The 71,800-nt window shown below is 42.2% G+C and overlaps 1 protein-coding gene across 1 annotated transcript; it reads left to right on the top strand.

Annotated features, from left to right (window-relative positions):
- Nucleotides 1-23,470: 23,470 nt before the first annotated feature.
- Nucleotides 23,471-64,432, top strand: Rad23b (RAD23 homolog B, nucleotide excision repair protein). Its single transcript, XM_057791037.1, has 10 exons — nucleotides 23,471-23,886; nucleotides 42,028-42,109; nucleotides 44,724-44,803; nucleotides 46,716-46,984; nucleotides 53,363-53,418; nucleotides 56,252-56,379; nucleotides 57,614-57,749; nucleotides 58,757-58,884; nucleotides 59,243-59,446; nucleotides 64,206-64,432. The coding sequence occupies exons 1-10, from the start codon at nucleotides 23,821-23,823 to the stop codon at nucleotides 64,317-64,319; spliced, it is 1,263 nt and encodes a 420-aa protein (XP_057647020.1). The 5' UTR covers nucleotides 23,471-23,820; the 3' UTR covers nucleotides 64,320-64,432.
- The last annotated feature ends 7,368 nt before the right edge of the window (nucleotides 64,433-71,800 follow it).

Genomic DNA, 71,800 nt, shown 5'->3' with positions numbered 1-71,800 from the left:
CGAATCTGTAATTAGATGGAGTCAGAGAAACGAGACTAGCAAGGCTCTCTCGGGAGCAGCCAAGGCATGAAAGGCCCCACTTCAAATATTGTGTAACACTTACCATAGAAACAGTGGTCTTGTGGACATAGTTTACAGAATGCAATATATATAAATTGAAATTTGACTTTAGATTTGCTCGTGGATTTCTTTTTTTTCTTTTTCTTTTTTTTTTTTTTTTTTTTTGGTTTTTCGAGACAGGGTTTCTCTGTGGCTTTGGAGCCTGTCCTGGAACTAGCTCTGTAGACCAGGCTGGTCTCGAACTCACAGAGATCCGCCTGCCTCTGTCTCCCGAGTGCTGGGATTAAAGGCGTGCGCCACCACCGCCCATCTCGTGGATTTCAATATGAATAGAATACGTAACCCAAATTCAATTCAAGCTGTAAGTTTAGTTTCACAGCGTATGAAGATGAGATGATAATCAAGGCAATATTAAAAACAAGGTGATGCACTGAAAACCTTTGCACACAACTGAAAAAACTAAGTCCATCTGCCTAGAATACACTGCTCTAATTTTTCTTTCTACTTTCTTAAAGATTTATTTATTTTTATTTTATGTGCATGGGTGTTTTGCCTGCACTTTTGTCTGTGCATCGCGTTCACGCCTGATGCCTGTGGAGACCCAAAGAGTACATCAGATCCTCTGGAGCTGGCGTTATAGACAGTTGTTAGCTGTTATGTGGGCACTGGAAATTGAACCCTGGTGGGCAGCCAGTGCACTTAACTCTTGAATTTACTCTTCCTTAAATAGTTTTTTTTTTCTTTCTCTGTTACATAGAGGGACCCTTAGATAGTTTTTAAAGAATTTTTATGTGCATGTGTGTGTTAAGGGGGATTGTATTAGCATGTGCACATGCCTGCAGTGTTCCCAGAGGCTGGAAGAGGCTGCTGGATCCCCTGGAACTGAAGTTATAGGCTCTATCAAACACTCAATATGGTGCTGAGAGCCACACTCTGGTCCTCTGGGAAAGTAGCAAGCACACTCTTAAACTCTAAGGCATCTCTCCTTTCCAGATTAGAGTCTTTTCAAATAGTGAAACCATCCATTACATACTGAATTCCATATATGCTAATTCACAACAAATATCTTAAGTAGAGTTCTAAACTCTGGTCATTTAGCAGACACAGAGGGTGTCTTATTGGGTGGAGTCGATGTGATCTGTGAAGACTGGGGCAAGCTCATCAGAGAGTAAGAAGCAGTGTGAATATCAAGAAACCTTTGTAGAACAAAAAGAGTTATTGTTGTCGTGGCTTAAAAGTTGAGACCTGGCTATGGATTGAGACGATCTACGCTCTCAGTGATACTAAGGACCCATCCTAGGATAGTCGTCTTCCTAGACTCCAAGAGGATGCAATGTACGCTTCACCTCCAATTTGCCATTGGGGTTTTGATGTTGGATGTTTTGTTTGTTGGTTTTTGGTTTGTTTTTCATAGGCTGGGGATGGGACCACAGACCTCATACATCCCAGCAAACTCTCTCTGTGAAGCCTACCCATCTGAATTCTTTTTTTCCATTTAGCTCTTTTCTTCCTTCCAGGCAAAACAATTGACCCTCTAAGACTATAAAATGTTCGCTGGTTACTTCATCCCCAAATTACGGCCTATGTTTATATATTAATGTGCCTAGGACTATAATAATTAAACTTCAAACTGCATTGCAAGCTTCGGTGTGCTAAGTTTAGACTAAAGGAGCTCCAGTTGGGAATAAGATGCTCAGCTCAGCCTCCCATTCTAGCCACTCCCTGTCACCCCAGTTCTGCTACTCTCCTGTCAGGGTACAATGGAAGCAAGACAGGAATATAAGGGGAGAAAAAAATCATACAGGGTAGCATAGAGAGGTGCTGGTAGAACTGCTCTCTGGCTCCCACTGAGACATCGGGCTGAGGTTATTCTCTCAGTCAGCACCAACAGCCGTGGTTCCCAGATTTCCTAACGCTGCGACCCTTTCATACAGGCCCTCACGTTGTGGTGACCCCACATAAAGTTATTTTCGTTACTACTTCACAACTATAATTTTGCTACATTTAGGAATCAGAATGTACATTATCTGTGTTTCCCAATGGCCTTAAGTTGAACCCTGTGAAAGGGTCATTCAACCCCAGAGGAGTTGCAATCCACAGGTTGAGAACCTCTGACTTACAGCCTCCTGGGAGTCTCTGCAGCATGGCCCCTCCCACCGGAATTTCATTGTTCAAGCAGTATCTCCCTGAAGCGGCCATTTGTCATCCTGTCTGCTTCTCCTCCTCCACTCAGTGATACCTCCGACTCCTTCTGCCACTAACCCTTCACCTGCGGTCAGAAGAACAGGTCAGGGCTCTTCCCTTACAATCCAGGCACGCACTCTTCCTCTGAGTTTCGTATTTCCTCAGGCAGGGGAACATGCCGTTCTGGTCCGACTAAAGGCCAGCTGTCCCTGCCTAGCAGTACCTCATGCACCTTGTCCTCCAGGCATGAGTCAAAATGCTGCCCATGTCCTCTCCCCTGCGCTTAAAGAGCCCTGTTCATCTCTGTGAGATGCTCTCCCACGTGAGAGGCAGACAGGAAGAGCTCTAAAGGGAAGCGCAGGTGAGGATCCCACAGCTGTTCTGATTCTTCTCTTTAAGCGCCATGGATAAGATTCCAGGCTCCGCTTTGCCCCGGAGTGTGACGGTATTGGTCTTCAGACCCAAGTGACAGCTGGGAAAGAATCTGGTCAACCTTACCTTCCTTCCCTGCAGTGGTTCTCATAGCACTCAGCCTCCCAGCATGCAACAGCAGAGTTGAGCACCAAGTTATGCAAATAGAAATGATGGAAAGAGGAGGAACCAGGGGCAATGGGAAACGGTGGCAGATTTCAGGTGCCATGAACTCAAAACTGGAGAAGGAAGGAATTCAGAAAGATTCCTGGACTGAAGGGTTCAGGAGGCCAGAGAATTTAGAAGAAATTGTTGCACAAACAGTCTGAAAAGATTAAGATAACAATGCAATTGATTGGCTGAAGTCAAAGAAGATGAGAAATGGCAAAACCAACCTTAGTGTTTCAACTTAAGGCCCAGCCAGTGATGACCATCAATAGCAGAGTTCAAGTGTGCAGAAGACTCTGTCTTCAGAGCACAATGATGGAAAAGCTGGACATGAGGGACAAGGTATTAACTTTCCCTAGAGAGACGTAAACCAAGGCCTAGTCCACCCAGATAGGGAATCAAAAAGAGACAAAAAGAGATGATTGCACCCAGATCCAACTTGGTCTATCCATGAGTTTAATTGCTTTTATTTACAGGAGCATGGGCTGGGGATTACTAAGGAGCATAGACAACTTACAAGTAGCTACACCACGGAAGAAGAGTCTCCCTTCCTCTCAATCGTTAACTACTTAACGTCCTCAGGAGGGGCTGTCTCACATGTCCTTCACCTCGTGAGCCCCTGTGTGTACTACTCTATGAGAAGCCTATCCAGCTCTTTCCCAAGAGCCTTTCACTCCACAGGAGAATGCCAGCGTGCCCAGTCATGGGATGGCCTCATGCAGGCAATCACAGCTGCCCCGATTTTGAGACCACATGGCTACATCATGCCCAGAGGACAAAGTTTCTAATAACTAGTGAGGAATCCAAGTGGAAACATCCCAGGAAGCGTGAACTCAGGATATTTTTTTAGACTGCACCTTTCAGAACTGGGTCAGAGATGGTGCCAGGAGTCACAGAACTCAATGATTGCCGAAGTGTCAAGTAGAAAGATGAAAAGACAGTAGGTGTGACCACCTGGAAAAGTTCCATCTTTTAGAGGAAAGGGTATGAAGAGAATACTTACAGAGGAAATAGAGCTCACTGGCATCCCAGAAGAAGAGCTTCATCTGAGTCTAACTAGCCCACTCTAAAAGGGGCTACAGCCAAAACTGCTCCTCCACTTACCAATCACCTTCACTGCTTGGCTTCAAAGACTGAAAGAAAAAAAGGAAAAAGAAAAGAAAATTCTGGTTTCACATCTGCAAAACGATGCAGGTAATACTATTTCCTCCCAAGGCTGTGAGGAGGCGTGGGTGAGGCAAGGGAGAGGGCCTCTGGCACAGAACACAGGCACAACAAAGGTGGACAGCTCCAATCACTGTGACTCTCTATCTTAGTTTGCTTTCTATCGCTGTAATAAACACTATAACCTAAAACAACCTGGAGAGGAAAGGGTGTGTTTCAGCTTACAGCTGCAGTCCAGGCTGAAGGGAGGTGGGGACAGAAACTCAAGACAGCAACCTGGAAGTAGGAGACAAAACAGCAGCTATGGCAGGTGCTGCTTACTAACTTGTTCTCATATTTGCTCCTCCTCCTTTCATATACTATAGTGATATTATATTTGTGTTTTAATAAATAAAGTTTGCCTGAAGATCAGAGTGCAAAACTAGCCAAACTAGTCAGCCATACAGGCCAGGCAATGGTGGCTATATCTTTAATCCCAGCAGCCAAACTAGTTAAACAAAGAGCCCGGGCGGTGGTAGTGCACACCTTTAACACCAGCACTAGAGAGGTAGGAGGAGATAGGAGCTCGTTCTTTTCAGTCTGAAGATTTCAAGAGGTAAGAGCTCTATAGTAGTTGGCTGCTTTGCTTTTTTGCTCTTTCAGCTTGAACCCCAGTATCTGTTTCTGGATTTTTATTATTCATGCTATATCTGGCACCCAACATGGGGCTCGAACCCATGACCCTGAGATTAAGAGTCTCATGCTCTACAACTGAGCTAGGATCACCAGCCTAAGGGTGGTACTGCTCCAAATAGAGTCAGCCCTCATCTATCAGTTAGCAATCAAGAAAATGCCCTAACTCAGAGAATAAGAGCACTGGCTGCTCTTCCAGCGGTCCTGAGTTCAACTCCCACCAACCGTATGGTGGCTCACAGCCATCTGTAATGAGATCTAGTGCCCTCCTCAAGCCTGCAAGCATACACGCAGGCAGAACACTGTATACATAATAAATAAATCTTTAAAAAGAAAAGGTTAATTAAAAAAATAAATAAAGAAAAATGCCCTAAAGACTTGCCTACAGACAATCCATTGGAGGCATTTTTTCCATCAAGATTCCTTTTCCCATTTGATTCTAGCTTATGTCAAGTTGACAAAAATTAACCGGCATGCTATAAACATCTAATTCCTTCTGCTTAATCAGTGCTCGTTCTTTCATGAGATGAGGGTCTCAAACGTACTTCTAACAGCATGGTCCCTTTTCTTGCTTCATTTAGCCTTCCTTAGGATGAAAATGGTACCAGGAAAATAAAAGAGATCTCCGCAGTAGGTAGCTGGTACCATGGTACAGCTCACATAAATGCCTTGCCACTCTGCTGCTGGTTTGGCTTCCAAACCTGCTCTGACAGGGTTAGGGCTTCTCCTTGTGGACCATAGTAGAGATTTAGAGGTATTGCCACCAGGTGGGTGGTGGTTGCTGAATTACAGTGTGTATTTACTATGCTGCTGTTCTACCGCTATCTAACAAATTGCCACAAATGTAATAGCTCCAAACAACACCCTGTGTCTTGGCTCACAGGTCTAGAATCTGGGTGCCACTTGGCTGGATGCTCAGCTCTAGGGCTCAACAGGCTTAAATCAAAGTTTCAGTGGCACCGCCTTTCTTTGGGGGATCAATATCCAGTTGCAAGATGGCTACTGTGGGAATTTGTCCTTGTAGGACAAAGGCCCCTGTTTTCTTACTAGCTGCTTTCTAGAGACCTGGTTTAGCTCCTCAAGCCAGGTACAATTCAAGAGCGGCCTTTGCAAATCAGCGTGTGCTTTCTTCCAGGCCCAGGCAAAGAACCCACTCTGATTCACTCAAGACAATCTCGCCTTTAGCATAAAATTAAGAGATTATGGGGGCTGAAGAGATAGATACCATGCAAGTCCGAGGACCTAAGTTTGAGTCCTTAGAATCCAGGTGAAGCCGGACTTGGTACTGTAACTTTATAAAGCCAGTACTCCTGTGGTGAGATGGGAGATAGAGGCAGAATTCCCAGAAGCACGGGCAAGCTAACCTGGAACACACAATAGTGAATGATAAAGAGACCTTGCCTAAAGCAAGAAGGAAGGTGAGGACCAATACCCAAGATTGTCCTCTGACCTCCACCATAGCAAGTGTACACCTGCACTCATACACACACACACACACACACAAAGAGAAAGAGAGAGAGACACCATCAGTCACACACTGGGCACTTGAAGAGTGTTTAGTTCAAACTGCAACATTCTGTGAAGTCCAAAATATACAGTGCAGCTCACATGATCACTAGCCCAGTATCAAAATGAAGAGACTTCAAAATGTTCCGTTGATATTTTTATATTGACTACTTATCAAAGTGACAATATTCAGGATATGTTGATTTAAATAAAATGTGTTGTTAGAATCCATTTCACTCATTTCTCATTATCCCTTTTATTACCTACCAGAAAAACTTAAAAATCACATATGTGGTTTATGCCATATTTCTCTGGGACAGCACAAGAGAAAGCTAAGACCAAGAAAAGGAACTCAGACCAGCCCTAGACTGAGAAAATGGTCATCATTTCCACAATACCACAAGAGGGAAGTCAGTGGCATTTGGGGGGACACAGAGGAGTGGTCAGTTTAGCTGGGGAAGTGATGGAGACCCGAGGCTTGGTCCCCTGCTCCTAGCTGAGGAGGAACTTCATTCTCCCATGCAAACCCCTTTCCAAGAGACAGAGACTCTACATTTAAAACTGCGGGCCAACTGCTAAGTGAGTCTTTACTCTCGGTGACACCATTCATAGCAAGGTTACAAAAGAGCCCCGAGTGCTCGAGTGCGTGTGAGCCCTTGTCTGACAAACCACCACTCTGCATCCGCCTGTGCCTTTCTCGTCTTTCTCTTAGACACCCGCAGGTGTGTCAGACTCTCTCCCACCTACCATGTCCAAGCTCCTGGGCTCCCACCACTGGGAGCAGCTTGTCTTCAAAACCCCTCATTGGCAGGGCTTCTCCAGCTTTTGATCTTGCCAATAGAGGGCAGCTATTATCAGCTTAATTAGAGGGTAGTTAATTACCCTTGTGGCCCTCCCAATTAGTTCAAAGAGCTCCCTTAGCTTTCTAGTTTATGAAAAACAGAGGAGGAAAGAAACTGGAATTCTATGAATAATTTTTTTCTATAGTGTTTTCTCCCACTAGGAATATCCCTATCAGTTACCTTTTTGACTAAGTCTCCACTTCCCATAAAGACTCACGTGAATCTTTGGTATTCATTAGACAAACACTTTTATATGCAAATAGTGAATATTTATTACGCATGCTGAGCAGTAAACATACAGCATCTCATTTAACCTTTTCAGCTCATAAATGAAATAATAAGAATGAGTAGACATTTACTATGTGCCAAGGATTTTCTGTTTGTTTGTTTATTTGTTTGCCCAAGATGTCCACATGAGAGGTACCAAGAATGGTACCTGTACTGAGTAAGTGGTCAAAAAATGTTAGTTAATATTTAATTCTACAAAGACTCTGAGTCATAAATGATATCGTCATTCTTGCTTTACATATAAGTAAACTGAGGCTAGCTGATTTTAAGTTGCAGACTCCGTGTTCTTGTTTCCTTATTGTCACTGCGATAAAACACAGCAGCCAAGGAACTGGAGAGATGGCTCTGTAGTTAAGAGCACATGTTGCTCTCGCAGAGGCCCTGGGTTCAGTTCCCAGCCCAGCACCCACCTGGTGACTTACGACTAGAACTCCAGAGGATCCGATACCTTCTTCTGGTCTCTGTGGGTACCAGGCACACACACGATGATCACAGTCTGTCATCAGAGAAAGTCGAGGCAGGCCTGCTTGTTATTTCACACAGTATCATCCGGAGAACTCACACACAATCAAAGAAGCACAGTAGACACCATTGAAGATATAGCTTCCTGGTTTACCCATAGACTCTTGCCTAGCTTGGCTTTCTTCTTCAGCTCAAGACCGTCTGCCCAGGGAACAGCGCTGCCACAGTGGGCTGGAGAGATGGCTCAGCAATTAAGAGCACTAGCTGCTTTTGCAGAGGTTCTGGGTTTAAGTCCTAGCACCCACATGAAGGTGCCATCCATCTGTGGCTCCAGTTCCAGTGGCTCTAACACACACTGACAGAGAGAAACAGAGAGGGAGGGAGGGATGGAGGGAGGAAGGGAGAGAGGGAGGGAGGGAGAGAGGGAGAAATAAGTCTTAGAAGAAAATAAAGGAAGGAAAGAATAAAGCTAAGCATGAGCTATGACCTAGCAATTTAGATAGAGATGAGTTTGACCATCCACATACAGTTTGCAAAGCTGAATATTATCATTTCTGGACCTACAATTAGATGGATTATCCAAGCAACTTGTAACTTAGTCTTGCAGAGGTGGAACACAATACCTTTAGGATGAAAGCTCTCGCCAGGGAGGAAAGAAGAGCTGAAGGGCTGACAGAAACTCATACAAGTTTTAGTTAACGTCAATATTTTTGTTCTTAAAAAGAATTTCTTTTGAGAACTACTGATATGGCCACCTGCTACCCTGCTCCGTGCCATGCTGGTGGATTCCTATTCTTCTACAACTATAAATTCCAGTTAAACAGTTATTTCTCTACATTGCCTTGGTCACAGTGGTTTTGGTTTTTTGTTTTGCTTTGTTTTTTTGTTCTTTGAGAAAGAGTTTCTCTGTGTAGCCTTAGAGCCTGTCCTGGAACTTGCTCGGTAGACCAGGCTGGCCTCGAACTCACAGAGATCCACCTGTCTCTACCTCCCAAGTGCTGGGAATAAAGGCGTGCTGGGAATAAAGGCCGCCACCACCACGCAGTTTTTTTTCTTTTGAGGAGGATAAAATCTAAAACCTACTGTGCCACTGTTAGTGTACAGAGTGGTTTACACACACGAGCTTGTGAAATAGCTCTAATAGCTCGTCAAGCTCTCTACAGCATCCTCAGGATGGATGGAAGTCATGAGGTTTATAGAGTCCACTTCGTCCTTTAACCTTGTTAGCGACCCAGCCAAAAGCATTAAAATAAGCTTCGTTTCTGCTATCCCACAATTCCCCCACTTAATGCTTTCTTCTCACAGAGAAAGAAGACATGAAATGGGAAAGCTATGGGAAGAAAGCCACATATGGGAGCTGGGGAAATCCCTGTGAAGGGTACAATAACGTTCACAACAGACTACAGTCTCGTTATATGAAAAGGCCCGTTACAGTGGGTGTGGTTGTGCACATACACTACTCACAACCACAACACTTGGGAGGTTGAGACAGGAGAATTACAGTGAGCTCAAGGCAAGCCTGGGATACCTAGCAAATTCAAGGTCAGCATGGGAAATGTAGGAACAACCTATTAGAAAGGATAAAAGGAAGGAAGGTTCAGGACATTATGGATCTGTTTGTACAGAACCTATTATGCTTGCTGAATGACATCAACTACTAAGTGTCAAGGAAATAAAAACACACCCAAGCACCACAAAAGCCTCTGGAGAGGCTGTGAAATCTATAAAACAAAAAGCTACAGTGAATAAATGTTGGGAACAAAAATACCATTAAAAAAGATAGATAGGAATGATTAGGTGCATGCTGGGTGCCGGCTTTCACTTCAAGGTCATCGTTTCAAAAGCAGGAATGATGACTGTTTGGCTAAGTGTAAAGATCATTTTCAAAGACTGAAAAGAATGTGTTTAGTCAGAGACCAGCTCCTTTAGCCAAAGGATTGAAAATGGAAAACAGCTGGGGAGGAGGGGATGGCTCCACCTAGACAGGACCGAGATGGCCTTCCGTGTACATCCAAGAGGGCCCGGGAAGAGTTTCAATAACGAGAGAGTTTCTGGGTAATTCAGTAAAAAAACAACTGGGAAAGACATCACAAGCAAGCTGTTCACCCTGTTTTCTAAGTCAGGATTTCTCATTAACCTGAAGCTAGCTGGCCCAAGAGTTCTAGGGATCCTCTATTCCCTGACTCCCCAGCATTGGAATTACAAGTATACACCAGCATGCTTGGTTTTTCTACATGGGTCCTAGGTATTAAATTTAGCTCCTCATGTTTGTACATTAAGTATTTAATAGAATTGGCTCCCAGTTTTGTAGATTTGATGCTTTTCGCTTTTTTTCTTCCTCCCTTCCTTTCTATTTTTCTTTCTCAATATAACTATATCAATTACTGTTTTCTCTTAGTAATTGCAGGGCCCCCTGCATTATGGTGATATTTTGTTTGTGTTGTAACAAATAAAACTTCCCTGAAGATCAGAGTGCAGCGATAGCCACACTAGTTAGCCATAAAGGCCAGGCAGTGCTAGCACACACCTTTAATCCCAGCACCGCAGAGGCAGAGGCAGATGGATCTCTGTAAATTCAAAGTCACCCAAGGCTACACAAGATTGAATCAATCTAAAAGAGAAATAATAAATAAAACTCTTATGTGAGGTTTGTTGTTTTCCATGATTCCAGGCTGCCAGGATACCTTGCCCTTCAGAGCTCTAACACTTCCATAGAAGAATCTTCCCCCTCAGAGCTGGAACACTACCACTGGGGCAGCCTTCCCCTTCACAGCTGTAACAAGACCTTCCCCCTCAGAGCTGGAACTCTGACACTCTGCCAACCACACCTGGATCTGAAGCTTTCTTAACTCATTCAGAGTGCAACAGCTCTGCAAAACCAGTATATTTACACTGAAAAAAAAATTACAAATAGCGATATTAGGTCAATTAAAAAAAGGAACTTGCACTTTTCCATTTAAATTTTTTAAAAAGTTGTGCTCTGAAATTTCTCCCAGATTTATGTAAATTTGTTCTGAATTTACTTTATGAGAAGATGATATTCTAATTGCAATAGAACACTCAGCACATTCTGGCAACACATAGATCAGATAACCAGCTGTAAAAGACCAAAAGCTGAAATGTACGCCCACCCCCCTTCCCCAGAGTCCATCAAGGCCTACTGGTGTTTTGGAACATTCCTTCATCTCAACACAAAACACAAGTCTTGTACTTTTGTTAATTATTCTGTTAAGCACCCTCAGGTAGAGACTCAGAGTCTTGTCTGATAGGGGCCCATGTGCATGCATCTCCCCCCAAAATGCTAGAGAGTTAAATGAGAACAAATTAATTAGCAAATACACATGATTTAAGCAAAAGGCTAGGTATGTTTTTTAGCTAAAGAGAGATAAACCAAGTATATTTGAGTTAAAATGTGTATAAAAGTCAGCTTTGCTGGGCGGTGGTGGAGCACACCTTTAATTCCAGCACTCGGGAGACAGAGGCAGGCAGATCTCTGAGTTCGAGGCAAGCCTGGTCTATAAGAGCTAGTTCCAGGACAGGCTCCAAAGCTACAAAGAAACCCTGTCTCGAAAAAAAAAAAAAAAAAAGAAAAGAAAAAGAAGAAAGAAAGAGAAAAAGAAAAGAAAAAGGAAAAAAGTCAGCTTTAACTAAAACTAAGAACACTTTTGGAATGAGGAAAAAATGTTGTGGGCTGGGGTCTCAGGGAGACTCTTTAAACACACTGAACTTTAGTAAAAGATCTATTTCACAATGTATTGCTAATAATTTTTTTAACTCTCTTGCAAAACTGATGAGAAAATCAGTTCAAATAAGAAAAAGGAATGTTGAATTGCATAAACAGTACTGTTTAAACATAAAAAGGAGGGATGTCAGGCCTTTGCCCTAGTAACTGCCGGTGACATCATGAAACCCAAACCCATTTACCAAACCTTCTTTAGGTGGTTAAACCAAGGAAGGTTGTTTCCAGGATGTTCATGACAAGGCTTTGGTGATTATAAGAGCTGAGATTCTAGAAGAATCATCTGTATGAGCCAGACACAGTGGTGTACCCCTGTGATCCCAGCCCTGGGAAGCTAAAGATTAGAAGTTCATTCATTTTAAGAGTTCTTTAAGGTCATCCTCAGTTGCATGACAAGTTCAAGGCCATCCCGAGTTCAGGAGTTCCTCTCTAAATAAATAGACAAACTATCTGTGAGACTAAATATAGACAGTGCAGAGGTCTGTATACTCGTAGATAAGCATTAGGAGAATCAGGAACATTGGTCACATGGGTTGCTTCTTCAAAGGAAGAGATGAATAACCTGCCATTTACCCAGAAGGCTAGGAGCAGACCTGGTTAAAATCCAGTAACTTCTAGGCAGTGTGTCCAAGACTACACCCAACCCTCCCCCAGACCCTTACCTTGAGTTTGTTTTTCTCAGCCTGTCTATAGAGCCCATCTCTGGGAAGACATCCTAGACTTTGCAAAGAGTTTCAATGCAGTCACAGCTGATCGTTATTTGGCTTACTTTGTGCTTTATTGTGCACATGGGATAGTAGTGTTAATTATCATCAGAAAAACTGACACCAAATTGTGTTATGCTCAAACGTGGCTAAAAATAAATGACTCAGGGTCAGACTCCCAAACTTTTAACCAGCACTGACTCCTTGGTCGTGTGGGGTTGAGCTACCTCCTTGTCTCCCTCATGATTCTGCTGGCTGCTATATACATGCACAACTCAATGACTTTCCAAACCATTGTAACAAAAGTAAATTCTGCCAAACCATGAAACGCTCTGATCCACTTTGATATCACTGGTAGTGATTAAGTCTGAACTGTTTAATTTTAATGCACACACTACCAGCGTGTTTGGATTTGCTTGCTTTGACCGGTGACTACACTTTCTTTTCATTATTAACTGAGCCCTTTCTCTGTCCAGTCCCACTTCTTGGTGTTTAAAGGATGTGAGTAAGCAAAATCACCAAGATACCTGGGTTCTTGCAGGAAAGATGACATTAAGCAATAGGTACAGTTGGATGGTCGGGGCTCACGCCTTTAATCCCAGCACTTGGGAGGCAGAGGAAGGAGGATCTCTGAGTTCAAGTCCTGTCTGTTTTACAGAGTGAGTTCTGGGACAGCCAAGGCTATTACACAGAGGAACCCTATCTCAAAACAAAAAACAAGCCAGCACTAGTGGTACAGGCCTTTAATCCTAGCACTTGGGAGGCAGAGGAAGACGGATCTCTGTGAGTTCGAGAACGGCCTGGTATACAGAGCTAGACAGGACAGCTAGAGCTGTTACATAGAAAAGCCCTGTCTAGCCAGACAGTGGTGGCGCGCGCCTTTAATCCCAGCACTTGGGAGGCAGAGGCAGGCAGATTTCATTGAGTTCGAGACCAGCCTGGTCTACAAGAGCTAGTTCCAGGACAGTCTCCAAAGCCACAGAGAAGCCCTGTCTAGAAAAACAACAACAACAAAAACCAATAGGTGCAACAAATTTAAAAGTGATATGCATTTAAAAGGGAGAGGCTTACAGTGCAAATCTGTAACCGGAGCTATTTTGACATCTGAGGCAGTACTGTGAGCGAGTTCAGGCCCAGCCTAAGTAATTTAGGAAGACCTGTCTAAAAGCAAACAAACAAAAATGTAAGGGGCTATCTTAGTTTCTGATTTAGCTGCTGCAATAAAATATGCTGATAAAAAGAACTTAAGAGGGGGCTGGAGAAATGGCTCAGTGGTCAAGAGCACTGGCTGCTCTTCCAGAGGTCCTGAGTTCGATTCCCAGCAACCACACGGTGACTGACAACCATCTGTAATGAGATCTGGCAACCTCCTCTGGCGTGCGGGGATACATGGAGGCAGAATGTTGTATACTTAATAAATAAATAAATAAACCTTTAAAAAAAAAAACAACTTAAGAAATTAAGAAAGGCTTAATTCCAACTCAGAGTTCAACCATATAGTCAATCATGGTGGTGAAGACAGGCAGAAAGAACTTGAAACAGTTGGTCTCACTGCATCCACAATCAAAGCAGAAATTAAAAAAAAACAAAAAACAAAAAACAGGCAGCAATGGTTCACGCCTTTAATCCCAGCACTTGGGAGGCAGAGGAAGGCAGATCTGGGTGTGAGGTTCGAGGAGGCCAGCCTGGTCTGGTGTACAGAGCTAGTTCCAGGACAGCTAGGGCTAGGGCTGTTATACAGAGAAACCCTGTCTCAAATAAATAATAATAAAAATAAATAAAAGAGTCTGGGCGGTGGTGGCGCAGGGCTTTAATCCCAGCACTCGGGAGGCAGAGGCAGGTGGATCTCTGTGAGTTCGAGACCAGCCTGGTCTACAAGAGCTAGTTCCAGGACAGGCTCCAAAACCACAGAGAAACCCTGTCTCGAAAAAACCAAAATAAATAAATAAATAAATAAATAAATAAAGCAGAAATTGATGAATGCAAACTGCTGTCCAGCTCCCTCTCTTCACTTACTCAGTACAGAATCCAGCCAAGAAATGGTGCCACCCACAGTGGCAGGTCTTCCTACTTCCATCTCTGTAATCAAGACGACCACACACACACACACACACACACTGAGATCTAACCTAGATAATCCTTGTCTCCTTGGGGATTTTAGATCCTGTCAAGTTCACAATTAACACCATTCCTGGGGATCTGGGGCTTTAGCTCAGTGGTAGTGATTACTTAGCATGAGGAAGGTCCTGGGTTCAATTCTCAATATTGCAAAGAAACTAAAATAAGAGGGAGAAAGCAGAGAGTAAGATAAAGAGCATTAGGGACTTCCGGAGAGGAAGTGTTGTCCTCTGTCATATTGAACAGGATGATTAAGGTTTAGAGTAGAGTTGATTGAAAAGGTGGCATTTAGGCAAAGATTGGCAACATAGAGGAAAAGGAAGGTGAAGGAAGAATGAAATCCTCGGTGGGGATGGGTCCACACGGTCCAAGGGACAGAAAATTGTGGAGGGTAACCTGGGAAAGGTGTAGCTTGAAAGCCAGAAAAGAAAGGAGCCGAAAGAGAAAGACAAAGAAAGACAAATCGTGGGCCTTCTAGACAATTTAAAGGACTCCAGATTTTCACCCTCAGGGCATCCATTAGAGGTTCTGAGTGAAAGCTAATTCATCAGATTTACACTATAAAAGAATCTTGGGGGAGGGCGGGAGAAAAAAGAAAAAAAAATAATAATCTAACCAGCAAGGTGCACACCGGAGGCCAAGGCAGGTGGGACTCTGTGAGTTCAAAGCCAGCTTGGTCTACAGAGCAAGTTCCACGCTCCAAAGCTACACAGGGAAACACTGACTCTAAACAAATCAATCAAACAAACAAACAAACAAAAAAGAATCTAACTGTTGTGTTTGGAATGAACTGTTAGGAGACAAAAATAAAGCATGATAGGTCCATGAATAGAGACCATAGCGTAACAGAGACGACATGGGGTCCTACAGCATGGACCTCAGCAACCTCTGTTCAGGGACAACAGAGTCCTGAATGTCCATCCTGCCGCATACAGAAACCAGGGCTGGATTTCCATCATGGCGGTCTTCTTGGAGGGGTCAACTGATCCCTCTGTGGAGTTACAAGTATGTGTCACTACAGGTAGCCAGAAAATTTTGTTTGATTGGCTAGAGTGGTTTTCTGTGTTGTTACTGTTGTTGTTGTTTTGTTGTTTTGTTTTGAGGTATGGTTTCTCTATGTAGCCCTGACTGTTCTTGAACTCGTTCTGTAGCCGAGGCTGGCCTTGAACTCACAGAGATCCACCTGCCTCTGCCTCCCGGACTGATAGGATTAAAGGCATGAGCCACCATCACTCAACCCTGAATTTTTTTTTTTTTTTTTTTTTTGGATTTTTCGAGACAGGGTTTCTCCGTAGCTTTTTGTTTCCTGTCCTGGAACTAGCTCTTCTAGACCAACCCCTGAATTTTTTTTGACTTGGCAGCTCATATTTATTGAAGTGCATAGACATATAAATATATGTACATTAAAAATAACAAAAGAGAAACAACTAATTTGAGGCGAAGTAACTGGTGGCATGTAGCACGCTTTCTTCTGAGCCATAAACCAGTTCCAAGATCACAAAATGCTGACTTTTTTCCCTTAGGCTTATTCTTTTCTTTCTTTCTTTTATTTTTTTTTATTGATTTTTATTGAGCTCTACATTTTTCTTTGCTCCCCTCCCTTCCACTCGCCTCCCCTTCAACCTTCTCCCAAGGTCCCCATGCTCCCAACTGACTCAGGAGATCTTGTCTTTTTTTATTCCCCATGTAGAATAGATCTATCTATGTCTCTCTTAGTGTCCTCATTGTTGTCTAAGTTCTCTGGGATTGTGATTAGTGGGCTGGTTTTCTTTGCTTTATCTAACCCTCAATTTTTTAAGGCTAAATTGAAATTGTTTTAAAATGTATTTTTGAGTTGTGACACTCCTCAGTCTAGAACTTGAGAAGAGGCTTTGTGTCTATAAAATGTATTTCATCAATAATCATCTTATGAAAGGAGCTTTCGCTCAATGGCTAGGCATCTGATTGTTATTATTCTTGCCAATAACAATATTCTTTGTGTTTTAAATCTTACTTAGTATTGAGTGTTATGCCCAGATCACAGAATCCCCCAAAAACTAACTAGGAGACTAAGTCCTGTATGTAAAAGCAAAGAGCCTTGGTCTCTCCAGGTCTGTCTGAAGTAGCAGTTGAGAACAGGGAGTCCAAAGCCTAGTCGGGGTAGAGTTTTTATCAGAGTAGAGGTTGGTGTGAGAAGATTTCCAGGGTTCAGAGCCCTGGTTGACTGACTGACGTTTGTCTAGGGGTCTTGGAGAAAGGAGAAGAGTTGAGTCCTGGGCTCAGGGACATCTGGTGGTCTTATCTAATGGCTGGAATGTCAGGCACTCACTTCCCTTTAGATGGTGGCCCTCCCTGGGTGGTGGCAGCTTGTGACTGCTCCTGGAACCATGGCAGCTCTGAGGCCTGGGCCCCATGTGTGACCAGGCTGCTGTGGACTCCACATGGTCTGGGCCCCATTATGTGTGGCCAGGTTGCCCTGGGCCCCACAAGGTCTAGCTCTAAGAAAGGCCACAAGCCAAAAAAGCCACACTCTAGAAGAGCCCTGAGGGCAGAAGGACTCAAGTCCAGGTATGTTAGTCAGGTTAGATACAACAAGATCAAATGAGAATGCAAGAAACGGAGGAAAAGCCAGGCGGTGGTGGCGCACACCTTTAATCCCAGCACTTGGGAGGCAGAGGCAGGCGGATCTCTGGGAGTTCGAGGCCAGCCTGGTCTACAAAAGCTAGTTTCGGGAAAGGCACCAAAGCTACAGAGAAACCCTGTCTCGAAAAACCAAAAAAAAAAAAAAAAAAAAAAAAAGGAAGGAAACGGAGGAAAGTTGCTATTTATAGATCTGGAGAGACTGGGTGCCAACAGAAGACCAACAGGAAGTTGGGGGGCACTTGAACTGGGTAGGCACATGGTAGCGTGTGGGGCTATCTATACCTTTGTACAGTCCAGGTGTTAGCCCTCAAGCAGTCCCACAGGGATTTGTTAAAAGTCATGCAGAGTGTAGGTGTTTGTTTCCAGGACCCCTGAGCGCAGCCTTAGGTTTCATTGTGGCCACTGGCTATGGGAAGCAGGCTTTGAGTCAGTGCGGTGAGGAACAAGTGAAGTCATTTTCATTCATTCGCCTACACGGAGAGGGGGAGTTTTTTTTGTTGTTGTTGTTTTGAGACAGGGTTTCTCTGTGGTTTTGGTTCCTGTACTGGAACTAGCTCTTGTAGACCAGGCTGGTCTCGAACTCACAGAGATCCGCCTGCCTCTGCCTCCCACGTGCTGGGATTAAAGGCGTGCGCCACCACCGCCCGGCTAGAGGGGGAGTTTTAAAGGAGAATGAGTGTGGAGAAACGTAACTGGGTTTGGAATAATTTACATCAGGCCTAAAAACCTGACAAAACAGCCAACGAATTCAGCTCTGCTTCCGTTTCCCCTGAAGGCTCTCGAGTAAAGCGCCGCTAGGATTCAGAAGGGAATCAGCTCAGACTTTGCGTGTCACCGCGTTGCCAGCTGAATGAGTTTTGTCATCACTATCACTATAGCTGAGAAAAATTAGTTAAGAAAAGATGAATTTAAGCTGGTATTTTCAGAGGACTCGGTTTGTGATTGTGTGATCATGTGACCCTGTGTTCCGCGCCCCGGGGTGAGGCAGAATAGCGTCGCGGCACAAATGTACTCAAATTCTCATGGCCCAAATTTCACCGTGGTCAGTATTTAACATTTTAACAAAAAATTTGTTTTGAATTTGGCCCAAAACAGTGGAACTGGTTTTCCTCTGGCGGATCTCAGGATTAGCACGACAAATGGGAAAAGAAAAAAGAACTAAGGAAAGGAATATGAGGAAGGAAGATGACTGGTCCTAGGTGTGGTGGAAGAGAGTTCATTGTGGATGTGTGGGAGAACATAGCCAGAGGCAGGATCATCTGGTAGAGTCCAGAGAGACACAACCCTGAGCCATGTGGGAAGGGAGGGGAGGGAAAGGGAGAGAGCATAGAAGGGAACCAGGGGCAGCAGCCAGGAGGCCCGAGACCAAAAGGGTCAGGTGACCAAAATGGTTGGATTATATATAGGTAAGGGCAGCTGGGGCAGCTGCAGGGAGGGTGACCTCCAGGTTCCAGGCCTCCTGGAACCAATATCGCAGTGGCCTCTGAGTGCCTGGATGGCTGGATACTTAATCACTTACCTGTGAGTCCCTTCTCAAAGCAGTCTTTCCTGGTTTAAACTGCATATTCCTATCCCCTCCCGCCCCCGCCCCCCCAACTAAAAAAACTTACTCTGCATTTTGTTCCTAATTCTCACTGTAAAGCTGGCTAAATACAGCCAGTAATATCCACGCCAAAGTCTAAATGTTATACTGTCTTAAAATTAAATTTCCTTTGCCAAAGTGATCACTGTGTGAATTAAATTTAACATCCTGCAAAACTCTCAGGATGTGCCTCAGTAAGCAAGTGAGGTATTCTTTTTTTTTTTTTTTTTTTGGTAGTGCTTCTCTATGTAGCTTTGGAGCCTGCCCTGGAGCCCACACTGTAGATCAGGCTGGCCTCAAACTCACAGAGCTCTACCTGCCTCTGACCCCCAAGTGCTGGGATTAAAGGGGAGGGGCTCCATTGTCAGAGAGGAAAGATATTCTAAATGGGCCTATCTTTTTGAGGCGACCATGCTCGAGGCTGGAGAGGAAATGAACCATGGGTAGAACATCATATAGTAACTTTCCCTTTCCTGACCACAACTGATCATTTTCACATACTCAATTATCACCTGATACATTATATACTTTTCTCTGGGTTTTCTGATTTTTCTTTTTATCCCACTACAATATAATAACTCTGATATGACTGTTTAGTCTCTTTCTGTATCCTCGAAGAACAATTGCTGGCACAAAGAAACTCAAAACTTGTGTTGAGTGACTGAATGTTTTTCAGGTCTCACACTTTCATCCTGGTATTAAAAGACAGAAAACAAAGGGGACTTGGGAGAGAGAGGAGCACCTCACCTTATTGGCTAAGAATAAAAACCCCACAAGCAAGGCCATGAACTATTAACAGCAAAAACACATGCCTTCACTTCCTTGTGGTTTATGTGGAGTGAGAGTTTCTTCGAACTTTTCTGACCTGCGTTTTTATCTTATCAGCCTGTCGACCTATGCACTTTACTTCATAAACCATCTGACAATCTCATTTACCAAAGTAGTGTAGAGAAAAAGAGGAGGACTAAAACATTTTACTTGGTCTTTTTCCTTTAAACAAGGACCTTCCAAAGTGGTTAGTATTCAGGCATCTGTACCGGCCTGCCCTTGGGGTCTTGATAGGATATGTCCTTAGCTGCAGCCACTAATAGCATCCCCCTGTGCACCTTAGTTATGTTCCCTTTTAAAAGGTGGGTCTTGCCCACCTCCTATCTCTCTTTCTCTCTCTCTCTCTCTCTCTCTTTTTTTTTTTATCTCTCCCACTACTCTTGTCCCTAGGAACCGTACTCTGCCCCTTCTCTACCCCCTTTTCTGTGCCTTCTTTCTCCTCTTCCAATAAACTTCCCATGTGAGTCCTGTTGTGTGGCATGACTTCACTTGGTGGCATTTATTAAATTACAACACAAAGCTCCCTGATCATATATATATATGAATGAATGATGGAATCTCAGAGTTGTTTGATTTGCATTTCTCTGATGACTAAAGATGTTGAGCATTTCCTTAAGTGTCTTTCAGCCATTTTAGATTCCTCAGTTGAGAGTTCTCTGTTTAGGTCTGTACTTCATTTTTTAAATTCGATTATGTGATCTTTTGGTGTCCAATTTCTTGAGTTCTTTGTGTATTTTGGAGATCAGACCTCTGTCTGATGTGGGATTAGTGAAGATCTTTTTCCATTCTGTAGACTGTCATTTTGTCTTGTTGACAGTGTCCTTTGCTTTACAGAAGCTTTTCAGTTTCAGGAGGTCCCATTTATTAAATGTTTCTCTCAGTGTCTGTGCTTCTGGGGTTATATTTAGGAAGTGGTTCCCTGTGCAAATGTGTTCAAGTGTACTTCCCACTTTCTCTTCTATGAGGTTCAGTGTGGCTGGCTTCATGTTGAGGTCTTTGATCCATTTGGACTTGAATTTTGTGCATGGTGATAGATACGGGTCTATTTTCATTTTCTACATGTTGATATCCAGTTATGCCAGCACCACTTGTTAGATATGCTTTCTTTTTTCCATTTGATATTTTTTGCTTCTTTATCAAAGATCAGGTGTTCGAAGATGTGTGGATTGATATCCAGGTCTTCTATTCAGTTCCATTGGTCTTCCTGTCTGTTCTTATGCCAATACCGAATCTTTTGGTTTTTTTTTTTTGTTTGTTTGTTTGTTTTGTTTTGTTTTAAGTTTTTCAAGACAGGGTTTCTCAGTGGCTTTGGAGTCTATCCTGGAACTCGCTGTGGTAGACCAGGCTGGCCTTGAACTCACAGAGCTTCGCCTGCCCCTGTATAAGGTTTGAACATCTCCTCCTCCCTAAGACTTGTGTGGTAAAGGTGGAGCTGCCAGCCAGCGGAGCTGCGTGATGTGGAAGGAAGTTAGGTTGCTGGGGGTATGCCCTTGAGGGCAGTGGAGACCCCGTCTCTTCCCTTTCTTAGTGTCTGTATATGGCAAAGCAGCAGCTCCATTGCCAGCCCCCCACCCCAGTACAACATATTGTGTGGCCACAGGCCCAAAACAACACGACCAAGCATCTATAAACTGACACCTCTCAAACCATAAGCCAAAAGATAACTTTCCTCTTAAATTGATTACTGTGTCATTCTGTCTTATTCAGGAGTTAATGTGACATGATTTATGGGTTTTTTTTTTTTTTGTTCGTTTGTTTGTTTTTCAAGACAGGGTTTCTCTATAGCTTTGGAGCCTGTTCTGGAACTAGATCTTGTAGACTAGGTTGGCCTCGAACTCACAGAGATCTGCCTGCCTCTGCCTCCTGAGTGCTGGGATTAAAGGTGTGCGCCACCACTGCTCGGCTTTTGATTTATGGGTTCCAATATTTGGGAGGTATAGGCAGGCAGATCTCTGTGAGTTTGAGGCCATCCTGGACTACAGAAAGAGTTTCAATACAACCAAACCTACACAGAGAAACCCTGTCTGAAAAACCAAAGAGAGAGAGAAGAAAAAAATAAAAAATCTGAAGTTTAACATATTGGATATTGGGTGCTTCTTTGACTGCTGGATTGTTGTGGGGGTAGGAATTGGAATCGAAGATTCATTAGGAGATTGGCGACTGATGATGTTGTAGAAGTAGTAATGAGGGCCGGGCGATGGTGGCGCACGCCTTTAATCCCAGCACTCGGGAGGCAGAGGCAGGCGGATCTCTGTGAGTTCGAGACCAGCCTGGTCTACAAGAGCTAGTTCCAGGACAGGCTCCAAAACCACAGAGAAATCCTGTCTCGAACAAAACCAAAAAAAAAAAAAAAAAAAAGTAGTAATGAGGAAAAATGGCTGAACTTGAAGGTACAGATTGAAGATTAAACTTGGTAAGACTGACAATGGTTTGGATGTGGTGGCTAGGCAGCAGGAGTCAGGAACAAAAGGGACTCAAGGATGGAGCTTTGGTCTGAGTACCTTGAGAGATGGAGATGTCACGAACTCGGGAACACTAGGAGAAAAGAAACAGGTTTGCAGGGGAAAGTCCATAAGGAAGTCAATTTCTGTTTTATTTTGCCCCCTAGCATCCCATTACACTGTGCAAACAATACTGCTTTTGCCTTTGGCTAACCCTATGGCTAAAGGCAGAGATTCCAGCTACCAGGTTTTCAGAGCAAGGGTTGAGACCACCTGGTGACTAAGACTGGATCCACAGGAAGACTGGAGGCAGAGAATTAAACATTTACCACAGTGCTGGGACACAGAAGAATTATAGCCTAGCTTCTAGAATCCATGAAAACCCGAACAGTGATACTGTCTCGAGGATGCTGGCTCAAAGGGGTCATTTGTAATTGTCCTCACTGTGGTCTGATTGTGACTGCTTTGTATTCATCTTCACTTTTTAAGTCTAACAGCGGTCATTGAGGTCACTGCGCTAGTAGGAAGGAAGGAGCATACGAGCATCTATGGTGTCACTTACAATTCTGGTGACTGGGTGCTTAATACTTGACACCTCTGCACTCCAGTCTTATCTCTGTATAAAGGGACACGCGGCTAAAGCTAAGTACTTAACTTTAACACTAAGATTTACACTCATCATCCCACTCTCTCCAGTCACCATCGAGATGAGTGACATCTCACTTTTACTGCCTGGGAACCAGATTCATGTCCACCCATTCCTCTAAGGTTTACCTTGTACCTGCTACAACATGCTAGGCTCATTTTGTAGGCTCTGGGGTGGGGGTGGGGTATGCTGTGAACAGAACAAAATCCATGCCTTTGTGCAGCCTGGGCGTTAGGGTAAAGGAAGGGAGGACACGAATGCTAAACAGACGCACTGTATAGTCATCAGGTGGTGATAATGTTACAGAGACAAGTAGATTTGGTCAATGGCTTCTGGAGACGCTGCTACTTTAAGTGGGGTAGGAAGGATAGACTTCACCAAGAAGGCGACATCTGAGCAAAGATTAGAAGGGCCCAAATGCAAAGGAAACCGCTTGGGGGTGAGACGGAGAGCAACTGCTTAATATCCACCAACAACCCCACAACAGGGAGAGGAAAACGAAGCAGTGAAAGACGCGATACAGCTAGGCCTCCTTCTCAAATCCGCCTTTCACAGGTCGGAGATCCCAAGGTTAGTAAGAGCACGCAAAATTTTGCAAGCAAGCAGTCCGGCGCTGGAGTCAGTGTCCTAGGATGAGAGAAGCAACCCGCATTACACACGCCCGGCCCGCGGCGTACACCCCATCAGGGCGGGCCCCAGGCAATCCATCTACTAAGGCTCCGCCCGCTCCACTGCCCTCTAGGCTCCAAGCTCCCAGCTCCGCAGCCACTCAGCTCGGTCTCCACGTAGCCGTTCCCCGACTACGGATTGCGCAACTCGGGCCGCCGGGCGGAGCCTGGACGTAGGCGGAGCGACCGAAGGCGGGCGGAGCGGACCAGGCCGCCCCGAACGCCGCGGCCAGGGGATGTGCGCCTGCGCACGACCGTAGCGCGCCGCCGGCATTCCAGCCCCGCCCATCGTCCCGCCTCCAATTCCCGGGCGGAGTTCCTGTTGACGCCTGCGCACTGCGTCGCCGCACCCCGCGCCTGCTCAGATCGCCCAGGTCTGGCCCCATCCTCCGGGTTTTCCTGGTGGGGGAGGGGGCACGTCTCGGCGAGTCACGGTGATGGCGGCCACCATCCTGTGGTGAGGTAGCGGATTCTCTGTGGTCGTCGGGGAGTCCTTGGCGCCTCCTGCGGGCCCGGTGACTGGCGCGTGAGGAAGCACCGCGGCCCGAGCTTGCGGGGAAGGCGGCGGGACCGGCGGCGCGGCTAGGGGACAAGGGGCCCGGGACGAGCGAGACTCGGTGGGGCGAATGTGACAAGCCCCCACCCCCACCGCCTTCCTCCTGAGAGCGCGGGGATCGCGGCCACCCCGGGGCGTCCAGGCCCCGGCGCAGGCACCATGCAGGTCACTCTGAAGACCCTTCAGCAGCAGACCTTCAAGATCGACATCGACCCGGAGGAGACGGTACGCGCGGCAGGGCGAGGAGAAGCGCGGGCCCGGGTCGGAGGTGGCGCGGGAGGGGCCCCCCCAGCCCTCAGGGGGGCGTGAGGTCACCGCGGGCTTTGTGGGCCGGGGACCGGGAAGGCCTGGAGGCAGATGGCGTGGAGCAGCACCGACCCGCGTGGACGCTGGAGGCCGCGGCCCGGAGCGCGTGGTCGTGGGGCCGGAGGGGGAGGGGAGGCCTGGCGGCCTGGGCGCTGGAGCCTGGCCTGAAGTGCACACACAGGTGGGGGAGGGCGATCCAGGCGTCGCCACCACCCTCCCACGACCTGGTTGGGTGCGGAGATCTAGGAGCCGGTTGGTTACCCAAGGTGATGGCCTTCAGTGTGCCTGGTTTTGTCTGCACTAAGGAGAGATGGTGGGGGGAAAATGAATTCCTAGCCTCTTAGAAGGAACCCTTTTATTTATGTCTAGCTTGGATAGTTTTTACGTACCCCCCCATCCGCCGGACCCACACCCACAGGTAGATCACGCTCTCAGGCCTCGTTGGTGGTGAAGAATTTTTGCATTAAACCTTCAGATCCGGATTTAAACGTTCACTCCGTCGTCTTGGGAACCTGCACGCTCCTCGGATTCCTAGAACTGTAGTATTTGAAGGGAGGGGAAAAAAAAGAATATAAAAACTTTTGTGTTCTGCGGTTAAAGCCGGTTACACTTACCGAGTTCACGTGATAAATTCCGATGCTGTCTCCAGTTCTGCCAATAAAAAAAAGATGTACTATATTGAAGTCGATACAACTTCATGTCAAGAATCTAAAAATGCCATGCGTCTAAATTTCCTCACGTGCAATGGCATTGTAGTAAGCCAGCAAATGACCGCCTATTTGTTTTGCTTTATAAATGACTGATCCTATTTTGGTTGAAGATCCACTGGCGTGGTGTTAATTAAATAGAGCTGAGTTCTGTTTGTGGCGCTGTAACTCGTTTACTACGACGTGGACAAATTATCCTGCTCCATTTCTGAAACAGGAATAGTTCCAGCAGAGATGTGAGGATTAAATGGCATTTAGTTGGTTTGTAAATGAGGCCTGCTATGTAATTATAGATACGTGTCTATGAAGACACAGTGTTAGGTTTTAACCTATCTCATCGAATATTCTAAAGTTCCCTACATCTTTAATAAGAAGCCGAGAATTCCGACATTTTTGAAATTGTGGCACAAAGTGATTCTATATGCAATAATTCTTTTTTTTTTTTTTTTTTTTTTTTGGTTTTTCGAGACAGGGTTTCTCTTTGGTTTTTTGGAGCCTGTTCTGGAACTAGCTCTGTAGACCAGGCTGGTCTCGAACTCACAGAGATCCACCTGCCTCTGCCTCCCAAGTGCTGGGATTAAAGACGTGCGCCACCACAGCCCGGCCTATGCAATAATTCTTGAAGGTACAGAAAATACCACTTACATATGAGAACACTGTTTCTTCAGAAGCAGTGGTTATAACCTAGTGAACTGTGGCCCAATAGAATAAAATACCTATCGGATTTTCTTTTACTACTGAGAGTACTGAATAGTAAATTAAGATTTAAGTGTGGGCTTGGAGAGATGGTTCTGCGGTTAAGAATACTGGCTGCTCTTCCAGGATCAAGTCTCAGCACCCACATGACAGCTCACAACTGTCTGTAACTCTAGTTCCAGGGGTTCTGATACCCTCACACAATAATACATGCAGACAAACGCCAATAATGCACATCACATTAAAGAAAATGCCGGCGGTGGCACACCTTTAATCCCAGCTCTCAGGAAGCAGAGGCAGGCGGATCTCTGTGAGTTGTAGGCCAGCCTGGTCTACAGAGCAAGTTCCGGGATGGGCAGAGCTGTTACACAGAGAAACCCTGCCTCGAAACAAAACAGGTGAAAGTGCAAGGCTGGGGATGCAAGCGTCTATGAGTCCCTAAGGTCCATCACCAGACCTTGAAAAACATTGCAGCACAGTTGTCAGCTTAATGATGTTAAGCAAAATATGTAAAATGTCTACTTGGCTTTGGTTCATTGGGGGTGATAAATGATGGGATAAGTCATGGTAACTTTTTTGATCTTAAAATACTAATTTGTAAGCCGGGCGGTGGTGGCGCACGCCTTTAATCCCAGCACTCGGGAGGCAGAGGCAGGCGGATCTCTGTGAGTTCGAGACCAGCCTGGTCTACAAGAGCTCGTTCCAGGACAGGCTCCAAAGCCACAGAGAAACCCTGTCTTGAAAAACCAAAAAAAAAAACAAACAAACAAACAAAAAAAAAACTAATTTATCCCAGAATCACTAAAGCAGAGAAATAGGTTTTACTTTATTTTTTTATGCCTGAATTTGTTGTAATTTTGTAGTAACTTCACACTACTGAAATAAATGTGTGTGTGCGTGCGCGCTGTATAAAATTTGTACCACTCTTTAGGCCTTCCACATGTCTACTATTATCTTGGAGCCAGTGCAGTATTAAATTCCTAAATGTGCTTATTATTTACAAGTTTATTTCCAGGGGATGCAATATTTTACACTTTTAGAAATACATGTTTGGTGAGTTGTTATTGACCTATTCAACTTTGGTTACTAGAACAAATAATTTGTTGATGTTAATGTATAATAAAAACCAGTATTACAAAAAAATTTTTTTTTTTTTTTGATTTTTCGAGACAGGGTTTCTTACCAAAAGTTTTTTTTTTTTTTTTTTTTTGGTTTTTCGAGACAGGGTTTCTCTGTAGTTTTGGAGCCTGTCCTGGAACTAGCTCTTGTAGACCAGGCTGGTCTCGAACTCACAGAGATTCGCCTGCCTCTGCCTCCCGAGTGCTGGGATTAAAGGCGTGCGCCACCACCGCCCAGCCAAAAGTTTTTTAAGGCATGTTTTGATTCCATATTCCATGCCACCCCCTTTTCTTTGTGCTGGGAATCCAGTACAGGTACTTTGGGCTTTATGCACGCACACTAGACAAGATTTGGACCATGGCCTCTTTATTTACATCTGTAGTGAGTTTGATTAGCAGACACACATTTTCTCTTTTGTTTGTTTATTTGTTAGTTTATTAATGCATGTATTTGAGACGTTGTTTTACTATGTAGTCCTGACTGACGTGGAACACACAGAAAAATACCTGCTTCTGCCTCCTCTGCTGGGATTAAAGCTAAGTGGCCACTGCCCAGCAGAGTTTAGAGATTAGTTGATATTTTTTGTTTTGTTTTGTTTTGTTTCTCTGTGTAGCTCCTTCTGTCCTAGAACTCACTTTGTAATCCAGGCTGTACCTGAACTCACAGAGAGCTGCCTGGCTCTCTGCTTCTTCAGTTCTAGGACTAAAGGTGGGCACCACCACACACAGCTCACTTTTTTTTTTTGATCCAGTATTTTAGAGTTCCAGTATAAATAAAAGTGAAGATTATTTTAACAGTGGATGATACTAAATACTTTGTTTCAAAAATGTGACCAGAGATTTTATAAGTAGATCAGTTTGGGATTTCTAAGTAGATGGGGCAGATAAAAGTTCCTAATGACCTAAATTCAAACCCCTGGACCTCAGTGATAGGAGAGAACTGAGTCCCGAAGTTTTCTTCTGACAACTCACTGTTTTGGACACTTTGGCACCCCACCCCAATGAATAAATGAATATGTTTTAAAATTAGGATTTTAGGAATGTCTACACTTTACAGTTGCTCATGGAACTGGTTTCAGGTTTGCCCTTAACTAGTTTTTATTTTGAAGGGACTGAGGAAATTAAGTAATTTAAGGTGCCTTATTTAGGAACTCTTGGGAATGCCAAGCATGGTACCTTTAATCCCAGCACTAGGGAGGCAGAGGCAGGTGGATCTTTGAGTTCAAGGCCAGCCTATAGTCAGATTTTTTTGGCTCTCCTGTCAGCTCCCAAATCATGAAATAGAGACTTAATGATTATGAAATTTTTAAAATTATTGTTTATTTATTATTCAGTATTCTGGCTGAATGTTTTTGCCTGAACACCAGAAAAGGGCACTAGCTCTCATAGATGGCTGTGAGCCACCATGTGGTTGCTGAGGATTGCACTCACAACCTCTGAAAGAGCAGTCAAGCCTGGCGGTGGTGGCGCACGCCTTTAATCCCAGCACTCTGGAGGCAAAGGCAGGCGGATCTCAGTTCTAGGCCAGCCTGGTCTACAAGAGCTAGTGCCAGGACAGGCTCCAAAGCTACAGAGAAACCCTGTCTCGAAAAACAAAACAAAAAAAAGAGCAGTCAGTGCTCTTTACCTCTGAGTCATCTCTTCAGTCCCTAATTATGAAATCTTAGCCAATAGTTTAGGCTTGTTCCTAACTAGCTCTTTTTTTTTTTTTTTTTTTTTTTTTTTTTTTTTTTTTTTTGGTTTTTCGAGACAGGGTTTCTCTGTGGCTTTGGAGCCTGTCCTGGAACTAGCTCTGTAGACCAGGGTGGCCTCGAACTCACAGAGATCCGTCTGCCTCTGCCTCTGCCTCCCAAGTGCTGGGATTAAAGGCGTGCGCCACCACCGCCCGGCCCTAACTAGCTCTTATAATTTAAATTAACCCATAATTTTATTGATATGCAGTCCACCATGTGGCTGTCACCTCTGTCCCATTTTGTGTCACCAACTCATTCTGTGTCTGGTTTCTCCCACCCTTCTTCCCAGCATCCTCTGCTCTAAAAATTTTGCCTCGCTATTGACTGTTCAGCTTTTTATTAGACAAGTCTGAGTGACACATTCACAGTATAGAAAAAGATTATTCCACAACACCAGCCTGATTACTGAGTGAGTTCCAAAACAACCAGAGCTACACAGAGAAACCCTGTTTCCAGAGACCAAAAAGAGAAACTCTTAGCATCATGATGTGAACATGAACAAAATGAGAAAGGATTGAGAGCTAAGGGCTCAACCAAGGAGTGATTGGTTTCTTGCTGGACTGGTCAGTGCTGAGTGAACTCTGATGCTGAACACAGAGACAGTGAAATCATGGTATGAGTTTTCTGGGAGTCTTATCACCTAGTTGAGAATCAGTGACTAAAGGGAAAAGGCACTTCTGGTTTTTTTTTTTTTAAGTGACAAGACTAAAAAATGTTTGAGAAAGTTTTAATTTTTGTGTATAGGTGTTTTGTCACACGTGTTCTTTGTGCCACCTGTGTGCAGTGCCTGTGGAGGCCAGAAGAGGGCATCAGAGTCCCCTAGAGTGGCTTTCTAGACCATAGTCACCTGTGGGTGTTGGAGTTTGAAACAGGGTAACTTCTGAGTCACCGCTGAAACCCCACCAGACTTTAGCACTTACCATTTTGTGCCATTTACTTGGCTATTACTACATCTACTGTCTTCACCATGACCTTTACAGAAGCTCCAACTTTTTAGATAGAGTAACACATTTTTTTTTTTTTGGTTTTTTTTTTTTTTTTTTTTTTTTTTTTCGAGACAGGGTTTCTCTGTAGCTTTGGAGCCTGTCCTGGAACTAGCTCTTGTAGACCAGGCTGGTCTTGAACTCAGAGATCTGCCTGCCCCTGCCTCTTAAGTGCTGGGATTATAGGCCTGCACCACCACTACCCGGCAGGAATCAGTATTCTTTTTCCACCACGTGGGTCCTGAGGATCCAATGTGGATCATCAGATCTCTCAGCAAGCACCTTTGGCTGCTGAGTCCTCTTGCTAGCCCCTGGTGCAGTGTCTTAATGTATCACTAAGTGTTGACAGTATATAGCATACAAGTTAATATTGCAGTCTGCTTGTGCTTGATGCTAGTTAAATACTTTGAGTAAGATGAGGTAGGGAGGGTGCATGGACTGAAGGACTTAAATCTGTGATGTTCTTCAAATATCAGAACTTTAATGTGAGTACATTATAAGTAATAATAAAACTATATAATTGTATTTTGTTTTTGTTTTTCAGTTTTTTATGTATGGTGCACACATTGTGTTGGACTTTTAAATTATTTTCATTGTGTGTCTGTGTGGAAGTGCACATTTCACTCTGTGTGTGTGTGTGTGTATAGATCAGAACTTTGGGGAGTTGGTTCTCTGCTTTTGTGGGTTCTATTCTAGGGATAAGACTCAAGGTCACTAGGCTTTTGTGCTTTTATCTGCTGAACCATTTTGCCAGCATTCGTGTGCTTTTGATAAAATAACTAAAGATATTTATATCTCTAAATCAGTAGTTTGCTATATAGTGATCTACAAAGAATTACCTCCCTTTGTGGTTATTGCATGATTTTGGAGGTTATTAAAATAACCGCTTTAGTTTTTATTCTGTATACAATATTTGCTAGCCATTACTTTTTAGTGATTTCTGTTTTGGTTTATTTGTTTTTTCTATAGTTAGTGTTTTCTAGGTTATTTAGTCATGAATAGTAAATATGTTAAATTATATTACAAGGGTTCTGAGCATATAGATAGGAAAGATACAGTAAGATTAGAAAATCTGGTTTGGGTTTCTCACAGCTTTTACTTTCTGTGCTCACAGTAGGCTTTTTATTTTCCTTATGCATTCAATAAAGATTTTCACTGGTGGATACATTCTACTGGTAACTATGAAGTTGCTGACATTCTGTGTGTGTGTGTGTGTGTGTGTGTGTGTGTGTGATAAGTGCTTCGTAGAAACTGAAATGGGTGAGATGATGATGTGATTGATGGTCCGTGACTAGGTGGCTACTTCACAGTAGGTCACAGAAAGGCCTTTGTGGAGAAGGTGATGTCTGAGCAACAAGCTGAGATCTGAACATAGCATGTTGCAAAATAAGGAATCTTTTCTATGGAGAACCTTTAGATTACATACTTTAGGATTTTAAGAATGTGTTGGGAATCTAAAAGACCCAGTGTTTTTGAGGTAATGGTGAGGAACTGAGAGTTAGACAAGGGCTCAGAGCAATTACGCTGTTGTAGGATGTTCAAAAATGAGAAGCATTTTGAAAAATTGTGGGGTTTCCTCTTGTTTTTTGTGCCTAGTCCAGCCTCAAACCCATGGCAATCTTATTCTACCTGAATGTCATGAGTTGGAGTTGACAAGAAAGAAAGCAAGGTGGGAGCTCTTCAGGGGCTTGTGCAGTAATTTTAAGCAATTGAACTTTTGGCCAAAATTGGAGATGGACTTGATATATTTTATTTTGGTTTACGAGACAGGGTTTCTCTGTGGCTTTGAAGCCTGTCCTGGCCTCGAACTCACAGAGATCTGCCTGCCTTTGCCTCCCGAGTGCTGGGATTAAGGGTGTGTGCCACCACTGCCCGGCTAGACTTGATATTTTGCTAGGTAGAATTGGGAGAATTTTTTTGGTGTGTTGACATTGTTAATTTGGTAATGTAAATTGTGTGAATACTTCTTTCCAGAAATGTGGAAGACTGAAAAGAACAGATTTAGCCGGGTGGTGGTGGCGCACGCCTTTAATCCCAGCACTCGGGAGGCAGAGGCAGGCGGATCTCTGTGAGTTCGAGGCCAGCCTGGTCTACAAGAGCTAGTTCAAAGACAGGAACCAAAAAAAGCTATGGAGAAAGAAACCCTGTCTCGAAAATCCAAAAAAAAAAAAAAAAAAAAACCAGACTTGGGGGTTGGTGTAGGAAAATTGAGGTGGAAATGTCATTTGTTGAGTCTGGATTACAGAGAATTTTAGATGGGAGATAGCCATTGTGCTCCTTCCTTTAATTTATATGAGTAGATAAGAGCTCTGTCATCATTGCAGGGCCTAGTCTTTGAGAAATTTGAGCAGTATCCGTAAGTTATCCTTCATTTAACTTCTGTACTTTGGTGACTGAAGCCTTGGTAGATAGAGATGCTGCAAGTAATAGCATGGAATTTAGGATTGGGTTTTGGCGTGTCTTAATATGTGGAGGTATAAAGCGCTCTCAGAAAAGTCTGGAACAGGAATAATCTTAAGAGTTTTGGTGTTTTTTTTTTTTTTTTTTTTGGTTTTTCGAGACAGGGTTTCTCTGTGGTTTTGGAGCCTGTCCTGGAACTAGCTCTGTAGACCAGGCTGGTCTCGAACTCACAGAGATCCACCTGCCTCTGCCTCCCAAGTGCTGGGATTAAAGGCGTGCGCCACCACCGCCCGGCTGAGTTTTGGTGTTTTGAGACAGGATTTCTCTGTAACAGCCCTAGCTGTCTTGGAACTAGCTCTGCAGGCTGGCCTACAACTAATGGAATTCGCCTGGCTAATGTAAGAGTTTTAAGAAGAAAAAGAGGTCAGTTATATCTATTTCAGAGATGAAATGGATAAAAACAGACCTGATCTTTGGTTTGGGTGGTTTGTAGGTCTTTGACCCTAGTGAGCAGATTCCTGGTAGAAATGGAGCTAGAAGCTGTATCGAAGTGGATGTTGTGTGCGGAAATAGAGTAGTATCTATGGACAGGTAGTATTTTTTATCTTTGCCATTATCCTTTTTCCTTATTTGTGGTTTTAAAAACATGAAGTTGAACATAGTATTCTCAGCTTCATAACATAGAGGTAGGCATTATTTTAAAAGGAAACCCACATTGCTGAAAAAATGTGGTTAACATATGTCATGAAAAGTAAATGACATTCGTTTGATTATCTATGAAAGATGTCTTGTACTTTGGCCTTTTGTTTGTTTGTTTGTTTGTTTTTTGTTTTTGTTTTTCCGAGACAGGGTTTCTCTGTGGTTTTGGAGCCTGTCCTAGAACTAGCTCTTGTAGACCAGGCTGGTCTTGAACGCACAGAGATCCGCCTGCCTCTGCCTCTCGAGTGCTGGGATTAAAGGCGTGCGCCACCACCGCCCGGCTACTTTGGCCTTTTATTCTTCCGTCTTGTATGCAGTGGTCTGTATTCTGTCTCAGCTTCAGTCCCATTATTAGAAGTTCTCCACATTCCTGGTAACTGCCACTTCCCCCAACCCTAGTGTATTAGTTACTATCTGTTGCTGTGACAAGACACCCATAAGGAGGAGATTATGGAAGAGAGTATTTTGGCTTATGGTTCTAGAGGGAGAGTTCAAAGTGGCCAGGGAGTCCTGGCAGCAGAAGGCCAGAGCAGGAAGCTGAAAGACAGACCCCATTTCATCCCCTTTCCGGAAGAGAGTGAGCTAGTAACGAATGAGGCTATAAACTTTTTTTCCCCCTCGAGGTATGGTTTCTCTATAACAATCCTGGCTATCCTGGAACTGCTTTGTAGACCAGGCTGGCCTCAGTCTTATAAGATCTGCCTGCCTCGGCCTCTCAAGTGCTAGGATTAAAGGCATGTGCCACCACCGCCTGCCTAGGCTATGCTAACTCTTAAAGCAACCCCCAGAGACCTACTTCCTCCACAAAGTTCCTGAAGGTTCCATAACCTCCACAAACAGTACCACCACCTGGGGACCAAGTATTCAAATATCCGAGCATACAGAGCGTTTCTCAGTCAACACCACACACCCAGTAACGTTTTTAGCATTCCACTCTGTTTTGATTTCCTGATTCTAACTAATGAGATTTTTTAAAAGGCATTTGATAGAAATTTCCTTTTCACTGGCTCTGGCTCTCAGACCTTTATCTTGGGCTTGTCACTTCTATGATTGCTTATCAAGAGTTGGGTCACCTGCTTGGAAGACTCAGCACAGCGCCCAGACCGAGTTGGGGTGCTGCCAGGTAGCTGATTTGTGACCTTGGGTAGGTTACCCAGCTGTGTCCTCTTCTGTAAAATGAGGACAACAGCACAGGAAGTGTTACCTGATAGCCTTTTGAAGATGCTGTGGATTTGAAATGATATGTATATACAGTTTGATGTCAACAGTGCTGGGCAGTATGGTCCTACTTCTACACCATTGTTCTCGATTGGGAATTACAGAAGCTCTAAAATTCACTTTGATGTTTCCACTTGGACTTGTGAAGTCAGACAAATACTTAGTTGCACGAACTTGTCTCAGACTCTTCAATGTAAACATCAGTTCTTACCTAACAGTCATTGTAATCCACTCCCTCTTCCACTGCTACAGGAAGATTTCATTTTCTATTCGTTATTTTCAGCTGAAATACTTTTTTTTTTTTTTTTTTTTTGGTTTTTCGAGACAGGGTTTCTCTGTGGCTTTGGAGCCTGTCCTGGAACTAGCTCTGTAGACCAGGCTGGTCTCGAACTCACAGAGATCCGCCTGCCTCTGCCTCCCGAGTGCTGGGATTAAAGGCGTGCGCCACCACCGCCCGGCCTTGTTTTTTTTTTCTTAATGATAATTTTGACAGTACATCTACAAGGCCCTACTACAACTACCTACTTGTTACTGGTGGTTTTCTTTTTAAATTGTAGATGCCTGGCTATTATGGATGTAACACTTAAGGTTAATCTGCATTTTTCCACTGTATTTTATCTCCTTTCTTCTGAAAAGGACACATATATTAGGCACGTTATGTGACTGTGACCACATATATCCAAGAGAGCAACAGCAGCATAAGGGAGAGGTGATATATTTCCTTCATAGTTTCAGAGGATTCATCCCACGGTTACTTGGCCTCATGTACTTGGGTAGAACATCATGGTGGCTGGAGCTTGTGGAAGAGGAAGCTGTTCACCTCATGGAATCAGGAAGCAGAATAGAAATTACACGTTGATTTTTAAAAGGAATGCCCCCCAGTGATTTTTCTCCCTCCCTCCCTTCCAGAATCTTCCAAGATAGTGCTGCCAGTAGTAGACTGTTTTTTAACATGTGAACCTCCTGGGAGCATTTCATACCTGACCCCAGCATCTCTGCTGCTTTGGGTTTTCAGTTTTAGAGTATGCAGATGTCCATCCTTATCATAATAAAATCCTCCTTCCCCTTATCCCCTTAGAACTGTGGTTCTATTTCTTGGTTTCCACCTTACAATAAAACTCAAAGAACGTGTTCTGTTTCACTAATTTCATGTCTTGCTCTTGTGCACTTGTCTTTTGTCGTTGAGTATAGTGTTTTTAAAAAATCTTTTTAGAAAGGGAATATCATCAATTACCTGCTTGCTTTAGAGTTGATATGAAAATCAGGTAATTTGCTGCCTAAAAATTGTGAAAGAATTGTAAAAATTGTAAAAACTGTGGAAGAAGTTGTGCTATGTTTAAAAATAAAAATCCACTTTCATGAATTTTATTTTGATCAATCTTTTCATTATCTTTTCTATGAAGAAGCTTGTGTAAATGATACTCTTTCAACTTTACATTGTCAGTGGCTTTGAAAGGGATTAGCTGGAACCAAGGTCTTGCCATTTCAACTTGAAAGTTAGATCCCCCCCATAGGTAATGCATGAAATTTGCTTTTTAAAGGAATGTGTTAAACTTAGACCTCCTATAGCAAAGTGAACCCTGCCAAATGATGCTGTACCACCTGTTACTTATAAACACCTGGGTAGTGAAGCCAGTCTCACTGTGAATGAATTCTGTAAACTCTTTAATAACATCGCGTAGGCTCATCCAGGCAGTGGGGGTGGATCTGCTCTCATGACTGACGAATGTAAATCAGATACTGATGCTCCAACAGTGAGCAAGGCTGTTTCTCATTCTCTGCTTTGGTTAGGCAGGGGGGTTCCCCTGACCTACACAATAAAATGGCTTATTTTTGCCCTTTTAGAAACTTTAAACGCTATAGCTAGTGTGGAATTAACCTTATACACTCCCATTTCTATCTGCTTTGATCTCGTTAAGGTTGTAACATCTGGAATGTATTTTAAAAGCAAATTAAATAGATGTGTATAGGTTGATTTAGGAACATTTTACATAGTTTCTGTGGGAAAAATAATAGATTCAGGATTTAAAATAATAGCCTCTGGGTAATAATTCCAATGAAGATTGCCTTTAAAAATAATTACATTTATGTATTTTTTCCACAAACACCACAGGCCTCATGTGGAGGTCAGAGGACAAGACAAGCTGTGGGAATTGGTTCTCTCCTCCTAATTCCACCATGTGGGATCTGGGAATCAAACTTAGTTTGCCCTGCTTGGTAGCAGAACTTTCTACAGCCTTTGTTTACTGCCTCTTCTCACATAGTGCTCTAGTATCAGGTGCTGTTTTAAGAGTCTCTCACTGAGTTCAGTGGTGCAGTTTTCCTCTTTCCATTGCAGTTAGTAGACACCTTTCTTTTTTCCTTTTTTCGACTCCCCACTGCGCCCTCCTCCCCACACGCACAGGGTCACTCCCACACACACACAGGTTGGCCTCGAACTTGGAGATCGTCTGTCTCTGCCTCCCAAATGCTGAGATCACTGTTTGTTAATAGACACCTTATAATCAGTTTTGTTTCTATAATTATTCAGAGTCTGCTTTGGAGGAGAAATTTAGGAAGCAATCTTTGGTGTCTGTGTCAGGTTTTTCAGATACCAAGGATACCATCCAAAGAAGTTTGGGTATAAATTTGAAGTCCTTTGTAAATTTATTTGGCTTTGGATTTTTTTTTTAATCTCTCTCTCTCTCTCTCTCTCTCTCTCTCTGTGTGTGTGTGTGTGTGTGTGTGTGTCTTGGTTGGCACCAACATGCCCTGTTGTGCATGTAGATATCAAAGGACAACTTGTTCTCTTACCTTGTGAGTCTCTGAGATCTAACCCAGGGCCTGAGGTTGACCACTACATCCTTATTTGTTGAGCTATCTTTTTGGCCCAGGCAGGGTCTCCTACTATTTGCAGGTGTGTTGCACACTCAGGCTAACTGACCTGTAAGTGCTTGTGCGTGTGTGTGTGCGCTTGCGCACATGAGAGAGATTGATTAATCTTCTTTTCTGCCCCTTCTTACAGTAGGAATGCTGGGATAATAGACATGTGCCCACAAAGTAGAACTGCTATACAGATTCCAGTAATCCAAACTCACATCGTCAGGTTTGAATTCAAATTATACTTGTGTAACAAGCAAGTCCTTTTACTCTCTGAGCCATTTAATGGTATTTTAATTTAGATTATATAGTGGTAGTTGCCCCCTTTGCCTACTCTTTTTTTTTTTCTTTTTTAAAGATTATTATGTATACAGTGTTCTGCCTGCGTGTATTCTTGCAGGCCAGAAGAGGACACAAGATCTCATTACCGATGCTTGTGAGCCATCATGTGATTGCTGGGGATTGAACCCAGGACCTCTGGAAGAACAAGCAGCCAGTATTCTTAATCTCTGAGCCATCCCTCCAGCCCCGCCTACTTCATCTTTTAATCTTAAAAATGCAATATTTTTTGTATATTGTTAATAAGTATTGGTAAGCAATACAGCATTTTATTTCAAGCTTTAGTTCTCTATTTTTTAAATATATATTTTTTTATTTATTATGCATACAATATTCTGTCTGTGTGTATGCCTGCAGGCCAGAAGAGGGTACCAGACCACATTACAGATGGTTGTGAGCCACCATGTGGTTGCTGGGAATTGAACTCAGGACCTTTGGAAGAGCAGGCAGTGCTCTTAACCACTGAGCCATCTCTCCAGCTCTTGAGTTACCTCTTTAGAATCTCTTTTAAGTAGTAATCATCACTATAGTTGGTTTCTTTTTTTTTTCTTTTCCTTTTTCTCTCTTTTTTTTCTTTTTTCTTTTTGTTTTTTGATATAGAGTTTCTCTATGCAACAGCCCTAGCTGTTTAGGCCTTGAACTCACAGAGATCCGCCTGCCTCTGCCTCCTGAGTTCTGGGATTAAAAGTGTGTGCCACCACCTCCCAGCTCTAGTTTTGTTTTCAAAAATAAATTGTGCAGCTACTAGGTTTTTTCCTTTCACGATTTTGTAAATGTTTCTCATTTACTCACACTGCACAGTGTTCAAATGAATGTTCGTAATAATTACTATTCCAGCTTGATGAGTGTTTAAATTTGTTTTCAGATTTTAGTGACAAAGCTGTGTATGACTGCCTTGGAAACACAATGGGAGAATCTCATTTGCATTGAATTACTGGCTTAATGGCAGGTACATTGCCTTTAAAATGGCTCTGTCAGTGGTCATAAGTATTAGCAGCATGTTCACAAATACCTTCCAAATGAGTACTTGCCCACTGGAGGAGGATTCCTTCCAAAGTGGCTGCCTCAAATGGCTAACTCCTTGATGCTTGCTATTGACTAGAAACTTCAGTTCCTTCCCATATCCCATACAGATCTCTCCTGGCTGCTTGGGTGTCTTCAGGACTTGGTAGCTTGCTGGCATTTAGCTAGCACAACTGGAGATGTAGTGTAGGTGAGAAGAGCTAATTGTAGTCATAGTTCAGCTGTATGCAGGCAGACAGTTCCAGACCACTCCTCAGCCCCCCAAATTCTCCAGCACATAAGTCCCTCCTTAGATAAATCTCACTGATGAACATTCTCCCTGTACTGTGAATCTCGAGGTGGCCTGAATACCTGGTGTGATAAACGCTTTGTAAGTAGTGGTCATACTGTGTTCTGAGAGTAGAAACAACTGTTCAGTCTCCATTGAATCTCTGCGTGTGGAACCTGCAGGTGTAAATGGCTGCCTTGTGAAGCTCTGCCTGTCATTGTACTGTTTTCTCACAGGTGCAGGACTATTTTGTACCACTTCTTCATTTCATTTGTATTCCTTATTTTCCTGCTTGAGTTGCATACTCAGGTGGTCGGTTTTTCTTTGTTTAATGATGAAAGTCTTAAGTATTACTCCAGTTCTTTTTGTTGTTGTTCGTTTTTTTGTTTTGGTTTGGTTTTTTGAGACAGGGTTTCTCTGTGTCATTTTTTTTGCCTGCTCTTGTGCACTAGGCTGGCCTCGAACTCACAGAAATCCTCCTACCTCTGCCTTACTCCAGTTCTTTCTACAGCTAAGTGGTTTAGTGTTTTTGTACGGAACTTGCTATTTTTTTTTAAAGATTTATTTATTTAATTATATATACAGTACTTTGCTTGCATGTATGCCTGCAGGCCAGAAGAGGGCACCAGATCTCAGTACAGATGATTATGTGTGGCCATGTGGGTGCTGGGAATTGAACTCAGGAACTCTGGAAGAGCACTCAGTGCTCTTAACCTTTGAGCCATTTCTCCAGCCCCTCTTAATATTTTTTTAATATTTTTTTTATTTCTTTCAGAAAAAGTTATTTAGCAGTAAATAATGAGTCCTCTTTTGGTGTATATGCATATTTTTATTTGTAATTCACAGGGTTTGTTCTTTTGATATACAAAATTAGAAAGGGGTTTATTGCGTAGGCCTTTAAAATACATTCCATGGTCTTAGTTTTTAAATATTGTGTTGATCCAGGAAATAAAAATATAGTTTCTAGCCTGGTAGTAGCGGGGGGGCAGAGACAGGTGGATCTATGTGAGTTCGAGGCCAGCCTGGTCTAGAGCAAGTTTCAGGACAGGCTCCAAAGCCACAGAGAAACCCTGTCCCTAAAAAACAACAGAAAATTTCTTGGACTAATAAGATGACTCAGTCAGTGGGTTAAGAGCTTGTCTTAGTTAGCATTGCTGTGATGAAACACAGCTCACTGATTGATAGCAGACAGGATTCCAGATGAGATTGATTACAGGTGTGCACCTCTGTGCCTGGCTCTATTTACACCTTCACTTTAATTGCACAGAGAGTGCTAGAGGGATAGCTCAGGAGTAACGAGCACTTCTAGTCTTCCAGAAGACTAGGATTCTATTCCCAGCACCCACATGGTGGTTCATAACAGTCTTTAACTCCAGACCCCAAGGACTCTTAAGTGCCCTCTTCTGGCTCCTGTGAGTTCTTTTTTTTTTTTTTTTTTTTTTTGGTTTTTCGAGACAGGGTTTCTCTGTGGTTTTGGAGCCTGTCCTGGCACTAGCTCTTGTAGACCAGGCTGGTCTCAAACTCACAGAGATCCGCCTGCCTCTGCCTCCCAAGTGCTGGGATTAAAGGCGTGCGCCACCACCGCCCAGCTCGGTGAGTTCTTCATATATATGTTGTACAGATATACATGCAGGTGAAACACCATTACACATAAAAATAAATTACACAAAGAAAGTCTTGTTTATCTCAGAAGAGTTTTCATAGAAAGCAAAGGATCACCAGCCAAGACAGTTTTCAAAAGTATTCTAGGAAATTGAAGTGAATGGAATCTTCAGGTTGATCTTGTCCTTGATTTTTGTGTCTTTAAAGTAATATAGTTCCACTAAGGTATAAGAAGAGCCATGTTTGTCTTTTTAACTCATAAGCCTCTCTACTTTCTGGTCAGGTCAAGGAGTTGGTTAGATTCGTTTTCTAATTCTTGAGCCTGTGGCCACATAATTTTATGAATTGAAATGCTATAAAGTTCATCCATTACAGATGTGACTGATACTAAAGGAGGCCAAGTTACTTGTTGAGAATCATTTAAGTAGCCCAGGGGCTCTCAGCCTTAGCTAAACTTGGAAACACCTTCAGGTGGGCTTAAAAAAACACTGTACTTGAGGCGGGTACTGGTGGTCTACACCTTTAATCCCAGCACTCAAGAGGCAGAGGCAGGCAGATCTCTGAGTTTGAGGCCAGCCTGGTCAAAGCTACAAAGAAACCCTGTCTTAAAAAGCCAAAAAAAAACAAAACAAAACAAAACAAAACTCACTGTGCTTGGCTGGGCGGTGGTTGTTTTTTCGTTTTTTGTTTTTGTCTCAGCTCTCGGGAGGCAGAGAATCTCTGTGAGTTCGAGGCCAGCCTGGTCTACAGAGTGAGTTCCAGGATATGCTCCAAAGCTATAGAGAAACTTGTCTCAACTCCCCCCACACACACACCTCAAACAAACAAAACAAAGTTGTGCTAGGGAAATGATGTTCTGTTTCATTGATCTTCTGATTGGTTATAATGAATCATTATAATACATTTGCCTACAACATCGATGATTCTTTTTTTTTTTTTTGATTTTCAAGACAGGGTTTCTCCGTAGTTTTTTAGTTCCTGTTCTAGAACAGGCTCTTGTAGACCAGGCTGGCCTCGAACTCACAGAGATCCGCCTGCCTCTGTCTCCCGAGTGCTGGGATTAAAGGCGTGCGCCACCACCACCCGGCAACATCGATGATTCTTATTTCAATTTAAATGTTTTATTTCTTAGAACTCTTAGGTTAAAAGACTTTTGGGTTTGATCGCACTTTTTGTTTCATTTGCATGTTTGTCACAAGGAGTTCAGAGAACAGCTTATGGGAGTCATGTCTCTCCTTCCATGGGTCCTGGGGATTAAACTCAGGTTTAGCTGCAAGAGCCTTCCTTTACCTACTGAGTCATTTTGCTAGCCCCAGAAGGCAGTCTCTCTCTCGCTCTCTGGCGCTCTCTCTGTCTCGCTCTCTCTCGCTTGATTATGTATGCAACTCCAGCTGGTCTGGAACTCACTATGTAGAGCAGGCTTGAGCTTCGTCTTAGGGTTTCTATTGTCATGAATATGAGCACAGAAGCAAGCTGGGGAGGAAAGGGTTTATAAATTTGGCTTACACTTCCACATTGTAGTCCATCGTCTAAGGGGGTCAGGGCAGGAGCTGAGGCAGAGACCATGGAGGGATGCTTCTCTGGCTTGCTTTTCATGGCTTGCTCAAACTGCTTTTTTATTGAACCTGGGACCACCAACCTAGGGAACGCCCCACCCACAAGGGGCTGGTTCCTCCCTCATCAGTCACTATGAAAAAGCCTATGGAGACATTTCTTGATTGAGGTTTCCTCCTTTCAGCTTGTTGGTCAAGCCCCTAGCAATCCACCTGCCTCCAGAGTGCTTAACCAACATGCCCTGCAAGAAGGCATTTCTGTTTTGTTTTGTTATGTTATGAGAGAGGGTTCTCTGTGTGACAGCTGTCCTGGAAATTTGCTTTGTAGGACAGGCTGGGCTTGAACTCATTGAGATCTGCTTCCCTGTCCTGGGATTAAAGGCTGTGCCATCATGCCTGGTCCTAAGTGATAAGCTTATACATTTTATGACACAAAGCTTCAGAATCTTGGAGCCTTTATTTTAAGTTGGTTAAATAAAAAGAAATGACTGTTTGTGGTTTTTATATAGTGCTGGGGATTGAATCTACCTATCATGCATGCTTTAGATCTATGTATGTGGAACATGATATAAAGTTCATGCCAGAGGCACCTAATAATTCAGGGTAGGTCTTTGAGTAAAATATTGGGAAGACAAGACCTTAGAAGCACTAATTAAAATGTCAGCTGCCGTGTGGATGCCAGGATTTGAACCTCTCAGTCCTCTAGAAGAGCAGCCTCCTAATTGCTGAGCCATCTCTCCAGCCTTCTACACTAATTAAAATATATTAGAATTTCCATCTTGCATTTTGTTTCAGTGTATATTTTAATTTTTAAATTTAGGCTTAATTTTCTTTTTATTATTATTTTTAACTTTTCCTATAGGTAAAGGCACTGAAAGAGAAGATTGAATCTGAAAAGGGGAAAGACGCCTTTCCAGTAGCGGGTCAGAAGCTAATCTATGCAGGTATGAATGCAATTCTGAAATTAATTTCCAATGCTTTGCATATTTAACATTTTAGTTTTAGAAATGTTATCTTAATGCCAGGCAGTGGTGGCTCACGACTTTAATCCTAGCGCAGTGGATCTCTCGAGTTCGAGGCCAGTCTGGTCTATAAGAGCTAGTTCCAGGACAGGCTCCAAAGCTACAGAGAAACCTGTTTAAAAAATGAAGAAAGAAAGAAAATTGTTATTTTAGAAATTATAGTATTTTTGAATTGACTTTGTCATAAACATGATCATATAGATAACAGTGGTGGAAGTAGTTTTTAAATTATGTTTTGATATTTAGTCTTCTCTCTGCACATTTGCCTTCTGTGTCCATGGAGTGATTGTGAGTACTGTGACTGACTTCTGTGTCATTCGTGAACTTTCAGTCTGTCAAGAACTTGTGCACTAGTTGACTAATACACACGAAAGTTGGAGAATGAAGGTTTGTTTCATACATCAGAAGATCTTCATAATAGGATTAAATGATAGGAATCCCCCCTAAAATTGAAATACAAATTATATAGAGTATTTTTAAATTCGTAAGAAAAAGAAGCCCCAATACAAAAGCACCCAAGAATATGACTAGGAAATTACAAATTTAATTAGCCTCACTGACACTCAGGAAAATATGTTAAAAATAGACTTGATGGCAAAATTTAGTAGAGAAGACTCATTTGTTCCCTTGAGGATGGCACTAGAACTCATTACATACAGATGGTTGTTTAACCACCATGTGGTTGCTGGGAATTGAACTCAGGTTCTTTGGAAGAGCAGGCAATGCTGTTAACTGTTGAGCCATCTCTCCAGCCCAGTGAAATATGTTTTTAACCTATTTGTTTCCTTTCATGGAGCTTTTGTAGTTTTTGTATTTTCAAAGCAGGGCCTCACTCTGTATCCCTGTCCTGGAACTCACAATCGAGACCAGGCAGGCCCAGAACTAATGGAATTATGCCTGCCTCAGCCTCTCGAGCATTGGAATTAAAGGCGTATATACATCAAAAAGAAAACAAACAAACAAAAACAAGGCGGTGGTGGCTCAAGGCCTTTTTTAATACCAGCATTTGGGAGGCAGAGGCAGATGGATCTGAGTTTGAGGCCAGGCCAGCTGTTCTACCGAACTAGTTCCAGCACAGCCAGGGCTACACAGAAAAATTCTGTCTCAGCAACAACAACAAAGGTATGTGTCACTCACTGCTAGGCATGTTTCCTTCTAGGAGAGAGACAGGTGAGAATGATCGCACACTGATCTAGCTCCATTGTTGTCAGGATTCAGAAGGGATGAACTATAATTTTTGGTGCATAGCCTCTTAATCTCATTCCCACTCTTTTGTGCAATTCATACTGATTTTTATGAAATGGCTTTTTTAGAATAGAGAACTAAATTCAAGTGAGGAACCATTTAGGAGTCCTGACCTGAGCATAGCTTTGTTCTTCTGCACCATGCTCACTGAGTTTCACTATTCTCTTTTCTTGTATGTTCTGCTGTTTTTATGAAAGGTTTTGTTCACTTGGCTTATTTTGTTTGTGGTTGTTTTGCTTTTAAAACATTAGAACATGGGGCTGGAAGGTGACTCAGTGGTTAAGAGCGCTACCTGCTCTTTCATAAGTCCTGAGTTCAATTCCCAGCAGCCACATGGTGGCTAACAACAATCTATAATAAGATCTGGTACCCTTTTCTGGCCTACAGAGATACATGCAGGAAGAACTCTGTTTCCATAATTTAAAAAATAAATCTTAGCCGGGCGGTGGTGGCGCACGCCTTTAATCCCAGCACTCGGGAAGCAGAGGCAGGCGGATCTCTGTGAGTTCGAGACCAGCCTGGTCTACAAGAGCTAGTTCCAGGACAGGCTCCAAAACCACAGAGAAACCCTGTCTCGAAAAACCAAATAAATAAATAAATAAATAAAATAAATCTTAAAAATAATATTGGAACATTTCTGATTCATCAAGTGTCTAGTGTTTCAAGTAGGAAGTTGCTCATCCCTTCTTTTAGAAAAAAACTATACTTTATTTTCTTTCTTTCTTTTCTTTCTTTTCTTTCTTTCTCTCTCTTTCGTCTTTCTTTCTTTCTTTCTTTCTTTCTTTCTTTCCTTTTCTTTTCTTTTCTTTTCTTTCTTTCGTTTTTCGAGACAGGGTTTCTCTGTGGCTTTGGAGCCTGTCCTGGAACTAGCTCTGTAGACCAGGCTGGTCTCGAACTCAGAGATCTGCCTGCCTCTGCCTCCAGAGTGCTGGGATTAAAGGCGTGCGCCACCATCGCCCGGCTATACTTTATTTTCAAGAAGGTGACAAGGCAATTGAAAATGTTTAATTTTCTTTGTCTTTATGATTTTCCTGTTTGTAGGGCTGACTTCAAAGAAATAGTTAATAAATTAAAAGCCAAGTCAGTTGGTGTTTTATATGCTGAAGATGTTAGATATTTTTTCATCAGATGCTTATGCTTTTAAAGTGGTACATGTCCATTTATATGTTTATTAGCTGGATGCTAAAGTTTTTCTTAGAAATTTTACTTGATAGAATTAATGTTAAGAGTAATTTTTTTTTAAGACAGCTTAATGTATTTTTAAATAACATTTTCTCCTCTGAATTATTAGGAAAAATCCTCAGTGATGACACTGCTCTCAAAGAATACAAAATTGATGAGAAGAACTTTGTGGTGGTTATGGTGACAAAAGTAAGTTTTGTCTTTCCACTGTACCATTATGCACGTGAATCATCCACCAGTGGCCACGTCCACGGCTGATAAGTTGTATGCATTTCTGTAGCACAGCATGTGTGGTATAGTGTGGGTAATCAACTGCCTTCCAGAGTATAGGCAGATCTACCATGGTCCCCTGTAAGGCTGATAATTAGGTTTCTGTAGCTCTAAACTCATTTTATAAAACAGTGTGTCTTATTTTTTAAGGGGCATTACTCCTTAAAACCCATGAAGAGTTATCTTTCCTTAATCTATGTTCACTCTGCTTTATAAGAGATGCTAGAGTAGTTAAGTTACCACGTGATTATTTTAAAATATGCTTAGCAAGGGGCTGGAGAGATGGCTCAGAGGTTAAGAGCATTGTCTGCTCTTCCAAAGGTCCTGAGTTCAATTCCCAGCAACCACATGGTGGCTCACAACCATCTGTAATGGGGTCTGGTGCCCTCTTCTGGCCTGCAGGCATACAGACAGAATATTGTATACATAATAAATAAATATAAAAAAAATATGCTTAGCAAACAAATTAATGTCTTTCATTCTGTAGCTTTCAGTATATTGCCTTTCAGGCACTAGATATTTTTGCTAGACCTGACAAACTCAGGGTAGGGAAAAAAAACATGAATTGAGTGTGAGTTTAGTTTTCAGTGAGGAGAAGAGTTTTAAGAAAGAAAGAAATGATGGGATGATTTTTGTTATTAGCTTTTGAGCAAGAACTGTTTCGTGATTTACTGATGTTGAAATATATTGGGTAATTTTATGAAAGCAAGCTTTTTATTTATTTGTGTGTTTGCTTGTTTATTTATTTTCCTAAAGTAGAGCTTGAGAGCAGGGACAAAACCTCAGCCAGTAAAGTGCTTCCTTACTTTGCAAGCCTAAGAATCTGAGTTCTATCTCCAGAGCCTTCACTAAACCCTGTCTTGAAAACCCAAATAAATAAGGAAGGAGAGAAAGAATTAGATACAGAGAAGGGAGTATATGCTAGCGGTGTTTTGAAGTATTTTAAAATACACATGACTTTGTTAGCTTCACCCAACAGCTCAAGTTAAGCAAGACACAGTTCAGCTCATTGCTTTTGTAGTTTACTGACTTGGGATAGTAGGTGATCTTAAACCCATCTTTTGTTAAAATAGTAAACTTAAGTCTACAGAAAAGTTATGGACTGAATAGACGAATGTAGGGTTTAGGTAGAATAAAATTCAGTATGACTTTTATTTATGTGTAATTGCATTTGCTGCTTGGAAGGCTTTATGGCTGTGCTCTTAGTTCAGGAAGTACAGAGTATATACATCATTTTGCTCCGTGTGTGTGTGTGTTTGTATGTTTCTTTTTAACTTCAGTGTCAAAAACTTATTTTGATAATGCTTTTAAGTGGCAATATAGTCTTTTGGTTTTTCGAGGCAGGGTTTCTCTGATTTTGGAGCCTGTCCTGGAACTAGCTCTTGTAGACCAGGCTGGTCTCGAACTCACAGAGATCCGCCTGCCTCTGCCTCCCAAGTGTTGGGATTAAAGGCGTGCGCCACCACCGCCCGGCAATATAGTCTTTAAAATTATAAACAAGGTGCATAAGTAAAGCGCTAGAAAACTATATGGTACTTTTGGGTATGTGTGTTCTATATTTAAGACAGATTTCTTTGTGTTCTTTTTTATACTGAATTGTTAAAAGGACTGAGATGAGTCTAATGTTAAATGCACTTGATAGTTAAGATAATGTAATTTATCCTAGGAACTCTGAGGAGTAATGAAGTGCTTTCATTTGCTAATGTTGATCATTTATCATCCAGTTACAAAATGATGTTTAGGTTACTAGTTATTAGACTGTTCTTGTTGCCATCGTCCAGCGAGTGATCACGTAATACCTTATATTCACTTTGCTTTTTAACATGTCCAGCCCAAAGCAGTGACAGCCCCAGTGCCAGTGACAACTCAGCCATCGAATGCTCCCACCACGGCTGCAGTTAGCTCTTCCACGGCAACAGTTGTGGCTCAGGCTCCAGCCCCCACCCCTGCTTCAGCTCCCACTTCCACACCTGCATCTACTACTCCAGCCTCAACTACAGCATCTTCTGAACCCGCACCTGCTAGTGCAACTCAGCCTGAGAAAGCTGCAGAAAAGCCAGCACAGTCACCAGTGGTTACTAGCCCAGCACCAGCTGACAGGTAAGGACTATGTTTTAAGAAATTAAACAACAAAGTAGCCATATTTCTGAATTTGTAAAAGTCAAACTATGTTACATTTTTTATTTCTTTTTTTTTAAATAGTTTATTTGTATTTTATGTACATTGGTGTTTTGCCTGCACGTATTTCTATGTGAGGGTGTCAGATTCCCTTGAACAGGAGTTATAGACAGTTGTGAACTGCCATGTTGGTGCTGGAAATTGAACTCAGGTCCTCTGAAAGAACAGCTAGTACTCTTAATCCCTGAGCCATCTCTCCAGCCCACATTTTTTATTTCTAAGTGAACTCTGTGTCATATCCTTATGTCTATTTTTCTTGCTTGTATGTACATGTACCATGCTTGTGTGTTTAGGACACAGGTTGATGTAATGTATCTTCCTCTATTCCTCTTTACCCTGTTTGTTTGAGACATGGTCTTTGGCTGGATCCAGAGCTTGCCAGTTTGGCTAGGCTGTCCAATGAACCTTTGGGATCCACCCCTTAACACCCTCACAGTGCTGGAGTTACAAGGCATGCCACTGCACCCTGCCGTGGGTCCTGGAGATCTAAAATCAGGTTCTTGTGCTTGCACCTTTATCAACTGAGCTTTCTTCCCAGCCAGTTTGTGACTACTTTGATAGTTTACTATTAACGATATAGGTATACATTCTATCATACAGATTTTTATGTTTCGAGTTTTTTGAAAGATGTGTTGGAAAGCTTCTTCTGAGTAGAGATGTTTAAGAAATATAAATTATCAAAAAATAGTAATTGTAAATAACATTGGCAGCCAATCATTTTTATTTGTTGTAATTGTTTGTGGCCATTGTTATATATGTAACATTTGCATCCTTCCGTAACAGTAAATAATTCAGTTGCTGTATTGCACTGTATTTTGTTCTGACCTTTGTTAGCTCATAATTTAAGAACAGCATTAAGGTCTTTGGACATTTTCCTCATCTATAAAATGGAGGTCACACTAAGATAATCTAAGGTGGAAAGTGGCACAGGTGTGGTGACTACCAGGTAAGATCAGCAGTAGTTGCTGTTGCTTGCCTCTTTTGTTGACCCAGCACCTAGAAACAGCAGGAGATAGATGCCTGATACCTGCAGCTTTCACAAAGACTCTTGGCTACAGCCTCCTAGCCAGAGCTCTTCCTCATTGTTATCAAAGTCACTGCTCCTCACTGAAACCTGGTGAATCAAATGTGAAGGATCAGGAGGAATTGCAGGGTTTTTTTGTTGTTGTTGTTTTGTTTTTTTTACAGGATTGTGGGGTGATTTGGGGTGGTGTTCCTTCAGTGATAATACTATGGGCAGAGAAGATGATTTAGTCATAGTAATTTTGGCTGGAAATCAAAAGGATTTCCTGGGCTATCTAAAATATGAGTTCTATTACAGCCAATCTGAAACTGGCACTGAGCTATAACTTGGAACACAAGTAGAAGGAGTTACGTGAACTAGGAGTCAGAGCCAGCCACTGCGGAAAACTGGCAGTAATTGGAAATGCTTTGAAAGCATGGAAAACATCTGTAGGGTTTCTGGCAGTATATGCAGGTTTGCCCCGTATACAAACATGCCCTTGGTAAAGTTTAATCTATAAATTAGGCATATTAAGAGATTAATTACTAATGAAATTAGGATGTGAACCAGCTGTTGTGGTCATGGCTAATCTGAGCACTTCAGAGGCCGAAGCAGAAAAATTGCAAGTTCAGAGGCAAAATGGGCTTTCATAGCAAGATTATGTCTGAAAGAAAAATGTTTTTTGAACTAGGTGTAGTTGGCATGCCTTTAATCCCAGCACTTGGGAGGCAGAGGCAGGTGAATCTCTAAGTTTGGGACCAGCCTGGTCTGCATAGTGAGTTTCAGAACAGCCAGGGTTACATAGAGAGACCTGTCTCCAAAAATAAGTCTTTGAAGTATACTGTCTTAAAATGTATGATGGTCCTGTAGATTAGCTAGTGTATACCCCTCCACCCCCAGTTAAGTTGAGAGCTTTCATTCAGCCACTAAAGAAAGCTTCTCCAGCATATTTCATTCCTTAGCATCACTACTATTACATTTGGAGGGCATTATTAAAATAAAGGTTTTTTAAGTAAAGGTTTCATGAACACTATACTGTGGCACCTTAACAGTGGCTCTGGTGATTGAGACTGTTTAAGGGACCAATAGGCAGGCAAGTGAATATATAGCATGGAAGTAATGAACAAAAAGGTGGTGTGGCAGCCAGGCTATCAAGCCATAGTTAGTACCTGAAGTGGTCACATAGCCTTCCAGACAGGCTGTCGCTAGCCTGACAAAAGGTCAGGGTGTTGCTCTGCTCCTTCTCTAATTTGGAGGATGCCTGAAAAGAAGTGCTAATTTAGCCTATGTTACAGCTAGCAATACATGTGAGTTGTGTCTTTTCCTGCGCCTCCACGCCAGTCAAGAGAAAATAGTTTATGTTGGGGACTGGTCCAGAGAAATAGTTTATGGTCCTGGCTGCCACTGGACCCCGACACTTTGTTTTAGCGTTTTGCCCCTAAATGTGGCTTCCATGTTGTGATGATTCTTTTCTGTCTTGCCAGCCAGCTCTCAAATAATGACACAAAGACTTCTAATTATGAAAATTTGGCCTGTAGCTTAGACTTGTTCAACCAATTCCAGGACAGGCTCCAAAGCCACAGAGAAACCCTGTCTCGAAAAAACCAATTCTTATAACTTAAATGAACCCATTTCTATTAATCCATGTCCTGCCATGTAGCATTACCTCTCTTCTTTCTTGCAGCTCCTGTTTCCTCTCTGTGTCTCCTAGCACCTCTCCTTTTTTTTTTTTTTCTTTTTTTTTTTGGTTTTTCGAGACAGGGTTTCTCTGTGGCTTTGGAGCCTGTCCTGGAACTAGCTCTTGTAGACCAGGCTGGTCTCGAACTCACAGAGATCTGCCTGCCTCTGCCTCCAGAGTGCTGGGATTAAAGGCGTGCGCCACCATCGCCCGGCTTGCACCTCTCCATTTCTTTCTTCCTTCCTCTCCTGAAGTCCTGCTTATACTTCCTGCCTAGCTATTGGCTGTTCAGCTTTTGTTTTTAGCCAGTCACAGTAACGTATCTTTACACAGTGTAATCAATATCTTGTGACACCATGTCTCATACAGTCAGCTGTGTTTTGGGAGAGTGTAGAATCTCCTGCCCATTACTAAGAAATAGAACAAAACTTTCTTATGTTAACCTAGAACACTGAGCCCCCACCCAGCATCTTTGACACCATTGTCTAACTTAAACCCTTTCTACCCCATGTACATCTAGAATGCATTCTGCTCTTACACAGTGGAAGATCACCAGAATCAGCTTAAACCGTTGTGTCGAAGTCTGTCTGTGGGAAAGGAATTTAGCAGGGACGTGAAGGTGGGTGGGGGAGAGTTGAGGGACAGGTAATAGCAGAGAGTTGAGTGGATATAATCAAGAAACATTAACTACATATTGTATGTGATTGTGTGAAATAGCAGCAGATGAGTGGATATGGTCATGATACAGTGAATACACACACACATGAAATTGCTAGGGAATAAAAATTTTAAATTAACATTTTAGGTCTCCAGAGAGTCAATAAGTTAGAAAAGGATGGCTAGTGATGTAGGAAAGCAGACTTCATCTGTTTGGGTTTTTTGAGATGGAGTCTCTCTGTGTAGCTCTAGCTATCTTGAAACTCACTTTGTAGACTAGGCTGGTCTTAAACTCAAAGATGCACATGCCTCTACCTCTTGAGTGTACTGAAGGTGTGTGTCACTCTGGCTAACTGCAGACTTCTTAGTTGGACTTATACTAGTTGCTTATCTCTCTTTTAAAATACGGAGCACTCACGGATCTGCATGTCATTGTGCAGGGGCCACGCTCTTCTCTACATCACTGAAGTGCACACTTGGCTGTTCTTTTTTTCTCAAAATAGTGTAACTTCGGAGAGAATGACAGAAGGTCAGAAGGCAAGATAAATGTGTCCTTTAAATCACAGAACTCAGCGAATAGGTGTCAGGAGGTACACTGAAGGCTTCTCCATCACTATAATTTGTTTTTTCATGTCAGTTTTGTTCTTGATAAACTACCTGTGAACAGTGCAGAGGATGCTGTTGATGATTGTCATAAAGAAACTGCACTTGTGGGCTGGAGAGATGTTACGTGGGACCTGTTTTCACTTCCCATTCCCATATGGTGGCTCACAACCATCTGTTTACTCAGGGGATTTGACTCCCTCTTCTGGCCTCTGCAGGCACCAGACAAAATACGTTAAATCTCAGAAGGAAGGAAAGAAAGAAACTGCACTTATGCTTTGTGAGTTCATTGTTTAACGACACATTTGAGTCAACCTGAAATCTGTTTTACCATACTGTCGTCGTTGAACTTGGAGCAGGCCTACTACTGAGTGCTGAAACTACAGCAGTGTTCTGCCACACCCAGTCAGGACTTTTCCACTATGTGACAGAGGCTGTAGGACAACATAAGAAGTGTCTGTGTGCGGACATGCACATCCATGACATGCGTGTGGAGGTTGAGTATAGCTTATGGACGGTTTCTCTCCTTGTATCACGTGGTATGCAAGGATCAGACTCAGGTCCTCCAGCTTGACAGGCAAATAACTGCCCTCTGAGCCATCTCTGGTGTCTGGACGTGCCTTTTAGTGTATAGAAAAAAATATGATGATGTTCTAATACACTCAGTGATGAGTGATTGTCTCTGGTTTAGGAAGGAGAAGTGAGAAAATCAAGAATGAGGAATGGTGTTTAAAGTACACTACAGTTTTAAATGCTTAAAGGGATTTATTTTTAACATTTTAATATTAAATATTTTTAGTATTTTAAAGTTAGAAACTAGTGAAGGACAAGGGCAAAATAATGTTTTGCTTTTGATTTTTTTTTTTTTTTTTTTTAAAGACAGTCTTTTTATCTAGCATTGGAGCCTGTCCTGGAACTAGCTCTTGTAGACCAGGCTGGCCTCGAACTTACAGAGATCCGCCTGCCTCTGCCTCCCGAGTGCTGGGATTAAAGGCATAGGCCACCATCGCCCAGCTCACAGAGAGGTTCTTAAACAGGGTAGAAAACAGAAGAAAATAGTTCTTGATCTCTGTTTATCCATATCTGCTCACACAGATACACATTTGTACACAAGTCCATTTAAGAAATGTAATTTAGCCAGGCGGTGGTGGCGCACGCCTTTAATCCCAGCACTCGGGAGGCAGAGGCAGGTGAATCTCTGTGAATTCTAGGCCAACCTGGTCTACAAGAGCTAGTTCCGGGACAGGCACCAAAGCTACAGAGAAACCCTGTCTCGAAAAAACCAAAAAAAAAAAAAGCTAAAATTGGAATGCAGTATAAATATATGGAGCGCGTGTAATAATTTACTACTGCTGTCACACCTGGAGAGGTGGCTTAGCTGTTAGGAGCACTAGTTGCTCTTGCAGAAGATCTGGGGTTCAGTTCCCAGCATGCATAATGGTGACTCACAATTGTCTGTAACCCCAGGTCCGGATCTAATTCTTCTTCTGACCTCTAAGGCACTTCACATGTGCACATGCTTGCATACACTGAGGGATGCACACCTACACTAAAATAAAGTAAAAATTGTAATTGCTTTGTTAATTAGTATTCATAAGTATATATTGTATACTAGGCAAGTCTGTCCTATAACTCCACCCCCTTTCATTGCTCCTCCCATTTTCTGTCTTCATTCCTCTAGATTCCGCTAGATGGCTTCACCTCTACTTCGCATACATGATTTTGTGTGTCCACTGTCAGAATCTCTGTGGTGTTTTATAGTCTTATATTTCAGCTTTTTATTTTAACTTAATTCTGATTTCCCAACAAAGCGGAAACATAGGGATGCACATGTGCGTGCATTGCTCGGAGTTAACCCAGGACCTTATACCTTTACAGTTGGTTTCCTTTAGGTTAGAAAGAGCTGCACCTCACCTCCCATTTTCTTCCTTTGTGTATGCTATATTCCTTAACTTGTATGCTTTCTTTCCCTATCGTTGTTGGAAATTTACTCAGAGAACCTCACTGTAAAAGACTCGCCAGCCTCATTTGGTTTCTACAGGTGGCTACTTTTATCATGTACTGCTTTTGGTATTTCTTCTGCTGTGACTTGATTTCTGGGTTATTCTCATACTTCTTAGAGCACACTTTCTTTAAAGGCATTGTTTTATATCTTTTTAATGTTAATTAGAATGACAGAGTCTCAGAAGTAGTCTTACCTTAACCATAAATCCTACAGGTAAAGCTTTGGGTATAATCTCTAAGAGACTGACTTACCTGTAGGCGTTAATAAAGAATTCTTTAGAAATTAGTTGCTATAATAATTTAAGTGGATTTTGCATACTTTTTGAAATGTGATTTTTCTAAAAACCCTTTACAGTACACCAGGAGATTCTTCCCGGTCAAATCTTTTTGAAGATGCAACAAGTGCCCTTGGTGAGTGTCTAACTTACAAAAGAAGTCATCAGACAGTGCAGTTTCACCTTCAGGATCACACTGTAATCAGCTTCATGGTCACTTACACATGACTTATTTAGATCATAGTACTAGAGACTTTGGTTTCCATATTAAATTCTTTAAAATCTCCTCTTGCAGTTAAGTACACTCCTTTGAAGCTAATTATTTTCCCATTATGAATTTTCTATGTATGTGGTCTTAACAAGTTTGGTCTGTGTATATAGGCTTATTGCAAAGTAAGTGCCTTTGGAAGGGTTTGCTGGTTTCTTTTTTTTTATTATTTTTTTATTTTTCGAGACAGGGTTTCTCCATTGCTGGTTTTCTTTTATGTGCTTCACATTTGTTTGTTCACCTCCAGCTTTCACCCAGTGTGCTGGTTTTCTGGATTTCTGGCTGCATCCTGTTACTTACATGGGCAAATAGCAAAAGGGCCTTCTTACCCCAACCTTTGATTTGACTATTTAATAAAGTCTTCCCCTTTCCCTTCATCTCTAATCTGTCAGCATTTTTTCTTCCTATATTAAACCTCTGATACAGTTCATGTTTTTATGTTTATTGGCTGGCATCCCTGTTCCTGTGTACATGGAGGGCTGGCATAGGTGCACTCCCCTGTGTGACTGGCTTCTGGCTCCTTAGCAGCTGCAGCAGCTGCTGCTCCATTTCGACAGCACTGACAACCCTTGGGATTACAAGTTGGTTCTGAGCTAGTTGGGCTTTAACTCCTTGGAATTCTTGTTGTATTTAGTGACAAGAAAAAAAAATGTAGATGTTTTAAATAGTCAAACTGAGATTTCCTGGGGGTACCATATTCAGAATTTCATCTTTTGACCATCCTAGGACAAAACTGCCTCCAAATACTATCAGTAAGTATCCCTTCGTGAGACTGAAGGCATACTATTTCATATATGGAAAGCTGTAAGTTGTAGAGAATTGTTACAAAGGTTTGGGGAGAACTGGAGAAGAGGATTACATAGAGAATGCATAACCGTTTTGTAGCTTCAGAGCCAGAGCCACTTGGCACTTGTGTCTAAGTTTATTGGAGATTCTGGCTGTTACCAGTGTTGCCACAATAGAGTGTTTTGGTGCTATTGAGCAGGAGCCAAGTAAATTATGCCTTTTGCTGCTGATACTGCTATGTCTAAGTTTCTGGTGGTGGTGTTGATTTTACTTACACACATTTTAAGGAGAGACATAACATAATTTTGCTCATGTTTCAGGGTGTAGGAAGCAGAACAAATTATGGCTTGGTCAAGAAGCCAACATATAGGAATGCTAGCACCCTTATATTTATGTCTTTATGTCACCTAGATCATTCTCAGCTTTGTAATTCCAGAATCTCTTTGCTCTGCAGTCTTTGCTCTGTCGAGTCCCCACTTCGTTAGCTTTCCATTTGGCTTTTGTTATACCTCTTCCTGGTCTGTATCTTTAACCATTTTTCTCAGGCACTCTAGTAAAGTCTCATTATTCCCGACTCCATAATTATGTGTTTTCTGTGGTTCTGCTTCAGGCCACAGTTAAACATTTAGACTATGGGAATGGCTAAATACCCCGTGTGTGCTGTAGGGATTCCCCACTGTAATTGTGCTACTCATCTTCCTCTGAATTTGCAGACTTGTTTATTTAAACTCCAAACAGGAAATCTACAGCCTCTACAAAAGTCTTTGTACCCTCACTCGTTTGCACCAGTGTGCTTGCTGTTGTTTACTGGTGGCATATGGCTGCTGGTCATTTAAACTAGAGGGCAGAGTTGGGGGTGAAGAATTCTGAGGTGGTAAGAAAGGCAGTGGTACCCAGAACATAAATGGAAAAGAAGATAGTTTTAATAGAGGTGAATTGAGGGGGTGTAGCTTTCTTCTATGCAAGATAACATCCACCTGGGAAGATTGGAGATTGCCTGTGCCCAGTGACTCACTTACAATACAAGTAATTCCATCCTTGGGTGTGAAATTGTATCTTGCTAACTTATTCCCCATCAGTTTGAAAATACAAAGTGTCAAAAGAAAAAAATAAAAGCCAATCTTAACACACCAGACTTGATTGTTTGAAATATATGCAAAAAATGACTTGTTTCTTGGTTTTTGTGAGCTAGAACTTGTCTTTATGCCCCATACTGCCATTGAACTTCTGTAGATAAGACTGACCTTAAACTCAGAGCAGCCTTTCAAATGGTAAGATTACAAGAACAACCCATTTGCTTTTTGTCTTGGGCAGGTTGCCTTCTCTGACCTGTGAATTCTTCCTTGTATTTGTAGCTGATATTTCTACTGTGCTTATAAAACCACCTAATTTTCTGTTGCTCTTGTAAGTTACCACAAACTTAGTGGTATGAAACAATTAGTTTTCTGACCATTTTTGTAGGTTAGAATTTTTGACACTGCTTTTTCTGACTGATATCAAGAAGTCAATAATTTTTTTTTTTTTTGAGACTGGGAGAATCTAGTTCCTTATCACTTCCAGATTCTAAAAGCTTGCAAACCGGTTCTTCACCTGCAAAGGCAACAACAGAGCTCTCATTCTGTTTTGTCTTCATTGTCTCTTACCTTTCTGTCTCTCTTGTTGATGACATCAGGCCCATCTGCTGGAAAGACACTTCCCTTTGTCACATAATCTATGTATTTTGTAGGTTTTGGGGATTAGAGCACGGACATTTTTTATGGGAGGGCATCTGACTACTTGTTGACTTTCATTCTGTTGTCTTTGCTCAACACAGTAGTATATGAAACATTATAGACATCATACAGTTAAGAAGTGTGGAGAGAATGTTTTTTGAATGTTCGTGTACTTTTTCCTTGTCCCCCACACACCTGTTTAGTGACAGGTCAATCTTACGAGAATATGATAACTGAGATCATGTCAATGGGCTACGAACGAGAGCAAGTAATTGCGGCCCTGAGAGCCAGTTTCAACAACCCCGACAGAGCTGTGGAATATCTTCTAATGGTGAGAAGTGTATTTCACTTTTTCTCTTTAATATCAAACTCTAAAGAAATTAAGATTTTAAAAGATGAGTTAGCAATTTAGTAGCAAATATTATATGTTAGATAGCTTGCTGTTAACATTTTGTGTTGATAAAATGTAACCTTTGAAAAGATTCTGAGGTGATTTTCATTAGAAAATGCCATGGCGGTGAGTTATGAAGTGGCTCTCTGGGTGGTGCCTTCCACACCTGTGAGCTCTGGAGAGGGTGTCTTTCTATTAGAGAGTAGGCTGACATCTTAGTAGATTTTAGTTACTCACATAATCTGTTATGAAATATTTAGTGCAAAAGAACCATTACCATTTCTGTTTGACAATTTGATGGAAATTCTGGACCCTGGACCTGCCAATAGTCTTAGCCTTCAGTGACTCCCCATCAGGAGCTGGCCGGACCTGTAGTGCAGGTGCACCGTTAGCCACTGCTCACTGCCTGTCTTTCCTAAAGTGGGTTTGCCTTGTGTGTAATAGGAAATGGACTTAACACCACTTGATAAAGTCTAAGACTGATGGATTTTTAAATAGCTATAACTGCTATTTGTTTAATCTTGTTCATCAAAATAAAAACTCTGTACTTTTAAGCTGTAATAATTTAAAAAAAAACCAAGTGCTTGAAACATACAAAAAGCATCATTTGAAATTTAAACTATTGAAATTTATTTTATACCTATTTTGTCAATTTTGAAATTTTATATGAGGCACTTCCTAGATGATGCTGGGCTTAGAAACATGAGTCAGTAGAGGAGACAGTTTTCCTTGGCCAGAGATGCCTGGTATTCATTTGTCAGACGCTTCTACCACCGGGAGTCACTTCAGAGCTGTCACCCTCTTACCCTAAATGTTCTAATGTTGTGTCGCTGAGTGACGACTCAGGAAAGTCGTCTGGGACCCCCATACAGAGGGAATGCCTAGTTATTAGTATTCTTAGAGTTTAATTGGACGTGGATTGTGGTTGTTCCTGAACAGTGCGTCTGTTTCTGTAGAAAATCCTGTTGAACTATGCTGCCTTACATACAGTACATGCATACAGCACTGAGGTCTACCAAGTATCAACCATCTAAGATTAATAACCTTTTATGTTTGATGTCATAGATGTTATTTTACATGTAGACAATGATGCTCAATAAACCATAAATGTTTTACTGTGTACAATATTTAGCCTGTGTGTGAGATGTCTGAAAGCTTGGAAATTTTGTTGCAGGGAATCCCAGGAGATAGAGAAAGTCAGGCTGTGGTTGACCCTCCTCCCCAAGCAGTGAGTACTGGAACTCCTCAGTCTCCAGCAGTGGCAGCAGCTGCAGCGACCACAACGGCAACGACAGCAACTAGTGCTGGAGGTAGTGACTGTCTCTAGCAAGCGATCTTGAGTATAAGATTGTTTGATCTGAAGCGCTTCAGTGGTGTTTGGATATGTCTTAAGTCGTGTCCTCACTCACAGAAGAGAGATTCAACCATGTGTGTGGTAGTGCACACTGGTGTTGCTGTGTTGTCAGAGCTTACTTCACTAGTTGGTTCTTCACAGTTTGAGTTTAGTGCTCATTCAGAATGGAAGGCTCACTTCATAAAAATGCATAAGATGCAGGCAGGGTGTGGTGGTGTGTGCTTTTTAATCCTAGCACTGGGAGGCAGAGGCAAGCAGATCTCCGGGTTTGAGGGGAACCTAGTCTACACAGCGGAGTTCCCAGAGAGCCCCAGGGTACAAGAGAATCCCTGTCTCAAGCGGGAAAAAGACTGTACAGTTTCAAAGCTACAAAAATCTTGGTGATTGGACTGCTAATTTTGGAAAGGCTGTGTGTTTTTTGCTCTTATTTTGGCAGTCAGTCAGGACTCTATGTTATATAGTGAAAAGAGGAGGCACAGCCTCTGGCTTAGATTTTAGTATTTCTATTCATCACCTGCTAGGTAGCTTAGTCTCGAGTCTCACTGTAATATGACACATAAATAGGAATAATACACATATATGTTATGTGTGTGTGTATATATGTGTATATATGTGTGTGTATATATATATATATATATATATATATATATATATATATATATATATATATAAAATGAGCAATCACAATAACATGATTACCATTTGATGCAGGACACCAGTTTCTTGTATTCTCTGTAATGGTTCACAGGGCATTGTGAGTGAATTTGCTTCTTAGTGTTCTGTCCTTTTGCTAGTAGTAAAACTTTCAGCAGAGCAAAGGGGGTTTAGAGAGTTTGTGACTTATTTTTTCTGCTGCACCTGAGAACTCAAGTCATTTTCATTTGAAGTATTTTCTGTCTGAAGGTATGGTTTCCCTCCCTCTTTGTTATGTATTTACCACTTTTATTTTAAAATGTATTTCAGGTCACCCCCTTGAATTTTTAAGGAATCAACCTCAGTTTCAACAGATGCGACAAATTATCCAGCAGAATCCTTCCCTGCTTCCAGCTTTGCTACAGCAGATAGGTCGAGAGAACCCTCAGTTGCTGCAGGTGATGATCCTTGTTAATTTGGAAAATAGAGTTGTAGTGTTGTGTTGTTTTTATACTACAGAATTTGCATTCTCTCCATTTTCCTCTCAGAACTATTTGTTTCTTTAATGATAATGTAAAAAAATCATTTTCCTTTTCTTTTTTTTCCTTTTTGACTTGAAAGGACTGGCCCTAATTTCAATTTGTTACTGGATTCAGGCAAGCCTAAGATTCAGTGATTGTTCTGCCTCGGCCTCAGTAAATCACAATGCTTGCTGAGCCTTTTCTGTTCTTATTTAGAGTTGTCTTTTTTCCTGAAGACAGTTAGGATTGGTTTGTTGATGGTGTGTTTTTGCTTGTGTTTTTCAAATCACTACAGCAAATTAGCCAACACCAGGAACACTTTATCCAGATGCTAAATGAACCGGTTCAGGATGCAGGTGGTCAAGGTGGAGGAGGAGGTGGCGGAGGCGGAGGAGGCGGAGGTGGCGGTGGAGGTGGCAGCGGAGGAATCGCAGATGCTGGAAGTGGGCACATGAACTACATTCAAGTAACACCTCAGGAAAAAGAAGCTATAGAACGGGTGAGTTGAAGTCAAAGTAGATTTGAGTTCCTTGGTTACCCTAGCACCTGGGCTGGTGGCTCCTGCTGGGATGCAGCTGCAGCATTTCTGTACACCAGAAACATTTCTGTTTGTGCCCTCCTCCTCTACAGCAAAGGGCCTTCTTGTATAAATCAGATATACATATTAATGGATTACAGTTCTCATTGGTGTAAAACACAAGAATATTAAAGCACTATACCTAATTCAAAATAATTTCAAATTTTACTTCACTACTGTCCCTAAAATGTTAAATAAATATCTATGTGAATTATGCAAGAGTGGTATACAGTAAGCATCAGGCACTACCTATTTTAACTATCTGTCCTCAACAGTGGCCCAGTGCAGGTCTGAGCAATGCAGTAACCTAGATTTTGTTAAACTGTGATCAATAAACCTAGCTCTCATTCTTACATTTGTAGACAGGAAAGTACCATACTTGCCCATTTATTGCTACAAAGTATTTTGAGCTGGAACTCAGATGGAACTCTACACTTACATGGTCAGAGATCTGCGATCTCTGCCTCTCCTTTCAGTGTTGAGATTAAAGGTGTGGTGCTCCACCATGCCTGGCTTTCATTTTCTTTTGAGTCTAGGCTTAAATTGGTTTCTCATTTCTGCATTGTAGATAAGCATTGTTTAATCCAAGTCAAAGTAAGGCGTGCTAATTTTTAGAAAGAATTCACAGATTGCTCTTATGTGTAGGTCTGTGATCTATTTTGTGTTCTTTTATTAATGAATATGAGTGAGATTGCATGTGAATATCCATGTATCCCAACATCATTTGCAGAAAAGACTTTGAAGTTATGTGTTTCTGTAAAAAATCAGTGGTCCATGGATGTGTCAGGGTTATTTTTTGAACTTAGTTTTAATGTTTTGGTCCATGTTTATTCACATGCCATTGAGGCCAGTACCTCACTCCTCGCTGCCTTTACTTCAGGTTTCTAAGAAAATATGAAATCAGATGTTGAGTGCTCCAATTTTATTTCTAAAATTGTTGTGGATGTTCCAGATCTCATCCTGTGTAAATCTCAGGATCAGCTTGTCCAGTTTCTAGGGGTGAAACTTTTAAAGATGGCTGAGTTTAGAGCCTTTATTATGTTCAGCCAGGAGATGCATTTGAGAAATGTCCTGTATCTTTTTTTTTCTCTTTGATTTTTTTTGGGGGGTGGAGGGGTTGTCATTTGAGGCAGTCTTGCCTCAAATCCTGTGCTGGCTTTCAACTTGATATATAGATGAGGGTGAACTTGAAGTCATGATTCTTCTGTCTGCATTTGCAAGTGCTGGGAGTGCAGCATGCACCATTGAGCCCACTGAGGCTGTTGTTCACGATCTTAAGTCTGTGGGTGTGATGAGCAGCTTGTGATCCCAGCTCCTAGGAGGTGCAATTGGAAGCCTAGACTATGTAGTATGATCATCTCGAAACAAAGAGGACAAAACAACTTAATTCTTACTAAGGCAATTCAGTGATGTAAGTTAAAAATATTGTACTACTTTTGAGTTTATTCCTAATATCTATTCTTTATGCTATTGGGAATTACTCTTTTTATTTTTAAAATGTTCATTTTTAAAAATAAAATAAACATTACAAAGAATATTTGTAATTACAAAGAACAGTTTTGTGTGTTGATCTTAGATTCCTAAAATCTTGCTGAATTCATTTGTTTGTTTCCGTGGCATTTTCTGGTTAAGGAAGGTGTTCCTCTGTGGTGTCAAGTTGTTGAGCTTTTTTCATAACAGGTGGTATACATTTGTTGCTTTTCTCAGTTTGTCATGTGATCATCTTCTAAGAAGTACTTTATTGTGTATATTGAGTCAACATTACATTCTTGGAACAAATCTCACTAACCATTAGATGATGTTGTTTGATTCAGTCTTCTGGGGTTCAGTTGAGTGTTTTTAGGGCTATATTCAAAACAGCTGCTGCTTCATAGTTTCCTGGTGATAGGTGTCTTGTATTGTGGGGAATTGTGACTCCACAGAATGAGTGGAGGGTGTTTTTGGAAAGAATTTAAAAATTGGTCTTGATTATTTGAAGAGCTGATAGACTTAGTCACCACTCATCCTTCATGTTCCTTGGGAGTTTCTGTGCTTACATATTTCATTTTGTGTAGTTTTTATTGTCGAAAAGGCAGTAATGTTTGCTGAATTTTATCCCTTACTTTAGCAATTTGAATCTTCAATTTTTTTCCTGACCATTTTAATTTGTCAGTTACTGATTTTTCAGTGCTTTTTATTGAAAATATTCTCTGATACATCCAGACCACATTTTCCCCTTCTCTTACTCCTCCCAGCTCCCTTCTTTCAGTTTTTTTTAAAGCTACTGTTTTTGTTGTTTTGTTTTTAATATTAAATCTCTTGCATTTCTTTCTAGTCTTTATTATTTCCCTGCTGGTTGACTTTGAGTTAGTTTTTTTGTTTTGCTTTTAAGGTAGCAAAACATTAGATTTTTGTTTATATATCCAGGCTATATAGAACTTAATTTCAGTCAATCAAAAAATAGCACTTTCTCTTTTCCATAAAATATCTGCTAAAATATATATCACAGGTTATCTTATGAAACCTTTGAGTATACAACCATTAAACCACAGTTCAAGGTGTTCACAAGGATGGGGCACTGCCTTTTTTCTGTATTCCTGTTCTTCAGCTCATATTTTTATAGGCTCAGGAAGGCTCCACCAGGCCCAGATCCAGCCCCCAACCACCATTGTGCTCATTACCTACAGGGAACATTATGAGTGAATAAAAGAGCCAGAGGAACAGTTCCCCAGCGAGGCTACCACCTAGGACTGATGCTGGGTGGAGTTCCACGAGAGTCTCAAGCTCTCTAACTAAAATTTAAGTAAAAGTAGGAGTCCTCACTAACCCTTCCCCTTCAAAAATTGCTTTGGGTTGGTTTTAGTCTCTTAATTTGTTAAAGTAGGCATTTAGATCAGTAAACGACCCTTCCCACTTACATGCACACACTCTTGATGGGTGGCACTTGGGATTGAACCCAGAGCCTCACATATTCCTGAGGACTGAATCCTACCCCCTGCAGGGCCTGTCTTAATATGAATTGTGTATAGCTCCAGGCCTACGCACTTCTAAGCACCGTCCCATCACAGTCTCAGAAATGAGTTTGCATAACTTCTGGTCTTTAAACTTACAAAGTCTTGTTTTAGGGCCGTCTTTCCTGAAACATATCCTGTACATATTTGAGATTGTAATATGCTTTTGTTAAACATTTTCCAGCTGTCAAGGCTAGTTGCCTTATAGTGTTGGCTAATTCCTTTGATTTTCTTGTTGGTCCTCTTTCTGATTGTATCTTTTGTTGCTGGTACTGGTGGCATTGGAGTCTCTAGATATAGCTGAAATGCTGATTTCTCTCTCCAGTGATACTTTTTTTGTTTTATATATTTTTGGCTTCTTGCTACATGTTTATCATGTCTTCTTGGTCCCCTCTTAAGTCATAAAAACATCCCTCTTCTGTGGTAACAATTAAGTTTATGTCTCATGGAAGAATGTAGTTGGATTGTCCCATCTCTTGATCTGTTACTTCAACTAACCTTGTTTTAGTTTGGACACAACTTAGAAAACACGTTCATGTGGAAGGGTGTGTGGAGGGAGTGGAAATTTGGATTGGTATTTATTTATTTATTTATTTACTTACTTACTTACTTACTTATTTATTTATTTGATTTTTCGAGACAGGGTTTCTCTGTGGCTTTGGAGCCTGTCCTGGAACTAGCTCTGTAGGCCAGGCTGGTCTCAAACTCACAGAGATCTGCCTGCCTCTGCCTCTGCCTCCCGAGTGCTGGGATTAAAGGCATGCGCCACCATTGTATTTATTTTTATAATAAAAAAATAAAAATATTAATTAAAAGAAGTTAGAGCTAATGGACCAAGCAGTGATTAAAAAAAACAAAAACCACATTCATGTTTTTAGTTTTTTCGACTTTGATTGTTTTGTTGATTGATTGTTTTTGTTTTGTTTTTTGGGGTTTTTTTGTCTCTAATAATTATCTTTTAAGTACTGTGTATTAGAAAGTTGTTGATGGTTAGGGAAGGTATTCATCCGACTAAGAAGTAATAATCGTATGTAGAAAAGTAAGCTGTTATTTGACTTGAGTGTTTGAGTGTTGGGTCTCAGGTAATTTTAATAATAAGAGTGTAGACTAAATAGCTTATTAGTTTTTCAGAAATGCTACAAATTTAAGTACATACGAATAGGGAACACAGTCTTTATTACAGAATACATTGTGCAATGGTACTGTAGTTGGTCACCCCCTTTCTAATATAAAGTGTTTAAAGATACAGGCTATGTTAAGAAATGAAGTATTCATTTTTACAAAAAGTTGATGTGCAAGTTAAGGTCTTTTCATGTGCTTTCCCTCTCTCAACCCTTCCTTTACTAAAGCCGTTTGAGCCCAGATTTCTACATGCTCATTTACTTACTTACTGGTTTTTAAGTGTGGGTATCAGCAGGTGTTTAACATAATTGTGCCTGTTGATTTAATCTCATGAATTTGGAACCATGTGTAAATTTCTTTAGGCATTATTAAATGTTCTCTGCACCCTCTGAGTGTTGAGCAATGATCTAGACTCAAATGGGGCTGAACTTGTGCATTTTTCAGGGGCATTTTCTGTGGTACTGTTTGTTTGAGGTGTTCAGTGGCAATGCTACAGTCCTAGTATAGAAAGCAAACTAGACATACCATAATCGATGAGTTGTATGTTTAATTGCTTTCTTTTCTTCCAGTTAAAGGCACTAGGATTTCCTGAAGGACTTGTGATTCAAGCATATTTTGCTTGTGAGAAGAATGAGAATTTGGCTGCCAACTTTCTTCTACAGCAGAACTTTGACGAAGATTGAAGGGACTCTTTTGTATCTCACTCACACCAGTGCATTACACTAACTTTGTTCACTGGATTGTCTGGGGTGACTTGGGCTCATATCCACAATATTTGGTATACGGTAGTAGGTTGGTGGGGGTGGGAGGGAGGGAGCTAGGACACAGGGCAGGGATACATACCATGCATGTCTGCTTCAGTTAGCAGATGCTGCAGATCCACACAATGTAAAATACTAGACAACCAAACATCCGCCTTTGCAGGTCTTTATTCTTGTAAACAGTAGGTAACATTTTCTGGGTTTCATTCTAGTGTATTAGATCCAGAAATTTAGTGTGATGCCCTGCTTTCTCTTTTCTTTGACTTAACATTGGTTTCTGAATCTTTGCTACCTAGAATCTATAGTCTGTTTTATGGCAACACTGGATAATGGCTTTTTGAAATTGGAAACAAAATTGGAGCATCTGTAAACAGAAATGCCAAATTATTGATGGTCATTGTTGCTGCTTCACACAAATATGAAATTGATGCGAAAGGAAGCCCATTCTTCATGTTCAGTACTTAGGGTAGGGAGGGTAGAGGGGGACTTTTTCTTAAAATGAAAATAATTACTGCTATTTTAAAATTTCCTGATTATTGAATGTGAGACCCTCTGACATGATTTGAGAAGCTGTACACATATAGGCAGAGTTATTTTCCTGTTTACATTCTTTATTTGTTTGGGGGAGATTGGTAGGTGTCTAATTACTGTTTACTTCATTGTTGTATTGCAGTAAAAAATTTAAAACAACCATTGCATGTTTGCTTTTGATGTATCCCTTTGTGAAATTAGCACTTTTGGGGCCAATGAAGAAATGCATCATTCAGTCCCTTTCCCCTTCCCTTTCCTCAGTAGCAATGATCAGCAGGTCATGAGTCAAACTGCTGCCTTTGGAAAAAAAAAGCCACAAAATGCTGAATCAGTTCAAAATTAACAAATCTTTCAAAATTGGGCTTCTGATACTTGTGGATGTCTTTATTAGATAAGAATGTATTACCATTAAATCTATTAGTATTCATTGCTTTCAAAGAGAGGAGGTGGGTGGGGCTATAATCCAGCATTTTGAAAAGTTTACTGCATTTAAAGATGGGCGAAAACTTTTGTATGATTGGGAAATATGGCTGGAAAGAACTTTGGAAAATATACAATCAAGATATCTCGTGGCATATTAAAAGAAAAATCTCAATCACAGTGTTGACTTTTATTTGGAATTTGCTCATCTCTGATTTTCTTTGGAAACCCCGCCTTTAGTATTGCTGTTTGATAAAGAGGGGCCACGTGTCATATTGTTGAATTTGTCAAGTCTTCTTTTCCTGAATATAAAGCATTGAAAGAAGTAATGTTTCCCACCATGTGATTCCATGTGGGAAGATGGCTTTGCAGACCCTGCTCAGTGTCCTGCAGTGTGCTTAGCACCACTTGGTGGTGACTAGCTTGCTCCTCATGCGCTCATAACCTATTTCATGAAAATAAACAAAACCCTGATTTTCCTTCACAAATTGCCATGCTTAATTCTCATGTATTTATTCCGTAAATGTGGTAGACTGTTGAAAGGTGTACTGCTGGTGTGGTTTACAATGGATCATGTGTGAAGTCCCAGGAGAATTAAACAGGGCTGGGAAGTGCACTGCTCTGTCCAGGCAGAGCAGCAGTGGGTTGGGGAAGAAGGGTGACTCATTTCCGGTGGGATAGGGAATGCTTCCCTTTGCTTCATGACATTCTCTGTTCCCTCATGGCTCAGGATATTCGCGTAAGACTGGCCACGGAACTGGCAAAAATAGTGGCTGCTGATTCTGTGGAAAGTGATGTGGAACTTGTGTCCTTGGACAAAAAACTGCAAGTTGTAGGAATAATGATTTCCAGAGGACAGCTTGGGCCAGTGTGACCGTTTCTTTCTCAACCAAGACTCCATACATGAGTGAAGTGGGCTTTCAAGTCTGTTGCTGTTAGTGTCACTATTAAAATTACAGGTAGTTTGGGGTAAATCTCTTAATGTGACTATTGAATTTTGAGTCTTAGCCTCCTTATTTTTATTGTTTAGCTGCTCTGTAGAAAATATGAGGAAGCCTGAATTTATATTTGTAAAATTATTTTACCGTCTTCTAGTCAAATATTTTGTCTCATTGTTTAAAAGTACTGAAATGTTCTACCCTGTTACGTTCTCCCTGTACTAGATGGCTAGGATTCTAGGGAATTAATTATAAAGTATTTTCAACACACCCGATATGGCATTTCTCATATTTTAAGATTCTTATATACAAGTATTGATGGGAAGTGCCATAGCCTCCGTCACCAGCCCTTATTCTCATCAGGAATTGGTTGATGTAATTTAGGAGGCTAGTGGCAGGGTTCTGGTTCTCAGCCAACACATGGACACACCATTGGGATACCTAACAAGGCTGTGACTGAAGTTTCGTGAAGACACTTTCCAGTACCCAGCCTAAGCGTGGTATACGGGAGAGACCAGAGGGCAAACAGTGGTTGCTTTCTGAAGAAACGGGTGAGTGAGCACTTCCTGGCTATGTCCTTTATGGTTTGTTCTGAATCAGGCCACAAACAGTCTTCATATTTTGTTTTTGTTTTGTTTTTCGAGACAGTTCCTCTGTGTAACCTTTTAAACAAGTTTAAAAGTCCAGTTCTGTGGGGTGAAATGCTCACATTTCGTTGTCCCGTTTAAGTTTTGCTGTGCACATTTAGTAGCTGTATCTGTAGATGAGCTTTACTGTGGGTTGAACAGACTGAAAGCTTACACAAAGCCTGGCACAGATTGGTCCCTGTTCTCTGGCCATGCTTCATTTGCCACGTTGTATTTGCTTTCCGCCTTGGCATGCTGGGACACTTGACTTCAGGCCTTCACTTAGTTTGCTTCGCACGTGGGCATCACAAGTTCCTAAAGCCTTGCCTTCTCCCCTGGATCAGCTCTTGCTGTTGTGCTGGTCTTCTGGCCTCGGGCTGCTTTCAAGTTGCCCATTGCTACATAGTTCTCGGAGTAGGGCAATGAGAATTAGTCCAGAACACACTGGCGTAATGAAGGATGTTAGTGGGCGCATCAGGAAATTGGAGGTCTGGGGTCACAGGATGAGAGAAAGAGGAGAGCAGTTGCTGATCCAGGCTTCCGGGTCTTTTCCCGGGTTCAGTTTGCTGAGGAAATGGTCAGGGTGGTGATGAGGCAGGAAACAGAGCAGGTCCTGCCGGGAGCCCATGACTTCCCTGTCAGCCTAGTTAGTTTGCATAGTTGTCTCAGATCATGTTCTCACAGCACAGACACCAGCGTGTAGTGTGGTCTCTGCCATCCGCAGTCATCCTCCAGAACAGTCAAAAGAGCTGTCATCCAGGCTTGTGCCTCTTGCCCCGGTCAAGTTGTTCCTGTTAACTGCTTTGAAATAACTTTGTTTTCAGAGTTTCTTTTCTGGGATTCGATAGGTAGCGTCTCCCTGCGTGTTACACAAGTCTTTTCTTGATACCCATGGGAAGTTGCTTCTAGGATCTCCCTACTCCAAGAATCCCAAAGTCTCTAGATGACCAAACCCCTCATAAAATGTCTTTGTGTATAAGTTGTTCAATGCCCATGCTTTCTTGGCAGATGATTTGCAATATCCAATCAATGGTCTCTAAGTAGTTGTTACACTATTAGGTGACAAATGGACATGGTCAGCTCAGGTGTAGCTTCAGATGAGGGTGAGGAATGAGTCTGCCCGGCCTGTTACCTGACATGTAGTCTGTGGTGGCTTTGTCTCTATTCCAGCTTAGAATACTTTTGATCTGCACTTAATTGAGTGTGTGTTGTAATATGAGCGGCAGGGCTGCGTCCCCGGCACCCGGCCGCCCGCATGGCTTAGCTTATGCCCCGAAATAATTACACGGAAACTGTATTCTTTTAATCACTGCCTGGCCCATTAGTTCCAGTCTCTTATTGGCTAGCTCTTACATATTGATCTAACCCATCTCTAATATTCTGTGTAGCACAACGAGTTGGCTTACCAGGGAAGATCTTAACCTGCGTCTGTCTGGAGTGGGAGAATCATGGCGACTCTCTGACTCGGTTTCTTTCTCCCAGCATTCTGTTCTGTTTACTCCACCCACCTAAGGGCTGGCCTATAAATGGGCCAAGGCAGTTTCTTTATTAAATGAAAGTAACTTCTCCATCAAGTGTGTGGATGAGGAATCGTGGACTTGGGAGGACCAACTGTTATCTTGCTATGGTGCAAAGATTGGGAAACTCGACCTCTTAAGAGAACTTGTGTGAGTCGGTGCTCTCCAGAAACACGGGACCAGTAAACTAGGTTGAGAGACGGGGATGAGAAAGTCTGCAGACTGACGAGTGGGAAAGCTGGCAGAAAGCAAGGCTGGAGACAGCAAGGCTGGAAACTGGCGTGCTGCAGTTGGGTTTTGCTGGTGTGCAAGACAACATGATGGCAGTGCTGACAGGAGCTGGAGAAAGCGGGTGTCTCGGCTCCAGAAAGCAGATTGTTCCTGCACCTGCCTGTCTTCCATTCAGGTTCATGCTGCACTTAGATCTAGGGTTCAAGACCAGCCTTGGCTGCATAGTAAATCCAAGGCCAGCCTGGGCTACCCAAGAACCCCGTTCTGAAATTAAAAATCAAAAAGAGATCGGATGACAGCTACCAACATTGCTGAGAGCAGTCAGCTTACTCCTAAATTGACAGATTCAGATTCTGATTGCCAAGGCCAGTGGCTCTGAACTTGTAATCAACCCTTTTCCTTTCGTGGCAGTTACCATATCCGATGTCCAGTATATCAGATATTTACATTACAATTCAAAACAGCAGAATTATAGTTTTAAAAAAAGCAAGCACTGAAAATAATTTTATGGCTGGGGTTCACTGGAACATGAACTCTCTTAAAGCTGTGTGTCATTAGGAAGGAAGGTTGGGAGCCACAGGCTTGGACCTGTAGGCACACCAAGGCAGTGCTTTGCTAACTCAGTGTCCCCTGGCTGGGTCACACCTGTGCTGACATTGTAACTAGCCTAGCTCCCGCAGACTGCTTTCTGTTCATAGCCCTCCATACTACATGGGTCCTTAGAGCTGAATTGCTACTCTGACGCTGGGTTAGGTTGTGAATTAAGAGCTCTCACTCCAATTTCAAATGCTAATTATTTGAAAACTGCTTTTCTTTTCATTGTGTTTTCTTGTTTTTTGGAGAGGGCTTGTGTAGCCTTGGCTCTTGGAACTACATCTGTAGACCAGGACTGGACTCAAACTCATAGAAATCCCCCTGTCTCTGCCTCCTGAGTGCTGGGATTAAAGGCAGCCAGTGCCTGGCTCTGAAACTGCTTTCAAGGCGTTACAGAGGCTGGTTACACATAGCAGCACTTGATGTGACCTCAGAACGGGGAAGTGATGCCTTAGACTTAGGTGTGGGCTGCTGCTGTGCTCAGTTATTTTGTGAGCTTGGGATAACTTCCCAGCATTTTCTCATGTGGGGAGTTTTTTCTTTTCACATACCAAACCTTGACTTTTATTACTTTAAAAAGCTGCACATTTGTTTCACTCTGGCTGTGTGCTTGTGCCTTCAAAAGTTTCACAACAATTCTGTTCCTCAGTAGGAAAGCCTGCTTGGACCTTGCATGGACATGCTTGGCACATGGGACCCACCTGCTGATGTGCACTTTGTCTTAAGGACTCTGGCCTGGGCATACACCGCATGCGGACTTAGGTGCTTTCCAACTTTTCTGGTATAACGGTAGATAACCCTGTTGCGGGGTTGAGGCCGCCTAGTTTTGTTAGAGACGGTATTGAAGGAAAGCCTATGATAGTATGGCAAACAATGGCCGTAATGAGTACTTCTGAGCACCATCCCTGAAGAGCTCGAGTGTACAGTTTTGAGGGTTTTTCCCTAGATTTTTCTTTTGGTCAATTGGATTTATTTGATCATTTTGGCGGATACACTCACTGCAGTTCTAAAGAAATTAAAATTTACTCAATTAGTCATTCAAACCTTCACTTATATATTTTTTGAGACGAATTTTATTATGTAGTTCTGGCTGTCCTAGTCAGACTGGCCTCAAACTCAGAGATACACCTACCTCTGCTTCTTTGACCCTTGGACTAAAGGTATGCGCCACCATGACCCATGATTCTACTCATTCTTAACGACTGCAATTCCAGGTGGCTTTTATAATTTTACCCCATTGTTCAATGTAGTACCAAATGTGTGTGTGTGTATGATTAAACAATAGTTTAATGATATATAATAAATAACATTTTGCAAAAAAAAAAAATGGAACAGAACAAAGAACTCTCATAACCTCATGTCCACTTCAGAGAACCCTTTTCAGTTTTACTACCGCACTAATGTCCACTATAGCCAGAGTCCATTTTAATTTATCCTTTTCAATGCTCCCTATCCTTTTCAATGCTCCCTATTCCCAGGCAGCTGCTGTAAGATGTCCTTGTCACTAGACTTGAGGAACACAGCTGTAGGAGAAAAACCAGGAGTGCTGATGTGAAATAGCCAGTTTGTCTCTGGATGCTTCTTTGCTTGAAGGAGGTGAGCCCGCCAGGCTTCTGCCTTGAAAAGCTGACCTGAGTTGTAGTTAACAGATTAGCAGGAAGTGTCGTGGGGTATGCTGCTGGTGATGGTCTCAGCGTACTCCCGATTTGTCCCGTCCTGGTGAATCTCCCACTGCACCAGATAGATCCTCCTGTCCCGCCATGACTGCTGCCTGAGGAAGAGTCAGTCCTCAGAACCTTACTCTCTACCCTGGCACATGGAACCTCTCTGGTTCATAGCCAGTCACTTTGATTCAGAATGGCTCCCACCTTTTTATATCTAAAAATGTAAAATGACTCCTTTAGGGAGCTCTTCCCTGATCCTCCTATCATTTCCACCAGGGCCCCCACCTCTCCCATGACAATTCAGTGCCTGCTGTAGAAGTAAACCCTGACTCCAAAGCTCATTGATATGCAGTAATAGAAGAGGGAGGCCTGGGTAGTGCTGTGGAGGCCGTGCTACGCCTTTCATCTGAGTGTTGACCGATGACTTCTACAGAGAGAAGACTACAATCCTAGGTAACACTGTCTGGTATGGCGCTTTTGCCTTTGCTGTGGCCCTGGACTCCTTGCCTTTTCTACCTAAGCTCTAAAAGGCGCCAAGAAGTTGGAAGTGCGAGGTCTGAGGAATCAGCCCTTTAAGCTGGTAGTGGAACTGAGATGGTTGCTGGGTCCGTGAGGAGCTAGCCAGTCTCACAGTACAGAGCTGAGCGGTGTCACCAGTGTCCTGCCCCAGTGCTCTGATGGCCTTGCAGACTGCTGTGCACAGAACCATTGGAGCAATGCCGGGTGGCAGGAGAGCTTCCTGCTGAACCTGAGTTCAGTCTCAAGAACCCACATGGTGGGGGAGATCATGGCCTCCTTCCAGCTGACTTCTGACTTCCACATGTGTGTGTACAGTCGTGGATATCCGCATCCCCATTTCTTCACACATGCAAAGTTAAGAGA

This window comes from Chionomys nivalis, chromosome 16 (assembly GCF_950005125.1).
Source record: "Chionomys nivalis chromosome 16, mChiNiv1.1, whole genome shotgun sequence".
NCBI lineage: Eukaryota > Metazoa > Chordata > Mammalia > Rodentia > Cricetidae > Chionomys > Chionomys nivalis.
This window is presented reverse-complemented; position numbering and strand designations above follow the sequence as displayed.

Bases quoted from the DNA above. Each gene is read 5' to 3' on its own strand.
- Rad23b (XM_057791037.1), top strand. From the start codon at position 23,821: ATGCAGGTCACTCTGAAGACCCTTCAGCAGCAGACCTTCAAGATCGAC. The intron at 46,985-53,362 runs GTAAGGACTATG...AACCCTTTACAG, and splicing joins AGCCCAGCACCAGCTGACAG to TACACCAGGAGATTCTTCCC. The intron at 53,419-56,251 runs GTGAGTGTCTAA...ACACCTGTTTAG, and splicing joins AGATGCAACAAGTGCCCTTG to TGACAGGTCAATCTTACGAG.